This window comes from Dipodomys spectabilis, unplaced genomic scaffold, assembly GCF_019054845.1.
Source record: "Dipodomys spectabilis isolate Male_0828 unplaced genomic scaffold, ASM1905484v1 ptg000053l, whole genome shotgun sequence".
NCBI lineage: Eukaryota > Metazoa > Chordata > Mammalia > Rodentia > Heteromyidae > Dipodomys > Dipodomys spectabilis.
The window spans coordinates 7,130,540-7,202,628 of record NW_024870730.1 but is presented as its reverse complement, the minus strand read 5'-3'; positions in this window follow the sequence as shown (position 1 = coordinate 7,202,628).

Here is a 72,089-nt window from a genome sequence, read left to right as displayed (position 1 = left end):
AGTAAGAGAGTACAGACCCTTCCCTCAACCTCAGCTAAAAATTGCAAACTGAAAATGTTCTCTGCTGATATCTTAGAGATAAGAAAAGTGGAAATATAGAAGAGACTCCATATGGATTTTCTAGATGCTAATATTTAACTAAAAAGAAGTTATTAGCACAGTAAACCCAAGTCTTACTGGGCAGCAAAAATTTTCACTTGCTCAGTAAGTAGGAAACATCTAAAGAATATTATCTAAAGTGTAGAAAACGAAAAAAATTCAACTTCTCTGCACATAATGAGATAGATTAAATATATATTATCCATGATACAAATTAGATCTTTGAAAATATAATCTCTGTTCTCAAAACCACATTTTCTCAGAGGATCAATGTGTGTATTGACTTACTTTGACCTTCTATTTCACATACTCACATTCTTTAGATACTTTTGATTAATATGTTTAAAAACAAATTTATGTGGTAGATCAAAAAATACCAGCATGTACTTATATGACTGATAAATATAGAAATCTTAAAACATATCAGGAAGACTACATTTAGTATTATATTATTTAATTTGCCCAGAGTTGATTTTAGATACACTTACTACACACACATACACACACACACACACACACACACACACACACACACACACAACTATATGAAATAATGTGAAAGTTAATGTATTTCACTATCTAAACATCATGCTTCACAACTTAAGTTCCTGCAATAAAATATAATAGGTAATTTTATGGGTGTGTTTTTTTAGATCATCAAAGAGGTTCTAGTTTGATACTTTGTTTTACAAGTTTTGTAAATCAGAATTAGAGCATGTTGAGATGCAGGAATTTTTTTTAATTTTGCTTTTGAGTGAGTGATTACATAACTGGTCACCATCAAGTTACTTAGATTGACAAATGCTAACTTTAGAAGAGATTTACTCTGGTCAACAACCAGAAATAAACATTGTCAGCCATCTCCCCATGAAGAAGACCAATTCTTAAAGTTCAGCTTTCCCCTGTTTCCATTGTTTGTTATTGATTTTTATCCAGGAAGGAAATATCATGGTGCTTGATTTTTCAATCTGATGTAAGGAAGAAAGTAACAACTAAATTTACTACACAGACCCAGTGAGTCCTTCTTTATATCTCCACATTTGTCCCAGTTTTCATATAACATGGAAATGCTGAGCTGGGCTGCATCACTTCCTGTACAGCACACTATGAACTGAGGCTTTTATCACTGTCCCTTTCTATGAGTACTCTTTGTCCTTGTAGCGTTCTTTCCAGAAGTCCATTAGTATAAGCTATCATGTAGTGGTAGTCTACTTCTTTCCTTTCTTTGTCTAATATTGTCATTTTAATGGTCTCAAATCACTACATTGAAATGGAAAACTACCTTACACATATACTCATATAAGCATTAATCACATTTTGTGAAATATGCTTGAAATTATTTCAAATAATTAACAATTATATTTTAGGTTGCTTCTCTAGTCCTCACCTACAGTTATTTCAGATATTGCTCAATCTCACATCAGAGAACAGTACCACATATAAATCTAATTTGCCAGGAAAAGTCCAAGTTTATACCAGTTGTCTCATCTTAATTGGAAATTGTGCTTCTTTTTATCTCAAGGAAAACTTCCAATTAGGATGACAAAATATATGATCACTTTGCTTTAAGAAACTTGTTGTACTTTTCCAAACTCCCAAGTTTCCCCACCAATTTAGATAACTTCGGTTGATCCTGGGTCAGGCATAGAAAATGTCCTTTCATTTCCCATTGGTGTTTTTGACTTCACAGGCCCTCTGTATCACTGCTTCTACTGTGCTTCAGGAAGTGTTTTAGGTATTTAGAATATTGAGATTTAAAGAAACTATAAGCAAGTATGCTCATATTCTCATGAATACAATGAGAAATTGTGCATTATAGTAGAAGGGAATGCCTAATGTTTTATGAAATACAAAGGCAGAGAGGTAAGACAGCGGAACACTGAGTGACTCAGATGTGAGGAGAAGATGCAGAGAATTAAAACAGATGGGAAGGCACAGAGAGGATAAACTCATTGAAGAGAACATCTTGATCAAGTCTTACTCTAAGGATATAGCAGACTGTGTAGTGCTGGTGAAAGGACAGACAATAGCTTAATAGAAGAGAAATAGGCCCATATAAATAACACGAAATGAATGTTGACAATGGAACTAAGGAAATACAAGAAAACAAAGACAGTCTTTATCAACCACCAGTGCTGACACAACTGGAAATCCATGAACAACAAAATGAATCTAGGCACAGGTATTGAACCTGCAACAAACTATAACTCAAAATTAATCACAGACATAAAGATAAGAAGAAAAACAAAACTACTAGAAGATACTGTAGAAGAAAAATCTAGGCAATTTAGTATCTAGGCACAATTCATGAAGACAATCATTGATAGTCTGGACTTAAGTAAAATAAAAAAAAAATCTACCTTATGAGATACTTTCTAGAAAAAAAAAGCCACATACAGGAATAAAATATTGTCCAAAACAACATCTGACAAATAATTGCTTGCCTAAACTATACAAATAGCTCTTCTAACCCATGATGACAACCCAAAACTTTTTAAAAGTTTGAAACTGTAGCAAAATATACCACTGAAGAACATACAGAAATAACAAATAGACATATGGACAAACGCTCTTTATTATCACTAGGGAAGATGTAAATGAAAAAACAATGAAATTCCATTGCAGACCCAGTAGAATGGCCACGAGTGCAAAACAGGAGAAACCCTAAATGCTGAAAGAACACAAAGCAGCAGCATCTGTCATGTACTGATGTTGGGATTTGCTCTCAATCCTCAGAGAAAGAAACTCAGCATATTCTTCTAATTTGACTCAGCAACCATTCTTCTGGGCATTTACCTAAATAAGATGAAAATACATGTTTGCACAAATACCGGGGCATGGATGGTCATAGGTTTGATTCATACTTGCCAAGACTTGGAAGCAACCAAGACGTCTGTTTTGGTCTCAATACATGTGTGTTTTCCAAACCCATATACTGAAGCTAATCAGAAAAGGAAAGTAGTGTTGCACAAGTAGATTTCTCATGAATGATACTGGTACCTCATAAAGGAAGGCCTGGAGAGCTTGCCTTGTTAGCTTTTGCCAAGACACACAGAAGGTGCTGCCATTAACACAGGAAGTTTCCAGAGTCAAACATTCCTTCATTGTAGACTTGTCATATATTTGTAACCATGAGAAATTAATGTATACTTGGCAAAGGACATAGCTAGCAAGATCAATAGACAGCCCATGGATTGGGAGATCTTCACTAACCATAAAACAGACAAGAGACTCATATCTAAAATATACTTAGAACTCAAAAAATTAAATCCCCCAGCAACAAATCCTCAAAGAAATAACTGTCCAATAAATAAGTGGGCTAAAGACTTAAAAGAGAAACATCTTTGAAGAGGAAATAAGAATGGCCAATAGACACATGAAGAAATGCTCAGCCTCTCTAGCCATAAAAAGAAATGCAAATCAAAACAACACTGAGATTCCACCTCACCCCAGTTAAAATGGCTATAATCAAGAACTCTAACAACAACAGATGCTGGAGGGGATGTGGACAGAAGGAAACCCTACTGCATTGTTGGTGGGAGGTTCCTCAAAAGAGCTCCCCTATTATCCAGCAATCCAACTTTTGGGCATTTACCCAAATGATCACAAACAAGACCGTACTAAAGCTACCAGCACTACTATGTTTATTGCAGCATTATTTACCATAGCTAAGATATGGAACCACCAGCCCAGATGCCCCTCAGTAGATGAATGGATCAAGAAAATGTGATATATATATATATATATATATATATACAATGGAATTCTATGCCTCCATCAGAAAGAATGACATCGCCCCATTTGTTAGGAAATGGAAGGCTTGGAAAAAATTATATTAAATGAAGTAATCCAGGCCCAAAGAAACATAAATCCAGGGGTTTCCCTTATTTGCAATAACTAGTGTATGTCTAAGACAAGTCAAAAAGGTCAAAAGCTATGTACATATGACCATATAAGATTATGTTAAACTAAATGAACCCCAAGATGGGGACACAAGTGGTTTTTCCTTGCTTACTGTTGTTTTTAATATACTTATAATGTACTATGTAATTTTTGTTTCTTTTGTATGTTCTTCCCCCACGGTATAACCTCTGTTTTCACTGTATTTGATTCTGGTGTCCTGCATCTTATTGATACATTTTTCTAATTTTGGGAGGGTAAGGAAAATAAAAAATGCTGAAATAAGGTTACAGGTTGACCCATTGTAACAATGAGATGTACAGACACTATGTTAAAAACAAACTTTATAACCTGAGGGGAAGGGAGTAGTTGAGAAGGTGGGGAAGAAAGGGGTTGTAGGAGAAAAACAAAGGAGGAGGTAACAATGCTGGATAGGAACTATACTCATTACCTTACTCATGTAACTGTAACCCCTCTGTACAGTATTTTTACAATAAAAACATAATAAAGAAATGAATGTACACTGTTTTTATGCCACTCAATTTATGGTATTTTATCACAGCAGCCAAAATAGACTAAGACAATGGTCTATAATAAGTGAATTGATATACTTCTATATCCATTTGATATATTGTTCATTTATAAATAAAATGAGTTATCAAATGGGAAAGAAAGATAGATGAAAAATGAGTATCACTAAGTGAAAGAAATGAAGGGAATCTGAATAGATTATACACAGTATAACTCTAATGGTATGACATTCTGTAAAAGAAAAAGTATGATATGGTAAAAAAAAAAAAATCCGTGTTTACTAAGGCTTAGAGAGTAGGAAAATATGAACAGACAAAACAAAGAAAATTTTAGGACAGGGAAAATGCTCTATAGTACACAATAATATGAATACATATCATTGTACATATGTTTAAATTCATCTTGCAAACATGTAAAATCAAGAGGAAGCTTTTGCTGATAACTAGTAACTCATATCTCTAATCTTTGCTACCCAGGATCCTGAGGTCTGAGGATAAAGGTTCAAACACCCAGGGCAGACAAAGCTAGTGAGTCTTTTATTTTTTTGGGGGGGGTGTCCGGTGTGGAGCCTGAACTCTGGGCCTGGGCGCTGTCCCTCAGCTCTTCAGCTCAAGGCTAGCACTCTACCACTTGAGCCACAGCACCACTTCCAGCTTTTTTCTTTTTGCTTATGTAGTGCTGAGGAATCAAACCCAGGGCTTCAGGCATGCAAGGCAAGCACTCTACCACTGAGCCACCTTCCCAGCCCAATCTAGTGAGTCTTATATCCAGTGAACCAGCAGAAAGCTTGAAGTAGAGGTGTGGCTCAAGTGGAAGAACACCAACCTGATCAAAAAAAAAAAAAAAAAAAAAAACTAAGCAAGAGTAAAAGGCCCTGATTTCAAAATCTAGTTGCAGCATAAAGAAACAAAAAAAAAAAAGAGTAAATTTTAAAATACAGGTTTCTGGTAATTATCTATTGTATTAGATTCTTCTTATCAATATGACCAAAGCATCTGAGAAAAGATAAAATTTAAAGAGAGTTTATTGGATCGTGGAGTTATAGGATTCAATCCATCATTATGGGAGCAATGTGGTAGTATATAACACTTTATATCATAGAAACCAGAAAAGAGGAGGACAGACAGACAGAACCAGAGACATAGAGTGAGGATTAGCGATAGACAGTGAGAGAGAAAAAAAGAGAGACAGACAGACAGACAGCATGAGAAACTATGAGAGAGACAAGAGAGAGAGACAGAGAAACCATGAGAGACAGTGAAGGGTTCCTGATAGCCTCAAAGTGCATGCCTGTAATCACCCATTTCGTCCAGCTCAGCCCTGCCACCTAACTATTTCCAAAACTGCCCAAATATCATCATCAGCTGAAGATTTAGGCATTACCATGTGAGCTTGTGAGGGATGTCTCATATTCAAATAATTATCCTGTTAAGAAAAGTGCACTCATCAACTGTAGCAAATAATACACCCTTCTAGTAGAAGATGATAATATGAATAATCTAATCATAAGTGGACAAGTGTATATATGATATTTCTAAAGATTCCTCTCAATTTTATGTAGAAATTAAGTTGATGTGACACTTAAAGTCAAAAAATAAAACGTGCAATTTTGAAAATATTATTTACTCAGTAAATATTTATTCATCACTTCCTAAATATCACGCAAGCATTTATTGCTTCAAGACTCAAGGAAACAACACATATGTTCTGCAGACCAAAGCCAGGACACATGCATCCCAGGCAATCATCCTGTCAGGGAGCTTATTACCAATCCTTAATATGATAGATTTGAGTTACCCACTTGACATCCAAGTGAAGATGCAAAACGCATAGCTTCCAATGTGAATCTGAGGTATAGGAGTGACTTCATTACTGGAGAAAAATTTGTCACCAGCATTTAGATGGTACTTAAGCATATGCTTAGATGAGCTCACCAAAAGAGAATAAAAATAGGAAGCAGATGAATGTCAGGGATAAACTCTACAGAACTCCAGTGCTTTAAAGCTGAGGAAATGGGGAATAAATAGCAGAAGACACTCAGCTGGAGTAGTCTGAATGCCAACAGCAAAACTAGGTGCCTGACATCAATTTGTTTCAATGTCTAATACTCTGGGTTCTTTGGAGAATCAGAACCAATTGTTTATGTGAGCATATGACACAGAAAGAGAGAGACAGAGAGAGAGAAAGAGAGAGAGAAAGAGAGAGAGAGAGAGAGAGAGAGAGAGAGAGAGAGAGAAGAGCACGAGAGAGAGAAAGAGAGAGAGATGTCGAGGAACAGAAAAGGATTTGAAGAAATTGGAGAGTGGCAAATATGAAATCTGCAGGATAGAACTGCAGTGGGAAATTGTTGCTGGCACTCAAGTTTGATTGTAGTCTGGCAGCAGAACTCCTTCTTGGGGAGATCTTCAGGAGTTTTTTTCTCTTACATCTTTCAACTGTTTGGATAAGGCTCACTTCTAAAGAGCACTAGCTTCACTCAGTGTCTACCGATTCGCATGTTAATCTTGTCTGAAAGAAAGTGTCTTCACAGAGACCACAGGTCTTTCATTACCAAAGACCTCAGTGCCACAACCATGTTAACACAAAAAAATTCTGACCATCGACAGGGACACAGACAGACAGACAGATGTTATGGTGGGTAAACAAGAAGATATGAGTGTGTGTGTGTGTGTGTGTGTGTGTGTGTGTGTGTGTGTGTGTGTGTGTGAGAGAGAGAGAGAGAGACAGAGAGAGATAGAGACAGAGACAAAGAGACAGAAAGAGACAGAGAGAGAGGGAGAGAGGGAAAGAGAATCTAGGGGCTTGAACTCAAGGGTAGCACTTTGCCACTTGAACCACAGCTCTACTTCTGTCTTTTTGGTAGTTAATTAAAACTCTCACAGATTTTCTTTCCTGGGATGGCTTTGAACTGTAATTCTTGTATTTCTTCCTTACTGTAGGTAGGATTAGAGGCATGAGCCACTGGTGCCTGACTACGAGGAAACAATCACAAGATCCCAGTTGACTTAGCACAACAATACCAGTAATGAGCTGGGCGCTGATGGCTCACGCCTGTAATCCTAGCTACTCAGGAGGCTGAGATCTGAGGATCACAGTTCAAAGCCAGCCCCGGCAAGAAAGTCTATGGAACTCTTATCTCCAATAAGCCACCAGAAAACTGGAAGTGGCGCTGTAGCTCAAGTGGTAGAGTGCTCACCTTGAGCTGAAGAGCTGAAGGAAAGCGCTCAGACCCAGAGTTCAAGCCCCACTACCAAAAAAAGCAAAAACAAACAAAAAAAACAATACCAGTAATGATCACAAATAGCACAGATTATGGAGTTTAACTGGAGAGAATTCAAATAGGAGAAGATCTATTTAATACAATATTTTTTTCCTATCAGAATGTTTTCCTTCTAAAATGAGATGAATAATACAGGAGCTTAATTAAATGGCAAGGTCAAGAGACATTTTATATTTTTAATAAGGAACAAGAACACCTTTGTTAATAAGAATGGCCTACCAACAAAAGGAGAAATTAAGATTCAAATAGGTAGAAGGAAAGAATTCTGCATACATGTGAAAATGAGCAGAAAGTTGAGGGTAAGGCATACAAGCACATTGGTGTGGTGGTCAGGTGGAAGGTCTGTTCAGATTATTTCTATTTCTTAGGAAAAAGAACAGGATCAACTTCATGGGCATGCAATCCACTCAACTACCCACTACCTCATATTCTAAAGGGACTTCTATTAATTTTAATTCTCTTTTGGAGATGTCATGAATTTTAATAATTTTATCTTTGAGTATTTTTGTGAAGCCAAATGAGATAAAAGGAGCATGAGTATAGCAATAACATATGGATGTTGTACATATTTATCTTTCTCCACCACCTCACTCATGTATAGCCTTCATGACACCCTTGAACAATTCCCAGCAGAGCTACATGCATGAATGTCTGACATTCAAAATCCATACAAGGCAACAATGGAATAACAAAGCCTAGGGAACTGGTGACAACTCCACAAAACCACTTGCAGTTTAGATAATAACTTTCTTCCAACTCAGAAAATGGGTATTTCAAACAAAGCAAAAGGTTAAGGAAACATTCTGCTTCCTTATTCAAGTGATTCTTCTGCATTGGCTGAATTTTCCCCCAAAAATTGTTGAAATCAAAAGAAAAGAAAAAACCAGGTCCTGGCATCTCACTACTATAATCTTTGAAATTTTTGAGACAGAGAGATCAACCAGCAACTGGACTCAATAATATGTACCTGTTATCTCATCCACTGAAGAAAGCATAAGTAGTACAAATCATTGTCCAGGTCAGCCTGTACCAAAAGCAAGAGCTTATTTCAACAATAACCAGAAAAAACAGTGTAGGAGTTATAGCTTAAGAAGTTGAGCACCCATGTACCAAGTGTGAAGTTGTGTTCAAACACCTGTACTGGAATGAAAGAAAAAGGAAAGGAAGTGAAGGGTTAAAAATTAGGAACCTCACTTCACCATTACCATTATTAACTTGCTAACTGCTGACTTTGCTTCTGTAAATATGCTTGCATTCAGACCCCCTTTGGCCTGGGAGATAAAATTGGCAGTAACTCAAGTATTGGCCGGCCCAGATGTCCGGATATCAGCCCACCCAGGACAAGGACAGCGGTTATAGATAGCACATGTTCCTCAGTTCCAAATTAATTAAGCCATCCCTGGGACAAACCTTGACAATGACCACCTGGCCAGACCACAAACTGGGCCAAATGTCAACCAATCACAAGTCTGTAACTATGTGAACTCCCCTAACCCTTATTGTCCAAAGTAACCACCCCCCTTGAGTCCCCCGCGCCAATCATTTTACAAAGAGTGTTACAAAATTTCCCGCGTGGCAAAGTGATTGTTGGTGTATATGATGACCTTTAAAATGGACCAATCATGGTATGCTTTGTGTTATGCGTTAATCTTGTGGTTTTTGCCTGTAAAAAGGCCTGTAGCCGCTGCTTGGGGCTCCCTGTCTGCTCGGGACAGAGAGTCCGTTTGCACTAACGTCAAATAAACTCCTCTTGCTTATTGCATCTCCCGGCCTGGAGTCTGAGTTTTCTGGGGCGCCCTCCTGTTGACAAAAGTATCCTAGGGGACTAGGGTCTTTCAGAAGGGAGGAAGGGAGGAAGCTAGGAAGACAGGGAGGGAGGGAGAGAGAGAGGACGCCTACAGTTCCCTTGTCTCTTAGGCCTTTCTTTCTCATAATTAAGATGAAGGCAAAAGTAGTACAGGTAGGCTCTGTATGTCTAAGAAGTGAAAAATAATGACTTAATTTAGGGTAGCATTTGTATTCTACCAGGATCAAAGCACATATGCACTCATGAGCTGCAAAATATGAATATAAATATATACACATATTTCTATTTTGCAGCTCATGAGTGTTATTGATGGTTCCTGGATATTAAAGTTTCTTGCATTTGTACTTAAAACTGGTATTCTAGAACATTAAAAAGGTATACATATTAATAATGTACACTTTCAATTTTTCTTTACTCAGCACAGCATTAAGTATTACTTAAAAGTAACATATTTTGAAAGACATTAAAAAAGGAATAAGCTCCATATTTTGGTAACTTTGATGGCATTTTTCACTTATTTGCAATAACTAGTATATGTATAGGACAAACATAAAAGGTCAAAAGCTATGTAAGATGGTCCCCAAGATAGGTACCGAAGAGGTTTTATCTTTGTCGCTGTTATTTTTAATGTACTTATAATGTATGATGTGATTATTTTGTTGTTTTTTTTTTTTGTGTATTCTTCCCTCATGGTATAACCCCTGTTTTCACTGTATTCCACTGTCCTGCATCTCATATATACATTTTTCTAATTTGGAGATGGGAAGAGAAATAACAAAATGCTGAAATAAGGATACAGGTAGACCCATTGTAACAATGAGATGTACAAGACACTATGTTGAAAATGAACTTTACAACTTCATGAGTGGGGGGAGGGAGGAGTTGGAGAGGTGAGGAGGGAAGAGATGGTAGGGAAAAACAAAGGAGGGGGTAACAATGCTCAATAGGAATTGTACTCATTACCTTACTTACTCATGTAACTGTGACCCCTCTGTACAGTATCTTTACAATAAAAATATGTTAAAACAAACAAGAGGTTGGTAATTACATTTTGCAAGAGGCTCTTCTAGTCATCCAGCAAGCCTTCAAATAGTAACCAAAACATAAGTTAAAAGTGAGGATGAGCCAGGCGTCCGTGGCTCACACCTGTAATCCTAGCTACTCAGGAGGCTGAGATCTGAGGATCACGGTTCAAAGCCAGCCCGGGCAGGAAAGTCTGTGAGACTCTTATCTGCAATAAACCACTAGAAAACTGGAATGGCACTGTGGCTCAAGCAGTAGAGTGCTTGCCTTGAGCTGAAGAGCACAGGGACAGCACCCAAGCCCAGAGTTCAAGCCCCACGACTGACCAAAAAAAAAAAAAAAAAAAGTGAGGATGAGAGATGGGATTTAGAATTTAAGAAAAAAAAAAAGGAACTAAGAAAATGAGTGAAGGCCAAGAAGGCCATACTAATGCTACTAGCAAAACTATATTTATTGCAGCATTATTCCTCAATTTTGGTACCCTGCATCTTGTACAGACTTATGTCTAAATTGGGAAGGTGGTGAGTGGGGTTAGGGAGGATAGGAGTGTGGGAGGTAGGGAAGGGAAGGGACAGTGGAACAGCAACAAGGGAGGGAAGGGGTAACAATGATCAACAAATAATGTCCTCATTGCCTTACTCATGTAACTGTGACCCCTCTGTACAACATCTTAACAATAAAATAAAAAAATAAATATAAAAAAAGGAAATGAGTGAAGGCATTTAGTGAAGGAATGGATGAAACAAAATAAAAAAGATGATTACTGGGCACCATTAGGTTACATGATCACATAATGATCACAATTATAAAGAGTGGTTAGTTAGCATGATTGTGTACTTTTCCCCCAAATATATTTATTGATGTGGCCGCAAGCAGAGGGCAAAAGGCTGAGTATATATATAAAAGAGAACGCAGTGATTATAATAACAGGATCATGGGATTTGTTTTGCGTAGAGGGATGCCTGCCTTTAAGAGGGCTTAGGGACATTGAGAAGCCACATGATAAATTATGCCCTGAGTTTTGGAGGATTGTGGGAGATGGAGCACTTCAGATATTTAGAAAGAGAATTTGGGGGGATACTATTGAAATTATGGAGGGTGGTAAGAGTAGTAGTTGGTGAAGTTGCTATGTTATAATCATGAGAATATATGGTTGTGGTAGAGTTCAAGAGATCACATTGTAGAGTGAGTTAAATATTAGGAGAATTTTCATGAAGAGAAAATTATTAAAGTGATGATAGAAAGGATGTTGCAGAGAATGATAAATGCCTCAGTTCAGAGTCCCAGAGGCAGGGAGAGTTATTACAGGAAGTAAAAGATAGCTGTGACAGGCAGAGGCTGCAATAAGTGTGTGACTTGAAAACAGGAGGTTCAGATTGGAGGAGGGAAATACCTAGAAGCAACAAGGATGATTAGAAACAGAATCATCTCTAAAATATGTGATCAGAGGCACTACTACTACTACTACTACTACTACTACTGCTGCTGCTGCTGCTACTACAATTTGGTAGGATCACATAGGCAAAAATCACTTGATAGAACAAAAGTGATAAAGAGATTCTCTTGACATTTGATATGGAATTTCAGATGGACCAGTGAAAATATTGGTGGTAGTTGAAGTCAGAAAAGGTGATGAATACAATCAAACGGACATAGTTTTGCTTCTTTCTTCCTAATTCACAAGCCATTTGTTTGTTTGTTTATTTTTGCCTTACTTTAGTGACTAGGATTTGTAAGTCAATGTTAAATAATCATTGTTCCATAAAAGATTGGTTCCAATCCTGTGGAAGAAAATGTTACTATATTAGTATAAAGCTACATTTTGGTATATGGGTATCAAATTCATTTTTCTTTCTATTTTTCACTTTTGTTCTTTTCTTCTGAGACTTAATTATGAAGAGTGTTGTAATCAAAATAAAATAAAATAGAATGGAATCAATGGGCTAAGCGATGAAATACTATTTGGCAGAATAAGTTTTCATTTAATCATCACTCAGAAAAAAATACAGCATAATTTAATCATGTGTAAAATTTTGACTAAGTTGTACATGTTATAGAGGGGAGAGTGAGGGTTAGCAAAATTCTAGGGCTCTCTTTTAAATCTTTCTATGGAGACGTCAAATATGACACAAAGACATCTTATGCCCACTTATTCATCTAACAACAGACAATATGTGAGTTTTTTAAATTCTACTTGTTCAGGGAAATGGTGTTTTTAAAAAACATTAATTAAATGTTCAGCTTTAAAATACTTAGCAATTTAGAAAGTGGAGCCATATAAAATTGTGTGTCAGCCTATATGAAGAAGGAATTTTGTCAGATAATTTTTCATTTATCTGTTTTTATATTCCAAGAAATTCACTTGACTTATTGATTTCTCATTCAGAGAGTGCATTGTGAGGATAAAGAAATACTACTGATTTTGTATGTAAGTTGTGTTCCATGCACCTTTACTGAGTTTACTTTATAGTCTCAGAGTGATTTTGGTGCAGTATATATAACTTTCTTAGCCAGGCATCAGTGATTCACACCATAATCCTAGTTATTCAGAAGTCTGAGATCTGAGGATTTCCATTCAAAGCCAGACTGGAAAGAAAAGTCTATGAGACTCTTATCTAAGTTAATTGGCAAAAAATAGCCAGAATCGAAGCTGTGGCTTAAGTGGTCGAGCACTATCCCTGAGTGAAAATGCTAAAGGACAATGCCAAAGCCTGAGTTCAGGTCCTAGTACTCACACACTCAAACACACACATACACACACGCACATGCACACACACAATTATATAAAAGCATATATGTATGTATCTATACAGCATATATATATATATATATATACAGCAAACAAAGACAATTTCTCTTTTTATTTTCTCATTTGGATACCTTTCATTTCTTATGTAATGCCCTTGGCTACCTTGGCTAGAACTATATCTTGCTGGATAGTATTAAATAGAAGTGATGAGACTAAGTATTATTTATTTTGTCCTGATCTTAGAGGAAAATCTTTCAGCATGTATATGATATTTATAGCCCTTCCTTCCTTCTTTTCCTTTCCTGTTCCTCCTCCTTCTTTATTCCTTCCCTCCCCCTCCTCCTCCTCCCTCTCTTTCTTCTTCTCCTCCTACTGAGGGTTAAATTATTTTATTCATGTCTGGCATTTACTTTTTTGGTGGGGGGGTTCCAGTCGTGGGGCCTGAATTCTGGGACTGGGTGCTGCCCCTCAGCTCTTCAGCTCAAGGCTAGCACTCTACCAATTGAGCCACAGCACCACTTCTGGCTTTTTTTCTTTTTGCTTATGTGGTACTGAGGTATCGAACCCAGGGCTTCATGCGTGCAAGGCAAGTGCTCTACCACTGAGCCACCTTCCCAGACACTCATGTCTGGCATTTTCTATCTGAGCAATACTTCAGGCCTTTTTTACTGGCCAAGTGACGTTGGAACCTGAAGAACTTTTTCACCTTGGATGAACCATCATCCAGGTATCAGCCTCATGAGAAGCTAGAATTTTAGGCATAAGCTATGTCTAAATTTTAAGATCCATCTTATGGTTGCATTTTACTTTCTATAACCTTTATAATTCTGCAGTGCTTTACTTCCAATACTGAGCTCTTAATTATATATATATATATATATATATATATATATATATATATATATATATATTGGGTCTGGTCGTAGGGTCTGAACTCTGGGCCTGGGCGCTGTCCCTCAGCTCTTCAGCTCAAGGCTAGCACTTTACCATTTGAGCCACAGTTTCCGGCTTTTTTATTTTTCTGCTTATATGGTGCTGAGGAATCGAACCCAGGGCCTCATGCATGCAAGGCAAGCGCTCTACCACTGAGCCACCTTCCCAGCCCCTTATATGTTTTTAATTGTAAAAAATACTGTACAGAGGGGTTACAGTTACATAAGCAAGGTAAACATTTCCTAGCAAGCATTGCTTCCTCCTCCTTTGTTTTTCCCCTACCATCCCTGCCCTCCCACCTCCACAACTATACCCCCCTACCCCAACTAAAGTGTAAAGTTGTTTTTTTTTTTAACATAGTGTCTTGTACATCTCATTGTTACAATGGGTCAACCTGTATCCCTATATCCCTATTTAAGCATTTTAAGCATTTTGTTTTACCCTTCTCCTTTCCCAAATTAGAGAAGTGTATATACAAGATGCAGGGCACTGACATCAAATATAATGAAAATGGCTTATATCATGGGGGAAGAACATACAAAGAAACAAAAAAATCATATGGTACATTATAAATACCTTAGAAACAATGGCAAGAAAGAAATAAAAACTTGGCCCCTATCTTGGCATTCATTTCACTTAACATTATCTTATTTGGTCATTCGTACATAGCTTTTGACCTTTAATTTTTGACATGAAAGGATTTTGACTTTTCAAGTGGTTTTTTCCCATATATATGAATATATAACATATAAATATATAGAGAATATGTTCTATACATTAAAATATATTTGCATGTTACATATACTGTATATTTATATATGAATAATAATATATTAATATTTCTATATTTTATGTATATATTATATATGAATATAAATATATGTATTGAATAAATCTCTCTTGGTCATAGCAAGTAATCATTTTAATTGGCTGTGAATTCAGCTGCAAGTATTTTATTTGTATCTATGTTTGTCAGAGTTATTAGTTTCCAAGTTTCTTGTGGTATCACCTGCTAATTCTGGTACCAGTATAATGTTGACCTTTGTATAGTAGATTTGAAAATAATTGTTAAAATTTTGTTAGAGTTTGAATTCATCAAATAGTATAATGCATAGTTCTTTAGCTATTTGATAGAACATTACTTACTAATTGTACTGTAAAGCCATTTGATACTGAGTTTTTTTTTATTTTTTAGATTGGAGTTTCATATCATTGATTCAATTGGCATCATCAGATGTTCTGTATTGTCATGATTCAGAAACTATTTGCTTCTAGAAGCGCATCCATTCCTTCTAGGTTAGCTAATTTATTGACGATGGGATATGTTAGTTTAGGAGAGTTGTATAAAATTCAGGTAATAAGGTCCAATGGAGAAGTAGATATTTCAAAAGAAAAGTATTTCACACTGATGTTAGATTTGAGTCATTGATTTTCAGGCATGTGAAGAGATGAAAAGTTGAATACAATTCCAAGATGGGCCATTGAAGTGGAATTAATGGAAAAGTTTAATAGCAAAGAAGGTCCATAACTAATGAGCATGAGGTAATGAACTAACTATCAGTCCTTCATAGAGAGGCTAAGAGTTAAAAGAGAAAACCTGTCAGTCAGTGGTAAAACTAGAATCCTACATTTGGCTTATTGTTGCCAGCCATCATAGTATGTCATGGTGTGTGTGTGTGTGTGTGTGTGTGTGTGTGTGTGGGAGAGAGAGAGAGAGAGAGAGAGAGAGAGAGAGAGAGAGAGAGAGATTCAGACAGTCCAGACAGACAGACAGAGGACAGAGTGACAGCGACAGAAAAAGAAAGCCCTGAATTTTCTAGGATCTCTACAAAGCCTAGAAATACTTAGGCAATATAATAATTTAGAAACCGGGCCCGCAAGTACTCTTTCAAACCTCTATTCCAAACCCTCCCTGGACAAATGTTTCTATTCCTCTTAGTATATTCTTCCCAGATGCTACCTAGTTTATCTTCAATGAGATAGTATAAAAGAAAGAACATACACTTTTCTACTTGGTTTTCAATGCTGGTTCTGAACCTGCTTTGTCATATTTGTGAGAGAAAAATACTATATACACATACACAATATACACATACACATAGTATATAGTATATATACTATATACACACACACACACACACATATATGCATATACGTATATATATATATATATACCTTCTTCAATGATATAATATTATGTATAAAGTCTATATAGTTGTGTGGATGTATCCACCTCAAGTACACATAGGCATGTTTAATAAGCCCTTGAAACCACACAATCCTCAGAACGCTTTCCCTTATACTACGTTAATTTTCAAGCACTGGTCTAGTCTCTTGGATTGACTGGAACAAACATTATCTTTTTTGTCTAAGTGAGGGCCCACTGAAGACAATGGCAGAAAGACAGAGCCAGATTGCCCTGAAATCAGAAGTGCTGAAGTAAGGAGGATTTGGGGATTTGATATATGTGAAAGTGTGGTAATCCAATATCAGATTAAGTCAAGTGCATTCAAAAGCTTTCCCAACTGTGAAAGTTTCCCTAACTAATTCTCTCAACAGGCTCACCTCAGGAAATTAACACATCCCAGGACCAATTGAAGTTCTCATCAATTAAGCTAATTGACACAGCAGGTTTAACCTATTTCCCAATGGTGAATATAAAGCACTTGTTCCACAAACAAAGACCACTTAAATCTTTGAAAGCCTTCTCTACCCAATAGGTTGAGGGCTGAAACTGAAATTTATGTATGTGCATAAGCTTTAATAGTACCAAACTCATCCTCCAATTAGGCAGCCCCTGTGTTGTGGGAAGGGCATTTGTATTCAACTAAGCTTATAATTTCATGTTTGAAAGTTAAAAATTGGGAGGTTTCTATGCTTTCTTTAAGTAAATTAGTGTTCTGGTGAAATGGCTTTCAGCCTTTTAAATTTTGCTTATTTTATTGAGGGAGAAACAATAAACTTACTATTTTAAATTTTGTATTCAAAATGGAAATTATGCCTTAATATGGTACTCATGTCATGTCATGGTTTGTTTTTTCATCAAACTTAAAGTTCTGTTGATCAAATTTGAGAAAAAGGAAAAAAAAGAAATAATAAAGAGGAATTAACTGCTTTTCTGAAATCATTTTTAAAGGTATTTAATATAAACCATGTACAAGCATTCCATGATATCTTTTTGAGAACTCTATATTTTCATTCCCTTATAAAACAATTGGTAATTTAATTTCCAATGTAATACTGCAAGTTATGAAGGACATTGGAAAATTTACTTAACTTCCTTGGGTCTCTTTTCATATTAGTAAGATGTGCTTAGTAATATCACCTACTTGAGAAGTTTCCTCTGAAAATTACATATAAGAAAACTCTATGACAGTTTTAATTTAATTTAATTTTATTTGTGAACATACTGTACAGAGGGGTTACAATTACATGGGCAGGATAATGCGTACATTTCTTACCAAGCATTGCAGCCTCCTCCTTTGGTTTACCCTTCACATCCCTTCCCAGCCTCCCCCCTCCCCCCCAATCCCAACCCTTCTCCTCCCCCCCCCCCCCCCCCCCCCCCCCCCCCCCCCCGCACCGACGTTGTAAAGCTCCTTTTGGACATGTCAACTTGTACTTCTCATTGTTGCAACAGGTCCACCTGTATCCTTAAACAACTGGTTTTTTCCCATCTCCTCCACAAGTTATACTGACATCAAATATAGTGAAAGCAGGGGTTATACTGTGGGGGAGGGACATACAAAGCAACAAAGAGATAATCTTATAAATGCGTTAGAAACACATGCATGAAAGAAAAAAACATTAAAATACATATCTAAGGGTTCATTTTCCTGACATCACATTATCTGACCTTTTCCGCTTGACTCATACATATACTAGATATTGCAAATAAGGGAAACCATGGGACCTATGTTTCTTTGGGACTGGCTTACTTCACTTAATATAATTTTTTCCAAGCTTTTCCATTTCCTAACAAATGGGGAAATGTCATTCTTTCTAATGGAGGCATAGAATTCCATTGTGTATATATACCCACATTTTCTTGATCCATTCATCTACTGAGGGGCATCTGGGTTGGTTCCATATCTTACCTATGGTAAATAATGCTGCAATAAATATAGTTGTGCTGATAGCGTTAGTGTGGTCTTGTTTGTAAACATTTGGGTAAATGCCCAAAAGTAGGATTGCTGGGTCGTAGGGGAGTTCTATGTGAAGTCTTTTGAGGAACCTCCATACTGCTTTCCAAAGTGGTTGAACAAATTTACTGTCTTTTCATGTCTCATGGGCACACAATAAACTGTATTCAAATGTTTTTTTTTTCAGACGATTGTTTTTAACATATTTATAAGATATTTCTTTGTTGCTTTATATGTCCCTCCCCCATGGTCTAACCTCTGCTTTCACTGTATTTGATTTTGGTATAATTTGTGGAGGGGAAGGGAAAAAACAAATCGTTTAAATAGGGATACAGGTGGACACATTGCAACAATGAGATGTACAAGACATTATGTCAAAAAACAAACTTTACAACTTTGGTAAGGGGGGGGAGAAGGAGAGGAGGATTCGGTGGGGGGTTGCGGGAGGATGGAAAGGGATGGGAAGGGGAAACAAAGGAGGAGGCTACAATGCTTGATAAATGTACTCATTATCTTGCCCATGTAATTGTAACGCCTCTGTACAGTATTTTCACAATAAAATAAATAAATAAATAGGAAAAATAAGAGGAAAAAATGTTATTCAAGGAGAAGAAAGTATTATAATCCCAAAAGACAAAAGTAGAACTTAGTCAAGTATGGTGAAGGATAGGAAGGTGTAAAACTAGAATAAATATGAATTTTATAGAATAGATGCCTTTAGAGTCTGTCTAAAACCATAGTATTTGAAGTTTGAGTTTTATTTCATGATAGACAGCTTCATTTTGCCTTCTTATTTTAATTTCCAGATTTTTAATACTATAAATTTAAATTTATTTTTAACTGATATATAAAAATATAAAAGCAGGAATAGATTTGTTGGGTATCAGGTGACATTTCTGTATATTGTACTATACATTGTATAAGGTTTAAATCTAGTTAAACATATTGATCTCCTAAATATTTATCATTTCTTAGGTAAAATCATTTAGAATTACTTGAATAATCATAATCAGGTTATTTGGGGTGTTTTACTATTGAATTTTTTAACTCCTTTTTATATTCTGGGTGTGAACCCTGGTAATAGTAAGTAAAAAGATGAAACAGGGGCTGGGAAGGTGGCTCAGTGGTAGAGCGCTTGCCTTGCATGCGTGAGGCCCTGGGTTCGATTCCTCAGTACCACATAAGCAGAAAAAGCTGGAAGTGGGGCTGAGGCTTAAGTGGTAGAGTGCTAGTCTATAGCTGAAGAGCGGAGGGACAGTGCCCAGTCCCAAAGTTCAGGCCCCACAACCGACAAAAAAAAAAAAAAGATGAAACAAATCTTTACAGATTTACCTGGAGAAATAAAATTTTTATTAAAATTACATAATGGTGTTTGTTGAGCTACACCCTCTTAGTTTCTCTCAGGCCATATAAAAAAGACCCAAGTTATAAAAAATACCACAACTTAACTATTGTGCTTTTACTTTGGAGTATTTGAAGATGTCAGAAGAAATTGTTTTACAAATTTGCTAAATTAGCCACAAGTAGTGGCTCCAGTATCAGCAACCTGAAAATGTACCATTCTGAATGACATTGGCTTTGTATATTAGCAAGGTCCTTGCACTGTAAAGTCAGGCTGATGTTTATGTTTATTGATAAATATAATCAATGAAGTGGGAGATAATGGTCTTTACCTCTGACTGGAACTCTTATCTCCCAAGGACTGGAATTATAGGCATGTTCCACTGTGGCTGGCTTAGCAAGTAAATTTAATAGTTTCTATCTTGGAACAACTGCCCAATAAATAAGTGGGCTAAAGACTTAAAGAGAAACTTCTCTGAAGAAGAAAGAAGGATGGCCAATAGACACATGAAGAAATGCTCAACATCCCTAGCCATAAAAGAAATGCAAATCAAAACAACATTGAGATACCACCTCACTCCAGTTAAAATAGCAAAAATCAAGAACTCTAACAACAACAGCTGCTGGAGGGGATGTGGACAGAAAGGAACCTTACTTCATTGTTGGTGGGAATGTAAACTTGTTCAACCACTTTGGAAACAGTATGGAGGTTCCTCAAAAGACTTCACATAGAGCTCCCCTATGACCCAGCAATCCCACTTTTGGGCATTTACCCAAATGTTTACAAACAAGACCACACTAAAGCTATCAGCACAACTATGTTTATTGCAGCATTATTTACCATAGCTAAGTCATGGAACCAACCCAGATGCCCCTCAGTAGATGAATGGATCAAGAAAATGTGGTATATATACACAATGGAATTCTATGCCTCCATCAGAAAGAATGAAATTGCCCCATTTGTTAGGAAATGGAAAAGCTTGGAAAAAATTATATTAAGTGAAGTAAGCCAGGCCCAAAGAAACATAGGTCCCATGGTTTCCCTTATTTGCAAAATCTTATTTGCAAAATCTAGTATATGTATGAGTCAAGAGGAAAAGGTTAGATAATGTGATGTTAGGAAAATGAACCCTTAGATATGTATTTTAATGTTTTTTTCTTTCAAGCATTTGTTTCTAATGCATTTATAAGATTATCTCTTTGTTGCTTTGTATGTCCCTCCCCCACAGTATAACCCCTGCTTTCACTATATTTGATGTCAGTATAACTTGTGGAGGAGATGGGGAAAAACAAGTCTTTTAAGGATACAGGTGGACCTGTTGCAACAATGAGAAGTACAAATTGTCATGTGGAAAAGGAACTTTACAACTTTGGTGGGGAGGGGAGGGGGGAGGTTTGGAGGGGAGGGGGGAAGGCTGGGAAGAGATGTAAAGGGTAAACAAAGGAGGAGGCTGCAATGCTTGATAAGAAATGTACGCCATTATCCTGCCCATGTAATTGTAACCCCTCTGTACAGTATATTCACAAAAAAAATAAAATAAAATAAATAGTTTCTATCTTGGGACACAAAAACAAAAACAAAACAGAAAGTGCTAATCTCTTGATTTTGATATTTCCCTGTGAAATCTTGGGAGAAATCCGCACCATCCATACCAAAAAGCAAAGTTCTCTGCAGTGTGTTTCTTTGCCTATGCATATCTTTGCTCTGCCACAATTCATAGAAAAGATGACTTTCTTGAGTTGAATTAAGTTGTACTAACCCTTGTTAAAAGCAGTTGACTCTACTTACATGTGTTTATTTCTGAGTTATCAATAATGTTCAACTAATTTATATCTTTTAATATGTAGCATTATAACACAGTCTTTTCTTAAGTGTATGTCAGTTGTTCAAAGGCAGTTTTATTTTCTTTCCATATATGAATATAATGTACTTCGATTTTATTTACCTTTTCTATTATTTATTATCTCTGACATTTTCCTTTCTCTTCTGTCTCTTAAGGTGTCCCCCTTTATTTTAAGACTTACTTTTTTCCCTGCTTGCTCCCAAAAATGAGAGAATATATGTCAAATTTGTTTTTGGTGAGCTACCTTTTAGGTGAATGGATCATTTTCTTCTGATTTTTAGTCCCTGGCCTCCTAAGGTGCTGGATTGTATTTTTTAATTTTCGGACGCGACTTCCACATCTGGAGTAAATACACAAGGAAATGGTTTATAATTGTCATATATGTGATACTTCAATCATATTTGCCCATATCACCCTCTCCTTTAGAAATACTTGCTGGTTCCCACCATGTCATTGATTTTTGCTTTGTTTTGTTTTTATGCTGGAACTGCAACTTAAACTCAGAGCCTGAGTGCTGTCCCTGAGCTGCTGCTTTTTTTAATTTTCCACATTTAAAAAATTATTTTCTTGTAAAGATGCTGTACTCAGTGAAAGTAATGAGAACATTTCTTGCCGGGGCATTGTTACCCACTCCTTTGTTTTTTTCTCCTTCTTTGTTTTTTCTCCCCTACTTTTACCACTCCTCATCCTCCCACTCCCAGGTTGTAAAGTTCATTTCCAACATAATGTCTTGTGAGTATCATTGTTGCAATGGGTCATCCTGCGACCTGAGATTTTGATCAAGTATAGTGCTCTACCATTTGAGCCACAATTCCACTTCTAACTTTTTGATAGTTTAATAGAGACAAGAATCTCGTGGACTTTCTTCCCAGGCCAGCTAATCTTCAGATCAGCTACTCCTCCTGAGTATCTTGGTTAACAGATGCAAACCATTGGCATGCCTGGCTGTCATTCATTTTTTAAGTTCTAGATTCTTAATATGAGACAGCGTATGAGAGATTTGAATTTTTTCCATCTGGTTTATTTTGTTAAACTTGTGATCACCAATTCTATGTATTTTTTTCTGCAAATCCAATCATTTTATTCTTATTTTTGGCTGAATGATATTTCATAGTGTATACTTGAAATATTTTTCTATGCCATAAGCTGTTTATTTTTTATGAATTGGATAAAGATTGTTGATCACTCTATAGATTCTGTGTGTGACAATTGTGAAAATGCCACAATTAAAAAATTACCCACTTAATATTGAGGATTCCTTATTAATCAAGGTTATTTGATCAACTCAAGTCTCCAAAGCACACTCTTGTACACTTTGAAGTTGATTCTTTTGTCTGGGCTGACAGGAAGGACATTATAGATACTTATTTTTCAGTTTCTCAGCTCCCAGTGTCCTTAAGTATGCAAATCTCAGATAGTAGGAATGACTTATTTCCTCTACCTCTGCTCCAACAAATGATTTTGTTTTGCTATGTAGCTCCATTCTTTTTATTAGTAAGCTGTGATAGCAGCAGTCTAACCCTCATTCTGGAAGGTAGAAGTCACTCCCCAATGGTAGCACACATCCTACCAAACTTCTCCAGGCTGCAGACAGGGAAAACCTCACACAAAATGTTACTGTTGGCTCTTTTAGGGCCAAAATCACTTCCTTCCCTGTTTTAATTCCCATTTTTAATTCTCTTATTACTACTTTGTTCATCCTCTACAAAATATTAGTGATAGTTTGCCATTATATATTTCATATGTGAATAAATAAAACAAATACCATAGAGTAGTGAGCATAATGATTGGCAGAGTGCTTACTAAAGGTTAAATGTCCATATAATCATTATAATAAGCACTTTAAAATACTATTTAATAAAGTATGTTATATTAGTTAAAGAAATAACTATTGACTTTCTTTAGTAAATAAGAAGTAAAGCTGCATGTTAAGAAACCAGAGGTTAAACAACAGGGGCAAAAAAAAATGCATTTAACCCTAAGACCCTGCAAGAAATTATCTTGTCAACTAGATTTGAAGTAGAGTTTTTGTTATATTTAAGTGCTTTTTATAATTATCCTTTTTTCACTCATAAATATTTATGAGTGATTGTCAAATATGTAGGTAAATGCACTAGGTCAGTTAGATATTTTAAAATATAATTCACTCTTCAGCTCTTCTACTTCTTAAAAATAGAGCAAGTCATAGTCCAGTTAGCTCTCCAGGGTAGAGTAAGGGTACAGAATTCATATAACACATAATGACTTTTCCCCCAACTGAGTGACCTAAAGGTATGCGATCCAAACTGTTCTCTTTGCAGGAGGAAACATGGAGAAAGTGTGACACTTTGCCCAGAGAAGACAAGTCACTGAAAGTGAACAAAGTATCTTTATTAAAAAAAAAACCTCTTTAACTCAAACAAAGCTGGAGTTTGGGCTTTAAGATGTACTTGATACTGATTTACCCCTTCTTTTCACTTAATTATTGATAATGTGAGAAAAGAAAATAGTTTTGAAATATTATAAACTTATGGTATCATCAAGAAATAGATTATTCAGTGAACACAATGAAATTTAGTAGAACCATACTCTATAAATATTGTCTCAAGTGATTGCAGATTTCAATTCTTGTCTTGCCTGTGATTAAGAGTGAAGTTGTACTTGTTTGTTTTTTGGGTTAAATACATCACAGTAGTCCTAACAGGCCTGAGGACGAATGAAACAGAAGACCCAGAAATAAACTCACAGACCTAGCCATTTGAAATTCAAAAAGGGAACTAAAAACTCAGGCTTGACAAACAGCCTCTTCAGCAAATGGTGCATGGAAAACTGGTGATCCACATGCAGAAAACTAAAACTGCATCCCTATTTATCACCTTGCACCAGCAGCAATTCAAAATGGATCAAGGACCTCAAGTTAAGACCTGAAAACATGAAACCATTGTAGGCAGCACTGGGGAAAATATTAGGACTCCTTGGCACAGGAAAGAACTTTCCGAGTAAAGATACAAAAGCACAGCATTTCAAAGAAAAACTTGCAATTACATCAAACTAAAGAGTAAGAGCTAGTACAGTCTACAGATTGTGAGACTTTGGCTAGTTATACATCAGACAATGATCTAATATACAGAATTTACAGAGAGTTTAAACATTAAACTCTCACAGAATCAATACAATTAATAAATGGGCAAACAAGTGAAATAGAGACTTCTCAGAAGAAGTGAAAATGGCCAACTGACACATGAAAAATACACACCATCTCTGGCAATAAAAGAAATGCAAATCAAAACAACACTGAGATTCTACCTTACTTCAGTTAGAATGGCTGTCATCAGGAACACAGACAATAACAGATGATGATGTGGATATGAACAAAAGAGAACTCTACACACTGTTGATGAAAACATAATATAGTTTAACCTCTCTGAAAAGTGGTATGGAGGTTTCTCAAAAGACTGAACATCAAAATACTTATGAGTCTGGGAAGGTGGCTCAGTGATAGAGTGCTTGCCCAGCATGAATAAAGCCCTGGGCTCAATTCCCCAGTACCACATAAACAGAAAAAGCTGGAAGTGGTGCTGTGGCTCAAGTGGTAAAGTGCTAGCCTTGAGCACAAGAGAAGCTCAGGGACAGTGTCAAGGCCCTGAGTTCAAGCCCCAGGATTAGCAAAATTAAAAAATAAAAATAGAAAATACCTTATGATCCAGCCATTCCACTCTTGGGCATGTATTCAAAAGATCATCAACTAGGCTAAGGTAAAGTCATGAGCACAGCCATGTTTATTGCAATACTATTCACCATAGCCAAGGTATGAGATCAACCCAGATGCCCTTAATGGCTGAATATAGATCAAGAAAATTTGGTATGTATACACAATGGAATTTTACTATCCATTAGAAAGAATGATACTGCATCATTTGCAAAGAAATGGAAAGACCTGGAAAAATCATGATACATGAATTAAATAAGGGTCAATAAAACAAAGAATACATGTTTTCTTTCATATGTGTAGGCCAGAATTAATTTTAAAATATATACGTAAACACTCTGGGATGGTATGTAAGTGTACACACATATATTAACTGAAATGTAGTAGAGTCAGGGGAAAATTCAAAAGACACCAATAATTGATTGAGGTTCTTTTATGCATTTCTCATGCTTCATTTATTTGTAGGGCAGCATTGTTTGTATATAACAAAGCTGATTCAAACTGGGCGCTGGTGGCTCATGCCTGTCATCCTAGCTACTCAGGAGGCTGAGATCTGAGGATCACGGTTCAAAGCCAGCCTGGGCATGAAAGTCCATGAAACTCTTCTCGCCAATAAACCACCAGAAAGCCAGAAGTAGCGCTGTAGCTCAACTGGTAGAGTACTAGCCTTGAGCAGAAATGCTGAGGGACAGTGCTAAGGCCCAGAGTTCAAGCCCCATGACCAAAAAAACCCAAAAAACTGATTCATCTGTTCATCTGGATTCCATTGTTTTTACTGTTAAAAAACAAAGAAAAGGAGAAGAGATGGAAGGGGAGGAGCGAATGAGAAGAGAAAAGGAGGGAAGAGAAAGAGAAGGAAGGAGGGAATGAGAGGGAACAGAAGCGAAAGAAAGCTTAGCAAAGCAATGGGAAGGGAAAGAAGAGGAGAGGAGAGGAGAGGAGAAGAGAAGAGTAGGTTATCTCAAACTCCAACAAAATAAACATGGAGAAAATGGGGAGTGGCTTCGAAGGGCCAGGGTAGACAAATGAAGACAGGAAGGAGGACAATGTAGTCATAAAATTCAATGTATATCCTACAAATTAGGAAAATTGAGGGACAGGGTGATACATAGCAACATGGCAACTCCATACAACAATTTAAAGATAATAAAAATAAGAAGCATTCTATGCTAGTTGTTTTTCTTTCTCTTTTCTTTCTTTTTTTTTTTTTTTTTTTTTGCTAGTCCTGGAGCTTGAACTCAGGGCCTGGATGTTGTCACCAAGACTGTTTGTGCTAAATGTTTGTGCTCTATGACTTGAGCTACAGAGCTACATCTGGATTTTTCTAAGTAGTTGTATGGAGATAAGAGTCTCATAGACCTTCCTGTACAGATCTCAGCTATGGTCCTCAGTACTCAGGATCCTGAGTAGCTAAGCCACCAGAACCCACCTCTGGTTGTCTTTAGAAGTTTACCTCTAGTTGTCTTTAGTAGTTTTTGTATAGTGTACATAATGGTGACACAGTTAACAATAACAATGTCTAAAAAAGAAAGATTCAAATTCAGATGAAAGTGTGACAATAGTGCCATTATGTTATTAATCTAAATCAATGATTCTAACTATTTCACTTAGTTTACCAATGCTTCCATGTCTTCTTCTTCACATGAGTTCACCTACAAGATCCATCAGAATCATATCCATTAGTCAAATAAGAAAATATATGCTAATTTTTATGTTCTTTTATTTGATTCTTTTTCTTTGCTGTCAAGGTGATGTACAGAGGGGTTACAGACACATAAGTAAGCTAATAAGTACATTTCTTGTCAAAGTTGTTACCCCTTCCCTCATTTTTCTCCCTCCTCTATCCCTCCCACTCCAAAGTTGTACAAATCATTTCCAACATATTGTCTTGTATATATCGCTGTTGCATTGGTTTCCCCCTTGTCCTTTGTCTCGCCATTCTGTTGTTCCCCTTCCCTTCCCTAATTTAAATAAATACCACGTACCAAGATCAAATACAAAGACAACAGAAGATATACCATAGGAAGAAGAAAATACAAATGAAACAAAAAAAATCACATAGTACTTTAAAAACAACATCAACAGAGAAAAAAAATCTCTTTGTCCATGTGTTGTAGTTCACTTTGCTTAGCATCATCTTTTATGGTCATATATACACAGCTATTGAGCTATTCTGCTCATCTGTTAAAATTACCCTAGATGTATACTAATTATTACAAATAAAGGCAGCCATAGAACCTATGATTCTTTGGGACTCACTTATTTCACATAATATGATTTTTCCAAGTCTTTGATTACCTTACAAATGGAGTCGTGTCATTCTTTCTGATGGAAGCATAGAATTCCATTATATATACATATATGTATGTATGTATGTATGTGTCTATCTGTCTGTCTATCTATCTATCTATCTATCGATCTATCTATCTATCTCTATCTATACCAAATTTTCTTGATCCATTCTTCTACTGAGGGCATCTGGGTTGGTTCCTTATTTTAGCTATGGTGAATAATGCTGCAATAAACATAGTTGTGCTGGTAGCTTTAGAATGGCCTTGTTTGTGATGATTTGGGTAAATGCCCCAAAGTGGGATTTCTGGGTCTTCAACAATTCATCAAAAAAAATCATACACTATGATAAAACAGAATTCATCTCAGGGATGCAAAGCTGGTTCAATAATCCATCACATCAACAAGAGCAAGAATAAGAATCACATGATCATCTCAATAGATGCAGAAAAAGCATTTGACAAAATCCAACACTCCTTTCTGATGAAAGCTCCAGAGAAACAAGGAATCAATGGAACATTCCTCAATATAATAAAAGCTGTGTATGACAAACCTACAGCTAGCATTATACTTAATGGCAAAATGCTAAAGCTGTCTTATTTGATTTTAAAAATACACATTTCAAAAGAAATCAAGACAGTTGTCATAGTCTCTAATAACTATATAATTTCAGAAATTACCAAAACTATGTCTTTCCTAATCTAGGAAACTATAGCTAGCCAATTGAATAATTACAGAGGATTAAGTGCAGAAATCTGCCCTTAGTAAAAATTTGTTGTTGTTGTTGTTTTTTAATTCTTTCAGTTACTTTATAAGCAATGGCAACTCAGGAGCTATTTTTTTTAAGGGCTGGTTTCTAATGTCTTTTTTTTTTTTTTTTGAGTCCAGTCATGGGGCCTGAACTCTGGACCTGGGTGCTGTCCCTCAGCTCTTCAGCTCAAGGCTAGCACTTTACCAATTGAGCCACAGTGCCACTTCTGTCTTTTTTTCTTTTTGCTTCTGTGGTGCTTAGGAATTGAACCCAGGGCCTCATGTGTGCAAGGCAAAAGTGCTCTACCACTGAGCCACCTTCCCAGCCCTCTAATGTCATTTTATAGCCATGTTTTCTCCCTCATTGAGATGTTTTCATACTTAATTACTAGCTACTACTATCTTTATAAATTGTACATGTGAAATATTAGCTTTGTCTCTCATGACTGGTAACTATTATTGCTACTTCATTCAAAGTAACCCCTTATTATAATTAACCAGTTTAAACAAAATAGACTGGCCATCTTCATGATCCTTTTTCTCTAAATATCTGTGCTAATCAAATATTCTTCTCATTTAAGACTGGATTTGAGAACTACTAGTCAAATGGGTTACTCATTGGTATTAAGGGAGTCATTCTGTATTAAATTACTCATATGACACCAAATGACCTTATAAAAATGTAATTACTGTGGTCTATATGCATATCAAATCATTATAATCCATGACCGTTTTGACATTGTTTGAAGCCATAGCTCCATAACATTTAATTGTTTTCAGACTTTAAAATGGAATCCTATAGAACAGTTGGGATTTTTCCACCCTGACTCCATTAGACTCTTTTCCTATATACATATGTTGGAATCATCAAGGGATCTCTGTCTCTGTCTCCCTCTCTGTCGTCTCTCTCTCTCTGTCTCTTTCTCTCTCTCTCTCTCTCTCACATACACACACACATACATAGTGCACTAATGTCTTTCAAGATGATGTCATGTCACTAACAGAGATTTGTTATACAATTGTTATTTATAATTGCAAAAAAATCACCTCTTCTGTACAGAAGATCTTATATGCACACATTGTTATCTTCAGAAGTTGTCAAAACAAATCAATCTGAGTGTTTAGTAAAATTAAAACATGCATTTTATAATGTTCTAAAATAAGGTCAACTCAATATTACTAAAGAAATTTTGAGAAATACTTGAGAAAACAGCATTTTCACTTCTAATTATATCACATTTAGTTTACCATATATTTTTCCAGATTTATATTTACTTGGAGTAAACATTAATAAGTAGCTTCTAAAGTTAAATTTCTAAATAATAGAAATATATTTGGCTTTTGACAGTGCTACCAAATATATATGTATTTTCATTTCCATTTGAAGTCTAATCAGTGCATCTTCCACTTTAACTCTAGGGAAATGATATATCTCTTCAAACCATTTTCTTTGTACAATCTATTACAATAAAATAAGTTCTAAAATATAAGAATTACTCCTCCCAAAAGTATAGTCTCCTTCACTGAATAAAGCTAAAAGAGCTAAGATGATTTTTAGAGTATCTCATGATTGACCTTATTTTCCCTATTTCAATTTTATCTTTTACAATCCACTCTCCCTAGACCCCCAATTCTTCACCACCATTCTTCTGAACACACAACTTTACCATGTCAAGTCATAATAAGATTTACAATAAATCTGAAGAACTTGGTATATCAGAATCACATTTTTTCACTGGCCCTTAAATGCTGTATGTTAACTAGAGATCTAGAGAGTTCTGAATGGCCATCTACAGTTCAGATTATACATGGGAAGTATTTCTATGCAAGTATGCCTTCTTTTAGTTATCTCATATAATTTTCAATATTTATAGGATATTATCTCATATTTTGATGCACATATACATATACATTAGTTATTGTGTACATGTGCATGCACACACATACCCATACAAAGACTGGAATTCAAAATCTCAAACTCTCACTTGTTTTCTTCACTCAAGGTTAGCACTCTACCATTTGACCCACACCTTCACTCCCAGGATGTTTTTGGTTAATTAGAGGTAAGAGTATCTCAGATTCATCTGTCCTGGCTAGTTTGGAACTGTGATCCCAGCCCTCCACATATTGAGTAGCTGGGATAACAGGCATGAGCCACTAGCACTTATATTGTGTACTTTTGAGTAAGCATATCCACTTGTTCAAACATTTTATTGATTTTAAGTGAAATTATGTATTCATTTATTTACATTTTTCTTTAAAATCTGTGTAAAATGCAGTTTCCTGTTTACCACTATTATTATCTATAATACTCCATTATTCCAGTGACAAGAATGGAATATATTTCTTTTCTGTAACTATGACTGAGCATCCATTGACCACACTTGCCCCATCTGTCCCTCCCCATTACTACCGTGATGGAAAGAGATCTCATAAGGAAGAGTCTTGACTCTTCAACCTGCTCACAATTTGGACTGTTTTGTCCCTTATTCCAAATAGAGGTTGCCTTGTCTCTCTGATTTTGGCTCTCAAATATGTATTATTTTGTCTTATTGTTAGCATAAAAATACATGTATTGTAAGCCCATCAAGTTACCCTTGTGGAAATTCAAATTTTGGATTATCAATCTAACCTAGAACTAAACTCCATATCAAGCTATCAAATAGGAAGCATGCACCATGACAGCAACACAAAAGTTTCAAAAGCCAGATGATTACGTATGGAATTTTGGTTATAGGGGACACAAATTAAAAGAATGCATATTACACCATTGAGGGAAGCTTCAAGAGTTAGACTCCTTGTCACTTAGCACGAGAAGGCATGCCTGACTCTTTCCCAGCTTCTTAGTTTTCACTGAGTGCCATAAATTGCAAGACAAACAATGACCAATATTCTCAACAAGATATAATGTTTTCAAAGATACCTCTGAGTTAACAATCAGCATAAAGTGATTTCAACAAGGCTCCTTTTTTATCAACAGAATGTGTCTCTTCAGTTATGTTTAATTCAGAAGCTTGACTAAAGACCTTTGCCCAAGCATCCTGAGCAAGAGAATGGGGTTATCACCTGAATTCTAATACATTACTTTCGGTTCATTTCTCTCTCCCATGATCACATACTATCATAATTAGTGCTCTCATACTTTATATAGATTTATTAATTCTAACTGGATATCTATTTCATCTTGCTTCCTGTTTATGAGCACAAAAAGTTGCAAATAGGTTCAATTTTCACTGTCTATATTTAATAGAAGATAATAAACATGAAATAAATAAATTGAAAATTACCAAGTAGGTGATATAGAGAAAATCAAGTTTATAATCCTAGGTATTCGGGAAGTTTTCAGGAGGCTGTGATTTGAGGGCTGTTATTTGAAGCCAGCCCAAACAGAAAAATCTAAGAGACTCTGATCTTGAACTAATCAGCAAAAAAAGCTGAACTGGCAACATGACTCAAGTGATAGTGTCAGCTGGGAGCAAATAGTATTAAACAGAAAATACAAAGCCTCCAAGTTCAAGTCCCAGAATCAAAGAAAAGAGACTTAACAAAGAAGGAAAAAGGCAGAAGGGAAGAAAAGAAAAAAAAATCAAGCTACTTGATCTTTAAGAAAGAATTGGCGTATGCATTATCCTGCCCATGTAATTGTAACCCCTCTGTACAGTATGTTCTCAAATAAAATAAAATTAAATTAAAAAAAAAGAAAGAAAGAATTGGCATGTGTTAACTTTATAGCTGAAACATTATTTCTGAGAAGGTGGTAGGTATTTGGGCTAAGCACTAAATGAAAAGCAAATTAAAAGTGGGGATTGGAGAAGTCTAGGCCTTCATGTGGTAATCTTTCAACACATTTATCCTCCTTAAAATTGGTTCTAATTTGCTCTTTGTACTTCAGTAAAGGAAATCTTACTATAATTTAAACCTAAAGTTATTATTCCCTTACCATAAACCTTGATAGCTCTCAATGCCAAAACTTACTGTGTTTTATAGATGCATGTGTGGTCCAAACTTCACATTTCACTCTCAATCTTTGCCACTCCTCTCTTCTGGTTGCTCCTTTAATCATATTGAAGTACTTGGAATTGTCCCTAAATGCTGATATTGTTATGCAAAGTGCCTTTCAAGTTTTTATTTTTATTATATTTATTCATTATCTTCAAGTAGTTATACGAAGAAATTTCAATTCAACCTGTCGATCTATGAATACAATGCATCTTTTTCTATATCAATCATTCCAACATTCTTCCTGCTATTTGTTTCAACCACGTATATTTCCTTAACTTATCCAATTCCACTTCCACATATGTACATTGAATATTATGAATGTTCTTGTCCACCAGTCCTCTCATGTCACTCCCATTACTTGAGATGACATTCTATTTCTACTCTTATACCCTTATCAATAAATTCCAAATAGAAGTTACTATAGTCTTTATTGAGACTTAATTTGTGGTTTGAGAATATGAGATAAATAATTTATCTAAAGATAGAATTGAAATAAAGAAAAAATAGAATAAAAATAAATGGTTATTTGAAGATGTAATTGAAATAGAGATAAACCAAATCAGAAAAGTTTCACGGATGATCAGGTGAATAATATTCAAAATATGTGATGAAAGAACCAGTGAGAAAGAATATTTGATTTTTCTCCTTTAAAGATAATTAGAATATCTAGACATATTCTAGTTACAAATGAGGGAAACCATGCAGCCTATGGTTTTTTTGGGATCTGGCTTACTTAGCTTAATATAATTTTTCCAAGTCTTTCCATTTTCTTAGGATATGGTAGTATCATTATTTCTGATGAAAGTATAGAATCCCATATATATATATATATATATATATTATATATATATATATATATATCACATTTTCTTGATCCATTCATCTACTGAGGGGCAGCTGAGTTGATTCCATATCTTAGCTATGGTAAACAGTGCTGGTGGCTTTAGTGTGGGCTAATTTATGGTCATTTAGGTAAATGCCCAAGAATGAAATTGCTGGAGCATACAGAAGCTCTGTTTAGTCTTTTGAGGAATGTCCATACTGCTTTCCAGAATAGTTGAACAAGTTTATATTCCCACCAACAATGTAGTAGTATTCCCTTTTGGCCACATCCACACCAGCATCTGTTATTAGTTTTCTTGGTAATGGCCATTCTAATGGGGTACAATGAAATCTCAGTGTTGTTTTGATATGCATTTCTTTTATGGCCAGAGATGTTAAACGTTTATTCATTTGTTATTTCTTTTTTCTTTGTTTTTCATTTGCTTTATTGCCTGATGTCACTTTTTTATTGCTGTACATTTTGTCTTGAATATAGTTTATTTGATTTGGAGAAAGAAAGGATAATCAGAAACAGTGGGACAAAGGGTGAACCAATTCAGCAGTGATACTCACTAGAATTATGTTGGAAATGAACTATACAATGTGGGAACTAGGAGTTCGGGAGGGGAAAAAGTAGGAGAAAATGAGGAAGAGGGTAACACTGGTCAGAAAGAAATGTACTCCTTACCTGACTTATGTAACTGTAATATCTTTGTCCATCACCTTTACAACAAAATTTAAATTAAAAGGAATGAAATAATGAACTTCAAAAACAGATCATTAGAATATAATGAAACACTATCAGATAGGGGTGATTCTAAGCACGAGAATCACACAGAATCTATAAAAGAACTATGGCTGGAGGAAAAAAATATACAGTTAAGGGTTCAAGTTGATATGTGCTATGTAGCCATTCCAAATGGGTAAAATAAACATATTTTGAAGAGTTTTAAAAATAACACTGAGTTGAGCAGTCACAGGTAGCTAATTATTTCACATACTAAAATGTGATAAATTGCTCTTCTAGAGAAAGGCACTGACCAGGGGAAAATCATAACTGAATTATATTCTTATAAACTGTCTCAGAATGTAATTTTATTGATCGCTTCAATTTTTAGCCACTCTACTCAGTGCTGTCTAAGACAAAGTATAAAATCCTCATAAAAAAATCTGTGACTAAATCTATAACTATCAATATTTTACCAACAAAATATAAGACAAACTCAGACCTCAAAAGACATTCTTTATTTTAACGTAAAGATGCTGTACAGAGGGGTTACGGTTACATGAGTAAGGTAATGAGTACATTTCTTCTCAAACATTGTTACCCACCCCTTTGTAGTTTTCCCACTATCCCTTCCCTCTCCCACTCCTCCCCACACTTGAAGCTGTAAAGTTCATTTCTGGACAAAGTGTCATGTGAGTATCATTGTTGCAATGGGTCACCCTTCTTTCAGCATTTTGTTATTTTCCTTCCCTTCCCCAAATCAGATAAATGTATATACAAGACGGAGGGTACCAGAATCACAGTGATTGCCAGGGATAAACCAAATGAAAAGGAAAAATGAAGTTAATTAAGAAGAAAGAACTAGAAACAGTACATTGGCAACAACAAGGTCAACAACCCCCCCCCCAAAATAAAAATACCTGCTGTTTCCATGTCTTAGAATTCATTTCAATTAGCGTCATTTAGTGTTGTCATATGTATATAGCAATTGCACTATTATGATTCTCTTCCAGGACTATCCTTGGCATATACTAATTATTACAAATGAGGGAAACCATGGAGCCTATATCTCTTTGGGTCTGGCTTACTTCACTTTATATGATTTTTTCCCAGCTCTTTCCATTTCCTTATGAAAGGGGTGATGTCTTTCTTTCTGACAGAAGCATAAAATTCCGTTGTTTGTATATACCACATTTCATCTATTGAGAGGCATCAGGGTTGCTTCCATATCTTAGCTATGGTAAATAATGCTGCAATGAGCACATAGTTGTGCTGGTAGCTTTAGTGTGTCCTAGATTGAGATCATTTGGATAAATGCCCAGGAGTGGAATTGCTGGATCATAGGGGAGTTCTATTTTAGTTTTTTGAGGAACCTCCATAGTGCCTTCCAGAGTGGTTGAACCACCTTATATTCCAACCAACAGTGTAGTAGCATTCTCTTTTGGCCACATCCTTTTCGGCATCAGCTATTATTTGTTTCCTTGATAATGGCCATTCTAACTGAGGTGAGATGGAATCTCAATGTGGTTTTGATTTGCATTTCTTTTGTAGCCAGCTATGTTGAACATTTCGTCATGTGTCTATTGGTCATTCTTATTTCTTCTTCAGAGAAATCTCTTTTTAATTTTTTAGCCCACTCATTAATGGTATAGTTGTTTCTTTGGGGATTTGTTATGGGAGGGTTATATTTGAGCTCTAGATATATTTTTGATATGAGAAGCTTGTCTGCTGTATAATTAGTGAAGAACTTCTCCCAATGTGGGCTTTCTAACTATCTTGCTAGCTATGTCCTTTGCCATGCAGAAGCTCTGCAGTTTAATGCAATCCCATTTGTCCAGCCTTTCTTTGATTTTTGTATTTCTAGAATCTTTATTTAGGAAGTTTCAAACTGTGCTAAGGAGCGCTAGCATATCTCCTATCCCTTCCTGTAATATTTTCAGGGTCTCTGCTTTTACCTCCATGTCTTTGATCCATTTGGAATTGATTCTGGTGCAGGATGATATACAAAGATCTAACTTCAATTTTCCACATGTGTATAGACAATTCTGCCAGCATCATTTGTTGAAGGAGTCAAGGACCTCGATGATGAAAACTTTAAAAACTTAAAAAAGGAAATTAAAGCAGATTTAAGGAACTGGAAAAACCTCCCATGATCCTAGATCGGGAGAATTAACATCATGAAAATGGCAATACTGCCCAAAGCTATCTACAAATTCAATGCAATACCTATCAATATTCCAACAGCATTCTTTAATGAAATAGAAGATCCAGACATGATCCCACAGATCTGTGGCCACCTAATCTTTGATAAGAATGGAAGGCATTTACTTTTTGAGGCAAAATATGAAACTAAACTATAAAATATTAGAAATGAAAAATTTTTAAATAAAGCGAAGTGGTAGTCTTATTGTCAAATTAGCAATCTTATACAATTCAGGTAGTCAAACATACCTTTATGCATTATGACTGGAATCATTAGCCAAGTGTAGAACCTCATGCCTGGAATCCAAGCTACTAAGGAGGCTGAGATCCATAGGTTTGTGGTTTTAAGTCAGCCCAATCAGAAAGGTAATCAAAAATAGATGGAGGCATGACAAAAAGTGGTAAAGGACCAGCTGAGTTAGCAAGCAGGCAAGTACTAAGTTCTAACAATAATACCACAAAATATAATAAAATCATATGTAACAATAGAAACAAATATCAATATATGAACTTATTCCTTTTTCCTATCTTTTAATCTAAGCCCATCACATTTCCTTGCAAAGGATACCCTGTACAACAATACTTTCAAGAGCAAAAGATTTAGGAAAACATAAGGTAGAGTTGGTGATAAAATCCTTATAATCATTAAAATGTGACCTATTTCTTGGAGTTCATTTCAATAAGCATCAATTTATAGGATTGTACTCATGTCGCTATTGTGCCCTTGTGATCCTCTCCTTAGACTATCCTCCTTGGTCTCACTGTGTGAATGTTTAGAATGCTGTTTTACTAATCATATCCAAGTAGTTTTTTGTCTTTTACTATGCATTGGGTTTACCTGTACATTTATAGTCCCATTCTAAGTATTACACATGAGGGAAACCATGTAGCCTATCTTTCTTGGGTCTGGTTTACTTTACTTCATATGATTTTTTCCAAGTCTTTTCATTTTGATACAAATCGGGCAATTTCATTCTTTTGGATGGAAGCATAGAATTCCAACGTGTATATATACCACTTTTTTGATACATTCATCCACTGAGGGACATCTGGGTTGATTCTATATCCTAGCTATTGCAAATAATACTGAAACAAAGATGGTTGCGCTGGTGGCTTTAGTATGGCCTAGGTTGTAGTCATTTGGATAAATGTCCAAGAGCGATAAGGCTGGGTCAAAGGGAGGCTCTATGTTTAGTTTTTTTTTTAATTGTGAAAATACCGTACAGAGGGGTTACAATTATATGGGCAAGGTAATGAATATATTTCTTATCAAGCATTGATTGTTGCCTCCTCCTTTGTTTCTCCTTACCATCCCTTCCCATCTCCTTCTCCACCCCACCCCCACACCAAAGTTGTAAAGTTCTTTTACGACATAATATCTTGTACATCTCATTGTTGCAATGGGTCCACCTTCCTCTGCACAAATTATACCTACATCAAATACAGTGAAAGCAGGGGTTATACCATGGGGGAGGGAGCAACAAAGAAATATCTTATAAATATGTTAGAAGCAACAGCAAGCAAGAAAAAAATTTGAGTCCTTATCTTGGGGTTCATTTCGCCTAACATCAACTTATCTGACCATTTCTGCTTGTCTCAGACATATACTGTTTAGTCTTATGAAGAAACTCCACACTGCTTTCCAGAATGGTTGAACAAGTTTACATTCCCACCAACAGGGTAGTAGTCTTCCCTTTTGGCCACATCCCCACTAGCATCTCTTATTGTTACTTTTCTTGATAATGGCCATTCTAACTGGAGTGAGGTGGAATCTCAATGTTGTTATGATTTACATTTCCTTTATAGCCAGAGATGTTGAACATCTCTTCATCTGTCTATTGGCTATTTTTATTTCTTCTGTCTTGGAGGGGAAGAGATAGCACTGAAAATGTGAGACGGGGATGAATCAATTCAGCAATGATCCTCACTAGACACTACATTGCAAATGGACTGTACAATTTGAAGAAAGGGACTGGCAGGGAAAAACTGGGAGAAAATGAGGGAGGGTTGACACTGTTCAAAGAAAAATGTACTCATTACTTGACTTATGTAGCTGTACAATACCTTTATAAAAAATATGATATTAAAAATTTGAATGTGACCTAATCTATGATCTAAGTGATCCGCATTAATTTCTATAGGAGACAATTCATTTTCTTTTTTTCTTTTGTTTTCATATTTTACTTTATTGTGAAAATGCTCTACAGACTTGTTACAGTTACCTGAGTAAGGGGATGAGTACTTTGCTTGTCAAGCATTGTTACCACGTTCTTTGTGATAATTCATTTTAAATGCAATTCTGTGATAAAGATTTAAATGATGTTCAATTATTCATTAGACTATTTGTTTTGATTTTTGAGTTTTAAAATATATTTATGGAAATTAATCCTTTTTCTGATGAAGAACTTGAAAAGATTTTCTCCAATTTTATGGATTGTCTTTTGATTCTGGAAATGCTTCCTTTGATGTTCAGAAACATTTTAGTTTGAGGCAAATTCATTTGTAAATTCCTGCTCTTAATGTTTATCCCTAAATATTTAAAATTTTATAAGGCCATTCTGAATAGACTAGATTTCTTTGCTTTGTTTTCTGTCTACTTGTTAGTAGATAGAAAAGTTGCTGATTTTTGCAAGTTGACTTTATGGCCCAGTATACCACATCTGAGCCTGAAGCCAAAGCAATATAAGTCAATGCAGAAAATAGATACTTATACATCTATGCTTATATTAGCACTATTTTAAATGGCCAAAGTAATGGGAACAGGCTAGGTGCCCAACAACTGATGCTTGGATAAGAATATAGGGTACATTTATGCCACAGAATATTATTCATCCATAAAAAAAGAAATGTCATTTGCAGAAAAAATAAATACAATTGGAGATTATCATACAAAGTGAGATAAGCCAATCTCTGAAAGAAAATATCACATTTGATCATATATAGAATGTAGACTGAATATCCATATAACATGTAAAAGATTATAAAAGAGGGAATGCTTGGGTAGATGAAACCACTGGGCTGGATGAAAGAGAAAAAAAGATGATAGAAGTGATTTAAATGTATATATGTATGGGTATATGTGTATACATATATGTTTATATAAACTTATATATGTATATATGCTATATATACATATATGTGACAGTAGAATAATAAAGTGAAATCTACAAAAATTTTTTAAGGGGTAAGAAAAATAGGGAAGAGGTTAAGCAAGAGTACCACAGATGCGTGGCTTTGACTAAAATACATTATATGCAATTTAAATATTATAATAAAACCCTTTTGTATAAGTAATGTATGCTAATAAGTTTTAAGTCTTAAGTAATGTAACTTTTATTTTTGTTTCTTTGATACCTATGAAACAAACAACAGGTGAAGGAGAGTCATGAGTAGAGGAGGTTCCAAGTGAACAATTATTAACAACTTACAACTATTATTTTGCACACAGACTAATAGCTATTTCATATTTAATAATAATTACATAAATATTTATGGACTCAGTTGGGTTCACCACATATTCATTTGTTGATGCCTTAATATCTTTTTTGTCCAGTCTGGCTTTGAATTATGATCATCCATATGCCAGTGTCCTGAGTAGTTAGAATTTCAGGTAAGAGTCATCTATGGCTAGCAAATTTCTTCTAACTTTTCCACCTTTTCAATCTATTTTGTTTTGGTATGACAACTCTAACAACCTAATATAATCATGTAGATAAACATTTTTATTGAACTTTTATTTATATTCCTACTCAAATCATACTAAAGAATGGCTTAGCTATCTGCATATTAAAAATCTATGCTTAGTATATGAAATAGTTAAAAGTATCTGTGATTTAAATAAGCACAATATTAAGTTCCTGCTACTCTGAAGATAACAAAAAAGAAAAGTAAAAATGGTCCCCAATTAAATTAACAAAAAATATTTGCAGTAGTGTTTTACATTTATGGGTCTACTGCCTCTGAACTTCAATTATTTTTAGTGACTAAAGTGAAAATCTGATTAGAAGTTTGAATCATGGTTGAAAAGATACATAACGTAGAAGAGAATATATTTTGAGTTTGAATGATTTTATTTTCTACATAAGGAATTCATTATATCATTTATTGTATAGTAATGAACACTTATTGTAAATACTTGTCTTGAGACTCTTATTGCAAGGGTTTTTCTTAAATTTGAATTCCTTCATAATTTCATGTTTTACACATTCAGAAAACCCCATCAGGGTTAGTTTCTGTTCAGAAAGAATATCAAGGACACAGATGATGTAAAACAAATACTATAAAATATATTCTGAAATTGGGAACTACAAAATTTAGAGGATTTTTGAAAAGATAGTACTTACAAATTTTCACCCAAATAATAGAGTAGTAATGGAGCAATATTTTTTCTTATACAATCCAATTGATCTATTATATGTATAGAAACTGAAAGCCATATAATTGCTTAATAGTTAAAATTCTTAAATTCTTCTTTAATGTCTTCAGGTTATAATTAGTCTAAACGTATATTAATTTGATTTTCTATCTTATTGAATTTATCAACCAGACATGATCTAAAGCTTGTGTGTGTGTGTATGTGTGTGTGTGTGTGTGTGTGTGTGTCAGTAGTGGGGCTTGAACGAAGGGACCAGACATTATTTCTTACCTTTTTCACTTAAGGCTATTACTTTATCACTTGAGCCATATTTTCTCTCCCAGATTTATGCTGGTATGGTGGTTAGTTGGAGATGAGAATCTCACAGACTTTCCTTCTCAGGCTAGCTTTGAGCCATGATCCTCAAGTCTTATTTTCTTGCATAGTTAGTCTAACAGAAATGAGCTACTGGCACCAGATTTGATTTAAGCCTTTTTTATATAAGACATAGTCATAAAAATATTTGGTAATTATGTTATTAGTTAAATCTATACAAAGTCTGAAAATCTGGATTTAACTATTTCCTCAAAAGTATTACCTGGCAAACCCCAAAACACAGTAATGTACGTGATATAATTCTACTCTAAAGACAATCTGTTAGAGAATTTTCTCTTACTGAGAGAAGGGAATCTTTATCCTTCTACTCTGATCTTCCTTCATCTAATGGTATGATGCATACTTACTTTGAGAGCAACCAGCTTTATTATACCAATGAAAATCTTAATCTCATCCAAAACATCCTCAAAGTAACACCCAGGATCACATTTTACAAGGTGTCTAGGTAAGTACTGACCTAATGAAATTGACATATGACGTTAGACAGTATAGAATCATTTCTAGTTGCAATTTTTGTCTTATCTCTGGTGAACAGATGTTGAGTGATTTCATAAAATATGCAAAGCAAGCAAGTTAAAGAAATAACTAAGATATATTCTTGTATGGATTATATTTAAAATAGCCATGGAATGTTTAAGAATTTGTGTTTGATGCTGGTGACTGACTTTGAGAAAATGACTCAAGCCTGCTAGGAAGTAAACTAAACATGGCTAATTAAGAAGGGTCTATCTTTAGCCCCCTTTACATATTACCTTAAAAGTATTACCCATAACGTCTTCAGTTTTTAGACAGTTCTTATTCTGGCAATGCAATAGTTAAACAACCATGTATGAAAACTGAGGTATTAGATGCATGTTTCCTACCTCCCACAAGAAACATTTAGTAGTGACTAAACGTTGGAATAAGTGCTTAAATAATCCACTTAAAGTAATTACTCTTACCTGTCTTTCTAAAATGGGAACTTTACCAGACATGGGTGGCTCATGCCTATATTTATATCTACTCAGGAAGACGAAATATGAGAATCATGGTTTGAAGCAAGCAGAGGCAGAAAAGTGCATGTATTTCATATCTCCAGTTAACCAGCAGAATGCTAGAAGTAGATCTGTACCTGAAGTGGTAGAGTGCTACCTTTCAGTGAAAAAGCCAAGTAAAAACAAGAGGCCCAGAGTCAAGCTCTAGTGCCAACACAAAATATAAAATTAGATATGTTTTTAAAGTAAAATGGCAACCTCTGTAGGCAATTTGGTCACTACTTTGTCACTACATACATCAGGCTCAAAGAGGTGGAGGAGAAGTACTTTGAAAACTGAAGATTCTGTTCCTTGACATGCGCTTTCTCTCCCTTGATATCAACCTTAGGGCAGGCTCTTACACACTCTTCAAAAATAATCTTAGAGGATTCAAGATTAATTCTGCTTCAGTCACCTGAAGCAGGATGTGTGATGGCCAGGGTCCTCAGTCTTAAGAATAACAATGTCTTAGCTGAGTTTGTTGTTTGCTGAATTCATCTGTGGTGGCCCACACTGGCAAGAGTGAATAAGGAGAATCTACACTTTTCACAGTAGGTCCTTCATTACTCTACCATCTGGCCCTCTGTCAAAAGATGTAAGCAGAAAGAAAGTGATCGCAAAATAGGTGAACTTACAGTTTCTGGCACAGGACACCCCCATTCTGTGGAAATAGACCAGAGAAGGGAAGGGCAACATTGGCACTCAGCTTCAGGTGTGCTCCCTGTACTTTTACAAAGGAAAGCTCTCCAAAACCACTGGGAGCATGTTACATTTAACTGATTTGAGGACGGCCACTTCCTATCAAAGAGCCCTGAACACAGTTTAACTGACATTCTTTTTCACCTTATTTAACAATCTGTCATGACAAGGGATAACTCTGGCTCTTGCACATCTCATGTAAAGGACCTAGATTCTCTTCTTCACCCCACCCCCACCCCTATTCTATAATTGCTCCTCGGCCATGAATACCATCTGTGTTGGTCCCTCTGAAACAAGACCTAAACAAAATTGCTTGAACTAAACTAGAAATCCTGCAGTGTACAAACAAGAAACCATATTAAATCATCTGTTAAATTACACTCCTTGACAGATCTGAGGCTTACAATCAATGCAGCAAGTTTGAAGAATGTATGTGTCAGTCAGAAATTAGTGTAGTTGACACTGCAATGTATCTGTGAAACTCAGAAACCAAGAATTTACAAATAATTGTGGAGTTGTTGGGATCTCTGTAAGTTTCCTGTTTTCTATGTGTCTTGTGAGCAAGACAACTGATTTACCTTTTCTTCCAGACTATTTTTTCACAGATGTTTATATAGCCTGGAGTGCCAGAAGTTGTTTTTGCCTCCGAAATAATAGACAGGTTTGCTTTGCAGTCCTGACAAATAGAGATATTGTTTCCCTTTGGAGACCAGATACGACATCTTTGTGTCTCACTCTGAGAAAAAGTAAAGAACTCTTCAAACTATTCTTGGAAAGTAAGAATTCTTCTGTTAAGGAACCATCTAGGTGTGTAGCCTTCACCTTTTTGTGTCTTCTTGTGGATACTAAGGCTAGAGAGATCGATACAAGTTAGGTTGACACTGTGGTTGCGATTACTTCCATAAGTAGAAACTCTTTTATCTGTGAACCTGAACTTGTTTTTTTCTACTATGAAACCCTGGAAGGCAGACTAGAGATTCCAAATAGGATATTTTCAAACCCTTCAGAGTTTTTGGAGCTCCTTCTCTCTTTCCTCAATAAAATTTTCTATATTTTATTTACCACTGAACACTTCCTTTAATCAAACATCCTCACATAACAATGCAAATATTGCCTTTCTAGTTGGGCTGCTTAATAATTTAAAAATTTTTGAAATATGAAATATGTTTGAGCTAGGAGATTGTTGGCTCTTTCCCACCTTTCAAATTTCAGCATATTCTGCAGCAAGTTTTTAGATCATTTTTGTAGTCTTGACTACTTTGTTTCAAGAAGAAAAAGTTTGGTTCCTTATATACTTGAGTGTTTGATTCATGGAAATATAGAACTAAAAGTGTCTTTACATAACTATCCTTAATCAAAAGTTGCTTGCTTGAGCAAGAACATTCATTAGTTTTAATTATTCTAATCAATTATATTTATTTAGTTTAACTGAATAGTTTTGAAATCATAAGGACAAAAAAAGATATTTTAGACATTTTTTATTTATTTTTAAGCCATATGAACCCTAGGAAAATGACCCTACTGCCAATGTTTATTTAAAGGTTGAGAAAAGATGGCTTTAATTACTATAGTTTCTTGCCTTTTTCATATTTTTTAAATTTTATTTTATTGTCAAGTTGATGTACAGAGGGGTTACAGTTACATACATAAGGTAGTGAGTACATTTCTTGTTGAACATTGTTACCCCTCCCTTGTTTTTCTCCCACTTCTCCTCCCCCACCACACACACCCTCCTCCCCACAGGTTGTAATGTTCATTTCCAGCATATTGTTTTGTGAGTATCACTGTTGCATTGGTTCACCCTTTGTCCTTTGTCGCATCATTTTGTTTCATCTATTTTTTAAAGAAATTATTTTAAAATAAAATTAGTAAGCTATTAAGCAGTAGAAAGAAAATTGGTGTGAACTTAGAATGTCCACTGATAAAAATATATGAAAAGTAAAATTTCTTCAACTATTTAGTTGAAGAGATTCATTGACTATTACATAATTCATAGCCTGTTCTTGCCTTCAAGGATAATGTCAAAAGAATTTGATAGGACAGATGGAGAGAATATTGTCCACATACTAGAGTTTCATTGATCTAAAATCCTGAATCTCATATTTGTGTTAGTTTGTGCACTTTTTAATAAAATTCAGAGATGCTTTTATACAATTGTTTAAAGATAATAGATAGTTAGGAATATTGAAAAAAGAAAATTCTGTGACCAAAAATAAAAATGAAAATGAACTAGAAATCCTTTGCATGGTAAAGAGATAAGAGAGACACAAATATTATATTTTACTACAATAAGCATTGTGTGATCCAAATAGCTATTTAATCTAGTAATTTTAGAGGAAAAAATAACAGGTGTTATTAATGTGGCAAAATTTGGAGACAAAGAGAAAATAAGTAGTTTCTTAAGGTCAACTATATTAGCAATGTAAAAAAAGCAGCTATTAATTTTGTGCCAGTGCATGAGGTTTCTGTCAATGCACAATGTAAATATATTCACACCTTGACAGATGGTTCCTCAGTAACAAATATGTAGAAAAACTCATTTATAAAGGAATTTGCAAAACTAGGTAAAACAAAAGCATATCAAGTGCCAAGTTTTATGCTCAATGCTTTCTTCTAATGGAAACATAGTTTTGCCAATAAATATTGAGAAAAAATCTTGTTAGAAACAGAACTTGAAATTCAATGAACATTGAAAAAATCCAAGCTGAGCTGAAAAAACTATTGTACCTAAAAAGAAATCTGTAGCAACTGGCAAATACTTTATCTCTGTAGACTAGAAGTATAAATTCTTATTCCTTACAACAATTATTATGTTGTAAAAAATCAAGAATGTTAATAAAACTCAGGAGTAAGGCTTCTATTTCAGACCACAATAGCAGTAGGATGTGGCCTATACTAGTGTGACCTTTAATAAGGAAAACAGACTATGAATTTACACAATGGAAAAATGCCTTCCTCTTACCCACAGGTCAGTTACCAGCTACTACTGGTAATCCATGCTAGAAGTCCATTTTTTCCTAGACTTTTACATCTTTCCCCACCCCATCCCCTTCTCCTGGTCCCAGGGCTTGAACTCAGGGCCTAGATGCTGTCCCTGAGCCTCTTTGTGCTGAAGGCTAAAGCTCTACAATTTGAGCCACAGCACCATTATCAACTTTTTCTGAGTAGTTTGTTCAAGAGTCTTCTAGGGACTTTTCTGCCTGGGTTGGCTTTGAACCATGATCCCCCGATCTCAGCATCCTGAGTAGCTAGGATTATATGTGTGAGCCACCAGTACCTGTCATCTTTTATATCTTTATTGAGCAGACCCAATGTCTTCAATACTAGCAATAACATTCCATTTTAAAGGGCCCTTCCTCTGAGTTTTAGTACAGGGCTTAGGAGGTTGGAGGAAATATAGGCTGGAAAACCCACAGTGTTTTACTGGTGAGATGAGTTTTGTGGATAATTCCAACATGCTGCATAAACTTTGAATTTCCATCCTCTTAGCACAATGCATCTCATGAATGCTCAATGAAATTAAAGGCTAAACATAAAGTAGAAGTGAAAAGACAAATGAACTTGGAGAACCAGAACCCCGATATTTAGCTCCTATTCAGTGATTCAAAACAGATTTTGACTTTTTTTAAATGAGATATTGAAAAAGTCCATAGCCAAGACATTTTTCAGAAGTATTTCCTAATGGCCTTTTTGAATTGTTAACATAAACACAGGCTTCAAAATTTGAAGGCAGGACAATGTGAAGTAGAAAGTCTTCATTGAGTTCATCTTCCTGGAATGGAGTGTTAACAAATAGTATTGACAGTTTTCAAAAAAAAATTCAAATACAGAAGCAAACACCTGACTTCTGAGGTTCTAGCACATGGGTTCTCATTGATAGTAGTATGCATAAAAATGGCATAGTACCAGACTGACAGGGTAACATCTCCATGACAGCCTCCAGAAGTAGATTCACTTCCTCTCTCTTGAGCTTTCTTTCTTCTCACTTTCATTAATTCTATTTTATTTTGCATTATTTTCTTACTTCATTTTTACCAGTATGGAGCTGAGATTTTAATTCAAGGTCTCATACTTTGGCTCAGGTATTTTTTTTTAATTCATGATCTTATCATTCTAACTACACCTCTCCTCGTCCCATTTTGCTAGCTAATTCAGGTTAAAAGTTGCTCAGATAATTCTGGTCCAGTTAAAAATTCTCAGATCTCAGCCTGCTAATCAGTGAGTGTTATAGGCATGAACCACCAGCACTGGGCTCTTTATTTGTTATCTTAATAAAAGAGTTGTTAAACAGAAAAAAAAGAGTATGAGATTCAAAATAAGTTTCAAATCTCAATTGCTACTATGATGACAGGTAAATCATTTTATCATTCTGTCTCTATTTCTCCACCTGTGACATGAGAATAGCATGAAGTTATTATTGCTTAATATTTAATAATAGAGGTGGAAGATTAGAAAATGCTTTTTGTTACTTGGAAAAATATATTACACAAAACACCTACTATTGTGTGTTTATGTTGAAAACAAGAAGTCAGAATGGGAATCTTGGTTGGCATGCTTAGGCCATAGTTCTCATACTTTAGGAACAATGGGAAGCTTTCCCTAAAGGAGAATCAAAGCTGGAAAAGTGGCATTTCCATTCCTGAAGAATGGAAACGCACATTGACTTCCATTTCCCTACTAATATCTCATGTAATTTATGCCACAGACTATGTGTACAGAAAAGGCATGGAATATAGGTTGGCAGATCATATAGAAGGACAGTATGTGGATAGAAATCAAACATGTATTTAAGTTAGCAATATTTCGCACCATTTCTGAAATCTAAAAGCAAAGTGTAAGTATTATTCCATGAACAGTACAGGAAGATGAATGACTTGGCAACAGGTTCCACCTTTTAGGAACTCTAATGAAGAAGTTCACCAAATAAACCAGCAAAGTAAGCCAGGTGCTGGTGGCTCACACCTGTAATCCTAGCTACTCAGGAGGCTGAGAAGTGAGGATTGAGGTTCAAAGCTAGCTGTGGCAGGAAAGTCCATGGGACTTATTTCCAATTAACCACCAGAAAACCAAAAGTGGTGCTATAGCTGAAGTAGTAGAGCGTTCACCTTGAGCTGAAGAGCTCAGGGACAGTATCCAGTCCAGAGTTCAAGCCTAAGACTGACAAAAAAAAAATGTAGCAAAATAATGACTACTTAATTTTCATATCAATACTTATATGCTTTACAAGTGCTTTTTATAGCCTAAATATATGCATAATAAAATGTGTTATCCTACATTAATCCTACATTTGAAGAAACTATAAAGGAAACATACAATAAAGGAAACATCACAGTATCAAACACCACCAAAGTAGAAAGATTCAACCCTTCTGAACAAAAATGTATGCGTCATCCTACTGACAGATGATGTCTCATCAGCTGCAAGAAAAACACAAAAACCTGTGATGTCATATAGCTACTCAGAAAGCTGTGATCTGGGATTGCAATTTAAAGCTAGCCCAGGCAGGAAAGGCAGAAAGAGTGAGATTCTTTTTTTTTTATTTTTTTTTTATTTTTGGGTCCGGTCGTGGGGCCTGAACTCTGGGCCTGGGCGCTGTCCCTCAGCTCTTCAGCTCAAGGCTAGCGCTCTACCACTTGAGCCACAGCGCCAGTTCCGGCTTTTTTCTTTTTGCTTATGTGGTGTTGAGGAATTGAACCCAGGGCCTCAGGCATGCAAGGCAAGCGCTCTACCACTGAGCCACCTTCTCAGCCCAAGACTGAGATTCTTTTCTACAAGTAATCACCAAAAACCCAAAAGTGGAGGTACGGCTCAAATAGTAAAATGCTATCCTCAAGAGCAAAAGCTCAGGGACAGCACAAGTCCAATGCATAATTATGTTATGGAACCACATAGTGTCTCTACTGGTTTAAATACATGTTTATAAACTGCTAAAACATTTTAAATATTATCAAGAACTGAATCATATTAGAAATTATTTTTCCTTTGCTAAACACTCTCTTTGTTATGAAAAGATATTAGTTTTAACCAGGTGAGTATTGCCTGAAATGAATTTTGCTCTCAGAGCCAGATTGCTTATTTCCAACAGACTTGAGAGAAGGACTATCTAGTGAGGCCATGAGGTTGGCTAAGTGATTGATAAGGAGTGAGTCTGACAAACCTGAAACATCTGTGCAGATATACTCCTAGCTGTGCCAGCAAGCACACTAATGCTGAGGCAAGCACACTAATGCTGATGCAGACACTTGCTTTTCCCAATGCCATCATTTCAGATGCACCGGGTACCTCTCAGCTGCCAGGTAGGTTCATATTGTCCGTAATTTACAATGAAATGTCCATAAGGCTATGTCCAGCCAGCTGGGGCACAGAGCACCACATTTCATTACCTGCCTTCTCAATATTCTTTCATTGTAACCATGCCAAAACCTTCATTTGCCTCTTAGGGAAAGAAAATACACCACAGAACTTGGCTATTTCAACTCTGAAAGCCATCAAGTGCTCTGATAAAAGTAAAAAAAAAAAAAGCGCTTTTATTCTGGGAGTATGTTTGTTCTCTCTCATCATCTTAGTTTCTTTGTTGCCATGGTCACTAAGCACAGCAGGGCTCCCTTGTAACAACTCTTTGAAACTGCATCCCTCCTTCCTGCTCATTTTCTGTCCTAGTCCTTATGTATTTCGCCCATTTCCCTAACCACAGTACCACCTCTCTCTACTTCTGCAGCATGAAGGAAGGCTGTGAAAATGCTAATGTGGATGTTGTTAAAGGGCAGAAACTATGACCTCTTCATCCTTCACAGACATAGTGCTTTTGTGCTGCATAACAAAAAAAAAAAAAAAGGGAAAGCGAGGTCATTGGCTTTTGGTGGTATACATCACCAGTCCAAATACTTACGAAAGCCTGAGCACAGTCATTAGTATTTCAATTACATCTGCAATCTTGATTATAAAGATAAATTAAATTTGATAATTACATGTAAGTGCAATTATCTTTGTGTGTACCAGCCTGCATTGCTGGATACATTCTACAGAAAGATGACTCCAGATAAACTAAAGGTACAGGTATGTATACAATGCATGGTATCATGCTTGGTAGATAACTTTTTTCCAAGCACTGATAGATGTTTAAGTGTTTCTCAGGAGGTTCAAAACACTAGAATTACAACACCAGAAATGAAGTGATATACAAGGAAGTTATTTAGGATGACCATACAAAGATGACCTGAAAGAGAAAGCATTAAGTTACACCCATTGCACAGAGAAGGTTTTGTATAATAAATAGTCATTGTTCTCTAACATTTAAGAAGTAGTGTGTGAAAATAAAATTAAAAATAAATTGATAAAAAATGGTTAAAAATAAAATTAATTAGTACATAATAACATAAAAGAAAAGGCATTAAAGATCATGTGTAGGTCTGTACTTAAACTGCTTTTTTAATTTCTTGCTATTCAACTATTCCATGTTCTCTGAAATTATTTATCCAATTCAGCAAAATTTGTTGTAGATGTGACTTGAAAAATGTGTTTTCCTGGGTAACAGTTATAATTCTTTTCTTCATGCTATTACTTAGGTTGCTTTTAACTTGATTTCACTGCTGCTGCTTCTTTTAAACCAATTGTCCATTTTGAACTTCTGTCATTTTTTCTTTTATGCTGAGAAAATATTTGACATGGGATGCAGAGAAGTGAAAAATAAATTAGATTTTATAGTTATAACATATTTGAAGCCTATTGCTGAGAAGATGGAAAGATTATAGATATTGGCTTTCCACATTTATAAGAGCCTAAAAGTTAAAAGCATTTCCCCTTTCAAGTGACATAAAAAATTTACAAAAGTTAGACTTATAAATATTAGCTTTTTATGCTTAAGGGCAAAAGCAGGGATGTAGTTTTATTTAAAAGAGTCAGATTTATCAGTTTATACTAATAATTCATAACATTTTTAACTCAAAAGACTGAAGGGGAAACTAATTTCCAAGAATCTGATTTGCAATACTTCTATAACAATAAAATACACTCTCACACAAATCAAATTACCCTTTCCCAAAGGAAACTACAAAGAACCCTAAAAAATCATGATTTTTTAGACATGTGGTAAATTGGGAAAAGTCAGTTCTTTGTGAACTAGAGAAAACATTTACAGTTGTTGAAAATCAATTTTATCTTTTATGTCTTTGGTGAGGAAATATTTTTCATACTGGAGAGCTGGGCATTGCAGTTCTGTTTTCTTTTCCACTTGCCATTTTTATCAGTGCACAAGAAAAACATGCAAGAACTCTTCTACATGCTGACTGTCAGTAACAGAAAGATACCTTCAAATATCGTCAATATCTTCAAAACTCTCAACTATTTTTTCTCTTTAGGATACTTTCAACACTCAAGTGTCATAAATTTGTAGAAAAATCATTGTTTTACCCCATTATTATTTAGCTTGAAAATAATTTTTACAATTATAATGGGAAAATGTGCAAACATTTGTGCAGCTATTTTCAACTGGAGTTATTTGTTGTCTACTATTGATGCTATGAACAGTAACTACCTTCGCTCTGTTACACACAGCACAGAATATATCGACTGTGGTCAACAATGGCCAGCAGCCCCTTCAGCAAATCAGTTCTCAGCTGAGTGTGAGGAATTTTACTTTCTCTGTGTATATTTACTGATGATTCTAAACAAATTTCACTCAAGAAAGAAAATTATTCCTAGTTGAGAGCCCCTGTTTTTGGTCACAAATTAAATTCTCATAAAAAAATTGACTCTTAGGTAAATAAAAACAAGGAAATTCTAGGATCATTGTTTGTTCCTGAGTATTTAAACAGATGGAAAGCAAATTGAATTTTAATGGACTGTCAATATAATTGTCTAAAACATTAAATCTTTGGCTTATTGATTTCTCCTAATTTTTTTAACCTTCCCAATTAAAACAAATGACCTGCATAGTTTGGAAATGATACTTTTATGATGGCCAAGGAACATACCATTTTACAATTTAATATAATAATATAATATAATAATATATAATAAAGAGAAGAACCACTGGTGACTAAAAGACACTTCTGTTTAATTGACCGTGTTGGGGGATAGTCAAAATATTCATTTCAAATTATTAAACAAACTATTAAAAAGTAGAATTAAGCCAGGTGTCAGTGGCTCATACATATAATCCTATAGGCAGAGACTTTTAATCTCCACTTAACCACCAAAAATTTAAAAAAAATAGAAGTTGAACTGTGGCTCAAGCTCTAGAGTGCCAGCCTTGAGCAAATTCCTTAAGGAAAAGTGTTGTGGCCCTCAGTTCAAGGCCTAGTACTGGCATAGGAAAAAAATAGAGTCAATATTCTATTGGAGAGTTTAGATCAACAATTTCTGGGTCTCTATCCTGTGCATGTACTACCAAATCAGAATAACTCTATAATCTAATCTTTTAGCAAATAGTAATTTTTACATATGCATTTATTAGTTTAGTACTATGATAAGATATATTTTATCCAATCACTTCTCTGGAGTCTGCTATCAAGATATTAAGAAGTTCATTATAAAGAACATCAAACTTCCAGGTTAATTCTTGAGGCTGTTTTGTGATCTTCAGCAAATTATTTCAACTCTGTGTGCTCTAATTTGTTTGCCTATGCAATGAAGATAAAGCTGGCCAGTTTACTTGTTCTAAATATGAAATCAGCTTTCTAAACTGTGAGACTACCTTGTCTCTTGTTATAAATTAATGTTGATTTAATTAATTTACTTGTCATAGGAAAGTAGTTTAATTTTACAAACATAATAAATAACCATAGAGACACAGAAAAGTGACCCAAAGAGAAGAAGACAGAGCATAGACAATTATCCAGACATCCTCTCAAAAAGAAATCAACAAAGAGTTTTCAGAGTTAAACTGCATCACAGAGTGAGTGGACTCCACAGACAGGTACAGAGCATTCCATCCAATTGCAGAGTCCATTGGCAACTTCTTGTATCTTATCAGACTATAATGGAAAAAACTTAGATGTGAATAGGAAACCTTATACATTGTTGATAGAAATGCAAATTAGTTCAGCCCATATGCAAATATCTCTGGAGTTTCCTTAAAATAAATTAAAACTAAAATAAAAACTAAAACAAGGCCATATGATCCTGCTATACCACTCTTGGGCATTTATCCCAAGAAGTGAAAAGACAGCTATCTATTTATAATAGCACTCATCACACTCGCCAAGTTATGGATCCAGCCATGGTGTCCACTAACTGATTAAGGAATAAAGAAAATATGCTATTTACACATTATGTCATATGAGTGAGCCAAGAAGAAGAGTGAAAATATGTCATTTGTAAGAAAGTGGAAGATACTCGAAGTCATTACGTTTAGTGAAATAGCTTGATGCAGAAGTCAAATACCAAATTGTCCCTCATTTGTGGAACCAATCAGAAGTAGAAGAGAAAAGAGATAATAGGAAGAGAGAGAATAGGATCCAAGTAAAGTTCATAATAAAATGCGTCCAAAATTGCAACAAAGATAAGAAAAATAAGGGCTTAGCTAAGTGAACAAAAGGGATGTGTATGACCAAAGTATATTATATGCACGGATGGACATTATGTTCTCTAAACTGAAAACAAAACAAAACAATACATCAAGGCTAAAGGGACCTTGCTCAGCTGTGGTGTGGCCTACAGTGGTGCTAGGAAACTCATTCTTTCCATAAGATGTGTTGTCAATCTTCAGAGATTCAAGTTATCAGTGAATGCATCTAGTTCAGCAGACCAGCTTGGGCAGATGAAAACTGAGAATGAGCCAACTGAGCCAGTCTGCTAAGTATGACTCAAAGTTGAAAACTAATTTCAGAAAGATCCTAGAGAGCAGAAGAAATAGACTAAAAACACTCTAAAACAAATGAAGATACCTTGGTTTCAACCAAGGTTGTTTGACTCTGTATTTACGTACATTAAAGTGTTAAGGCCTGACAATATTTGAGAGTTCAATGATTGAAAAATAAGCAACATCATAGTTTTTATATTGAACTTACAAGTTGGGAAAATCATATTTGCTTTACATTACAAAATTAAATAATAATACCTATCATTTCTTCTAATATTTTCCCAGAAATATATGAGTATGTCCAATCATTCACAGTAATTTGGTTTTAATTGTTCTAGCTAACTAAGAAGGAGATGTGAAACTAATAGGAAAGAGGTCATTATATAGCCAGGAATAAAAACAGTGATAGCCCAGGTACTGACAATGCACACATGTAATACTAGCTATTTAGGAAGCTGAGATCTGAGGATCCCAGCTTAAAGCCAGTGCAAGCAAGAAAGTTTGTGAGAGTCTTATCTCCTATAAACCACCAGAAAACTGGAAGGGGCACTGTGGCTCAAAGTGGTAGAATGAATTCTATCCTTGTGCAAAAGAAGCTCAGGGGCAGTGCCCAGGCCTCAAGTTTAAGCCCTATGAACAACAACAAGAACAACAACAAAAGTTATAGCTGAGTGCCCAGTGGTTTACACCTGGAAACCTAGCTACTTGGGAAGCTGAAATTGGGAAGATCACAGTTGAAGGACAACCCAGGCAAAAAGCATTAAATTCTCTCTCAATGAATCTAGATGTGGTAGCCTAGCTATGATGGGAAACCTAAAATATGCATATTATGGTTCAGGAATTCTCACAGCAGAAATTAAGTTCCTATTCAAAAATAATCACCATAAAAATGTTGAAGGCATAACTCAGTAGTAAAATACTTTCTGAGTAAGCATGAGGCTCTGAATTTGAACCCCACTACACCAAAAAATATTATAAACTGCACTGTAGTATTATAATATTGAATACAATATTGACTTCTATATATAATAACATGTTTTAATTGATGATTATTAAAAATTGTCTGGAATATCTACTGCTTTCACTCTGAAGAAAAGAGTCATTGGAGATTCCCAAAGAAAACCTAGTCAAATTGTATAACAAAATGAGCTAAGATAGTGAAACGATTTGGGAAATAGTGTCATTCAAATACATTTCTGTACCCCTTTGTCTTGTACATAAGTTTATCTGATTTGGGGAGGGGAAGGGGAAGCACAGAAATGGTGTGATAAAGGGTGAACCAGCAGTGAAACCCACTAGACACTGTGTTGTAAATGAACTGTGCAACTTGGGGGAGAGGGAACTTAAGAGTGGAAAAATTGGGAGAGAATGAGCGAGGGGGGGGGAGAGGTGACACTGTTCAAAAGGTGATGCACTCATTACTTTACATATGTAACTGTAACAATAATTTTTTAGAAGAAAGAGAATTGGCCCTTCAGCCAGTATTTGCTTACAAAGATAAAAAAAATTTCTTTGAATCTGATTTCATATTAGTAAATATATTCTCAACTGCATATACTTTCCTCTGGTTAAAGTTATGCCCAAAGGAATTCAATGTATGAAATTGTAATTGATTTTGTTAGGGGTTAATGAAAATACTTTGGAGTACACCGTTTAATATACAAAAAAGTAAAAAGATACAAGTCATCTGATTCAGGCATATATTAAAATATGGTTACAAACCTATGGTCACCGAATCTTTAATAAAGGACCCAAACTCATCAGATGGAAGATAGATGACTTCTTCAACAAATGCTGCTGGCAGAACTGGCTCTACACATGTAGAAAACTGAAGTTAGATCCTAATATATTACATTGCACAAGAATCAACTCCAAATGGATCAAAGATGTTGAGGTAACAGCAGATACCTTGAAAATATTACAGGAAGAGAAAGGCAATACATGAGAACTCCTTTGCACAGGTCAAAACTTCCTAAATAAAAAACCAGAAACAAAACATATCAAAGAAAGGCTGGTTAAGTGGGATTGTACTGAACTGCAGAGCATCTGCATGGCAAATGACACAGCTAACAAGATAAATAAAAAGCCCACATATGGGAGATCTTCACTAGCTATACATAAGACAAGGGTCTCATCTCTAATATACGCTTACTGCTAAAAAATGCTCAAAGAAACAACCACCCCATTAATAAGTGGGCTAAAGAATTAAAAAGAGATTTCTTTGAAGAGGAAATAAGAATAGCCAATAAAAACATAAAGAAATGTTCAAATCTCTGCTCACAAAAGAAATGCACATCAAAACTACATTGAGATTCTATCTCACTGCAGTTAGAATAGCCATTAGTGGTCATTATCAATAAAACTAATAATAATCGATGCTGGCAGGGATGTGGCCAAAAGAAACACTGCTACTCTTTTGGTGGGAATGTGAACTGATTCAGCCACTCTGGAAGCCAGTATGGAGGTTCCTCAAAAGACTAAATATAAGAGAAACTTCTCTGAAGAAGAAAGAAGGATGGCAATAGACACATGAAGAAATGCTCAACCTCCCTAGCCATAAAAGAAATGCAAATAAAAACAACATTGAGATACCACCTCACCCCAGTTAGAATGGCTTTAATCAAGAGCTCTAATAGCAGCAGATGCTGGAGGGGATGTGGACAGAAGGGAACCTTACTTCATTGTTGGTGGGAATGTAAACTTGTTCAACCACTTTGGAAAGCAGTATGGAGGCTCCTCAAAAGACTTCACATAGAGCTCCCCTATGACCCAGCAATCCCACTTTTGGGCATTTACCCAAATGTTCACAAACAAGACCACACTAAAGCTACCAGCACAACAATGTTTATTGCAGCATTACTTACCATAGGTAAGATATGGAACCAACCCTGATGCCCCTCAGTAGATGAATGGATCAAGAAAATGTAGTATATATACACAATGGAATTCTATGCCTCCATCCGAAAGAATGACACTGCCCCATTTGTTAGGAAATGGAAAAACATGGAAAAAATTATATTAAGTGAAGTAAGCCAGGCCCAAAGAATTATAGGTCCCATGGTTTCCCTTATTTGCAATATCTAGTATATGTATGAGTCAAGCAGAAAAGGTCAGATAAGATGATGTTAGGAAAATGAACCCTTAGATATGTATTTTAATGCTTTTTTTATTTCATGCATTTGTTTCTAACGCATTTATAAGATTATCTCTTTGTTGCTTTGTATGTCCCTCCCCCACAGTATAACCCCTGATTTCACTATATTTGATGTCAGTATAACTTGTGGAGGAGATGGGGAAAACAAGTCATTTAAGGATACAGGTGGACCTGTTGCAACAATGAGAAGTACAAGTTTTCATGTCGAAAACGAGCTTTACAACGTTGGTGGGGGGGGGAGGGGGAAGGCTGGGAAGGGATGTGAAGGATAAACAAAGGAGGAGGCTGCAATGCTTGATAAGAAATGTACGCATTATCCTGCCCATGTAATTGTAACCCCTCTGTACAGTATGTTCATAAAAAAATTAAATTAAATTAAATTAAAAAAAAAAAAGACTAAATATAGAGCTCCCCTATGAGCCAGCAATCCCACTTCTGGGCAATTACAATTACTCAAATGGCGACAAACAAGGATTATTTGTGAAGTCCTGGCATAACTTTTAAGGTTTCATTGTGTCCATACATTAATATGAAATATTTTGGTAAAATTCATCCCCTCTATTACTTTTTCTTATTTCTTCTCCACACTTTTATAAATTTTTTGCATTGCCTTATACTACATTAAAGGTGCATGTAAATTATTACCCATCACACTCTTCATTTGCCTTTTCCCTACTTTTCCCCATAAAAACAATCTTATTTTTTCATGTATTTCTTACTAGATTTCTTATATGAAAGCAAATGTGACACTTGCCTCATAATACCAGTTTAGTTAGTTTCACATAATGATTTCCAGTTCCAATCATTTTGTTGCAAACAACTTAAATTCATTGCTGTGTATGGCAGAATAATAGTCCGTATGGCACATCATACAATAAATTTTTGACCGTTAAATGGGAACCTAGCTAGGGTGTGCTGGCATATCTACTCTAGAGATCACAAACATTTTCATAACCTTGAATTATTTGCATGTGTCCTTCAGTGAAATATCTATTCGGGTACCTTGCCCATTTAAACAAATTTTCATTTGTTTATATTGTTCTTGTTCTACTACTGCATTCTATCTTGACATATTTTGAATATTAACCTCTTGTCACATGTAGTTTGCAAATGTTTTCTCTATTCTGAAGATTACTACTTTACTGTGATGATTGTTGTTTTGCTTTGGAGATTTTTTGGTTTGATGCAATCACACTTGTTTGATTTGTTCACTATGCTTTTTTGCAACATATAAAAAATAACACCTATGAAGGTTGCTCAAAAGACTAAGAATAGAGCTTCCATATGACCCAGCAATCCTATTCCTGGGCATTAATACAATTGAACACAAACCAGGTTACACTAAAGTGCTAGCACAATCATGTTCATTGTAGCATTCTTTACCATAGCTAAGATGGAAATAACCCAAATTCCCCTCAGTGGATGAATGGGTCAAGGAAATGTGGTGTGGAATTCTAAGCTTCCATCAGAAAGAATGACATTGCCCCATTCAATGTAAGGAAATGGAAAGAACTGAAAAAAAAATTCTATTATGTGAAATTAGCTAGGACTAAAGAAAGAGGTTAATGGTTTCCCACATTTATAATAATTAGACTATAAATCTAAATCTACAAGTAAACCCAATGGATAGTAAAAAACAAAAAATTACACTTGGAAATTATTAATTAAACAGGATACTAAACATTCACATATTGAGAACAAAGGAGAATACTCTGAGGAAAGGATAACAAGGGCTCAATTACTATGTGCCTAAGATCATATAAAATGATGTTGTAGAAATGAATTCCAAGTAATGGAAACAAGAGGTTTTTTATTTTATTTTTCTTCCTTTTTTGTAGGTCATGGGGCTTGAACTCTGGCTTAGGCACTATCCCTCAGCTCTTCAGCTCAAGGCGAGCACTCTAGCACTTGAGTCACACCACCACTTCTGGTTTTCTTGTGGTTTATTGGAGATACAAGTCTCACGGACTTTCCTGCCTAGGCTGGCTTTGAACCATGATCCTCAGATCTCAACTTCCTGAGTAGCTAGGATTACAGGCATGAGCCATCGGCACCCAGCTTATTTTACTTTTTGTAGTTCTTTTTTTCTTATTTCCCTTTTGTTGCTGTTTTGATATCTGTACTTTGTCTTGTATATAATTTCATGTGATTTGGGGAGGGAAAGAGGAAACACAGAAATGGTAGAACAAAGGTTGAACTAATTCAGCAGTGATACTCACTAGACACCGTATTGAAAATAAACTATACATTCCTCAATACAATAAAGGCTGTATATGACAAATCTACAGCCAGCATTATACTTAATGGTGAAAAACAAAAGCCATTTCCTTTTAACTCAGGATTGAGACAAGGATGTCCACTCTCTCCACTTTTCTTCAATTTAGTATTAGAATGCCTAGCTAAAGCAATAAGACAAGATGCAAACATAAAAGGAATCCAAATAGGGAAACATGAAGTAAAACTCTTCCTCTCCACAGATGACATGATCTTATATTTAAAGAATCCCACGGACTCCACTCCCAAATTACTCAAGCTGATTCAAAACTTTGGCAAAGTAGCAGGGTATAAAATTAACCCTCAAAAATCAATGGCTTTTCGGGGCTGGGAAGGTGGCTCAGTGGTAGAGCGCTTGCCTTGCATGCCTGAGGCCCTGGGTTCGATTCCTCAGCACCACATAAGCAAAAAGAAAAAAAGCCGGAAGTGGCTCTGTGGCTCAAGTGGTAGAGCACTAGCCTTGAGCTAAAGAGCTGAGGGACAGTGCCCAGGCCCATAGTTCAGGCCCCATGACTGGACCCAAAAAAATAAAAAATAAAAAAAAATCAATGGCTTTTCTATATGCCAACAATGAGAAAAGCATGGCTGATACCTGGAAAGCAACTCCATTTGTAATAGCCCCACAAAAATAAAATACCTAGGAATTAACCAAAGAAGTGAAGGAACTCTATGATGAAAACTTTAAAAACCTGAAAAAGGAAATAAAGACAGAACATAGGAAGTGGAAAAACCTCCCATGCTCCTGGATTGGAAGGATCAACATCGTGAAAATGGCAGTACTTCCCAAGGCTATCTACAAATTCAGAGCAATACCTATCAATATTCCAACCTCCTTCTTCAAGGAAATAGAAGAGGCAATCCAAAAATTCATATGGAGTAATAAAAGACCCTGAATAGCAAAAACGATCATCAACAGAAAGAACAGTGCTGGAGTAATATCAATACCAAATTTCAAACTCTACTACAAAGCCATAGTAATCAAAAGAACTTGGTACTAGCACAAGAACAGACCTCAGGACCAATGGAATAGAATTGAAAACCCAGAAATGAACCCACAGACCTATAGCCATCTAATCTTCGATAAGGGAGCTAAAAAATATAAAAGAAGAAAGACAGTCACTTTAGTAAATGATGCTGGCAAAATTGGTTAATCACTTGTAGAAAACTAAAGCTAGATCCTAATATATCACCCTGTACCAGAATCAACTCCAAGTGGATCAAAGACCTCGGAGTCAAAGCAGGCACTCTGAAAACATTACAGGATGGAATAGGAGAAACCCTAGGTCTTGTTGGCACAGGCCAAAATTTTCTTAATAGAGACCCAGAAACACAACAAATCAAAAAAAAGTTGGACAAATGTGATTGCATGAAATTACAGAGCTTCTGCATGGCAAAGGACAGAGCTAGCAAGACCAATAGAAAGCCCACCGATTGGGAGAAGATCTTCACTAGCCATACAACGGACAAGGGTCTCATATCTAAAATATACCTGGGACTCAAAAAATTAAATCCCCCCAAAACAAATCCTCAAACAACTGCCCAATAAATAAGTGGGCTAAAGACTTAAAGAGAAACTTCTCTGAAGAGGAAAGAAGGATGGCCAATAGATACATGAAAAAATGCTTAACCTCCCTAGTCATAAAAGAAATGCAAATCAAAACAGCATTGAGATTCCACCTCACCCCAGTTAGAATGGCTATATTCAAGAACTCTAATAACAGCAGGTGCTGGAGGGGATATGGACACAAGGAAACCCTACCGCATTATTGGTGGGAGTGTAAGCTTGTTCAACCACTTTGGAAAGTAGTATGGAGGTTCCTCAAAAGACTCCACATAGAGCTCCCCTATTATCCAGCAATCCCACTTTTGGGCATTTACCCAAATGATCACAAACAAGACCATACTAAAGGTACCAACACAACTATGTTTATTGCAGCATTGTTTACCATAGACAAGATATGGAACCAACCCAGATGCCCCTCAGTAGATGAATGGATCAAGAAAATGTGGTATATATATACACAATGGAATTCTATGCCTCCATCAGAAAGAATGACATTGCCCCATTTGTTAGGAAATGGAAAGACTTGGAAACAATTACATTAAGTGAAGTAAGTCAGGCCCAAAGAAATATAGGTCCCATGGTTTCCCTAATTTGCAATAACTAGTACATGCCTGAGACAAGCAGAAAAGGTTAGACAAGTTGATATTAGGCAAAATAAACCCCAAGACAAGTATTCAAATGTTTTTTTCTTTCTTTCGATTGTTTCTAACATATTTATAAGATGATTTCTTTGTTGCTTTGTATATCCCTCCCCCATGGTATAACCCCTGTTTTCATTCTATTTGATGTTGGCATAATTTGTGGAGGAGAAGGGAAAAAACAAATTGTTTAAATAGGGATACAGGTGGATCCATTGCAACAATGAGATGTACAAGATGTTATGTCAAAAACAAACTTTACAACTTTGGCAGGGAGGGGGAGGGATGGGAAGGTAAACAAAGGAGGAGGCAACAATGCTTGATAAGAAATGTACTCATTACCTTGCCCATGTCATTGTAACCCCTCTGTACAGTTTTTTCACAGCAAAAAATAATTGAAAGAAAAAAAAGTGAACTATACCACTTGAGGAAGAAGGAAGTTAGGAGAGAAAAACCTGGGAGAAAATGAGGGAGGGGTGACACTATTCAAAAAGAAAGGTTCTCTATACCTGACTTCCGTATCTGTAACTCCTCTGTACATCACCTTTACAATAAAAAGAAAAAGGAAAATAAAGAGAAATAAAAACATAAATAATGGAAAACGACACTGCCCAGACCTATGTCAAGACTTTTTGTTATATCATTCCAGCAATTTCATACCTCTCAGAGGTGCTGAGGATTGGATGCCTTATTACAACCCATCTTATGGAGCATGATGGAAAAAAGTGCAGGGTGCTGAAGCCAATGAACTATCTGAACGTGTTAGGGGACAGGGCACTCCATGATGCAGCTGGGAAGTGAATGGGCAGGCTACTTGAGGGAAGGTGCCATGGAGTCCGTAGCAACTAGGACCTTTGTTGAGATCTGAGTCCTAGTTCTGCGAGTCCCTCTTATTTGCCATAGTCTACCTACCTGCATGTTTCACTCCCCAGGGTTGAGGAAACAAAATGTTTCTCTTGGTCCATGTTCTGCCCAAGAGAGAAAGCCAAGTGCTCTCTGAGTTCTTGTCTTTCCCTATGGGAGAAATGGGTTCAGTTCTCTGTTGGCATGGCACTGTGTGTGAGAGAGGGCCAGTTCAGATTAAATAAATTCTTTTCATCTTCTCTTATGTGTTTGTTCTCAGGTTTTGGTTCCAATGATGTGTGTAGAGCCCTTCACTTCACTTCAAGCTCACACCAAGGTGCTTTCCTTTGGGAGTGGTTGTTAATGTTTCATTGGGAATGGATTACAGATGGAACTCTTTATTCTGCGGCATGTTTCTTTAAATGTATGTTGCATGTATTAAAACTGACTTAAAAGTTGTTAGAGGCCAGCGGGGGTGGCTTAGGTCTTGTAATCACAGCCACTCTGGAGAAGATTGGGAGCATCACAATTTGAGGCAGACGCAGGAATAGAAAGTGAGACATCATCTCTATCAATAGCTAGGTATGGTGGTCTCCTCTGTCATCCCAGCTATGTGGAAATGTGGAAATATAAATTGGAAGATGTGGTTCTCATCTACCCTGAGTGAAACTGCAAAACTGTATCCCCAAAATGACTAAGGCAAAACAGGGTCTAGAGCATAGACAAAGTGACAGTGAACCCACTTAGCAAGAGAGAGGCCCTGATTTCAAACCCCAGAACTACCAAAAGGAAAATCATTGATCATAATGTCTGTGACATTAAAGAATCAGAATGCTTTGTAGATTGTTTAATTTCCATGATTAACAGTCCCTCACCCAGAGTTAAAAAAGTATCCCCAATGAGCTACACAAAAGTTTGCCACAAAATCCAATTAAGAACAAAGAGATACTCATGAATTAGAATAAGGTAATCATTTAAATAAGCCATTTCACTTATTGCATAAATCAGCAAATTATTTGAGAATGTTGGATCTGGTTTAACAGGGGCTGTGTACCAGATGCTGCTCAAAGCTAAGAGGTGTGAGGTGTTCGTTGGAGATTGTTCTGCTTTGAATGACCCATTCAAAAATCATGTTGAAATGTATGAGATAGAATTAAGAAGGGAAGGGACTATTGTTAAGATATAGAGTGCTAGGAAGTAAGTGAAGGGACTATTGCTGTTATAGAAGTTAGTTGATGATGGGATAAAAGTTCTGATAAAATGGTAAATTTACCTGCTGATTTCTTTCCCACCTCATCCTTCCTTCTGTACCTACTTTCCTATCTAGGACACAAATCCCTTCTCCTGAGTCCCTGGAAGAAGTCATGATCATAGACATCACAGCCTTCAGAACTCTAGGCCAAACAAATGTCTGCTCATCATTCATTATCAAGCCATAAGGTTTGGGTTGCAGTGGAAGAAAACTAAGACCAAGATGAAAAATTAGATAAGAACTTATCTGGGGGAATTTATTAAAACAGTTGCAAAATTTCACAAATAGAACAAATGATGTTGGATTGTATTCAAACATGAATGATAAGTGTAAGAAAAGCAAGAAATAGTTTTAATTTTTTAAGAAATAAAATGTAAAGTTTATTTTTATTCTCTAATTAAAATAGGTACTAGATATTAAACAAATAATTAAGTATTAATTATACTATGATTGCCAGATCACACTAACACATAAATGCCTTCTAAAAAGTATGTCTCTAAATAATTTTTGAATGATTATTTTATGTCAAATTCCTAAGCAAATCACCCCAGCAAATATTATGGCTCAGATGTTTCCTGAGATGCAATATTCAGGTCACTGATTCAGTTCCAAAGTAATTAAAGGCTCTGCTACTTCCACTGAAATTTATGTGCTTTCAGAATTTTATTTATTCACAAAATACGAGTTAAGTATAAGGCTCATATGGTGGAATTGGATAGTTCCAAATTGATTTCCTACTAGAACTCTATGAAATTAGAATTATCTCCTTTCATGTTATGTTCTCTGGTCTTTCTTTCTCCTCAACTGCCTTTTTCTTCTAAACTCTTCTTTTTTAACTTCAGATAGATTTGGGTGTTCTTCAATAATGATCAAAATCATTATATGTGCAACTTTTGCAAGAAGCAGGGAAGTGCTTATTTGATTATGATTTTTTAAAATTAAAATGAATACACTAATATCAATGTTATATAAGATGAATCAAATATGGACCTGCCCTTATAAAACTAAAAGTCTAAGAAATATATGTCAAATTACTATTAGTAGAATTGTTTTAGCAATACTAGGACAAATGTTACAAATTAGTGCAATAAATGCAGAAAGAGATTCTGGCATTTGAGGTAGAATGAGACACTGATTAGTAATACTTTAAAAGCTAAAATACTTTAGACTTTTAACATTCATAGTAATCACAACTGTAATTTATAAGAAAAAGATATGATAGACAACAATCTTTGGAATGATAGCATATTGAGTAAAAGATGATACCTAAACTGTGTTTATGACAATAATTGTTCAGATGTGTATACACATTGTGCAGCTTAACAGTCTCCAAGCTATTGAGATATGAGCCTCAGAAACATACAACTAAACAAACACACATGTAAGTTAATTTCTCCAGACAGGATGCCACCTTTAACATCTGTCACATGGGAAATAAGAACCAACTGCAAAAATAAAAGGAATAATGACAATTACTGAAATAGAGGCACCGTGGGGGGAACATGCATCTCCCTATAAGCCCAGAGTTCATTTCCTCCTCCTTTCTCCCCCTTTTTCTTCACAAAATTATAATGGCATCTCCCACCATCTACTAGCTTTCTTCTTTTATAAATTAACACATTTTTAAAACCATTTTATTTTCATCACTTATTAGTAGAACATGTAAATGCCTTTATAATAATTTAATGCTATGTCTGCCATAGGGTTAAGGGATAAATTACAAGATTATAATAGGAAAAAAGGAGTTGTAGTTTGATTGATTAGAGAATCTAAATACTACCTCCTGGGTGAAGTATAACTGGCATGTATTGAAATTTCCTAGCATCTCTTTCACCTCCATTAAGAACTCTCTTAATTCTTCTGCTCCTTGCCACTTTTTAGCCCTACTTTCTATTTCCTTAAAGCTTAGTCTTATCAGTTTAGTGGATGGCATCTTGACTTTCAGCATAATGGGAATATACTTACATTTTTCTCTTCCCTGACTCTTGAACACTGTTTTCTATTATTCTCCACCAGAGTCACTTGAGGACCATGGATCTCTCAACTCCTGTATTAAAGATCATCTGTTTCTTGAAAGTGCAGCCTTATAATTTTTTTTTCTCCCAAGTAATAAAGGCTTAAGAAATTTTCTGTAGCTGTGAGCTCAAGGAAGCACATCCCAAGCTCTCAAATTTTGGGGCGAAGATGAATGAATTGCACTCATACATTTCATAATAAGAACTTGTTTCATGATAAAAATGCATATTCTATTTTATTACTTTTCTTTAGTAATTAATTATTACTTCAAACAATTGCCAAAATAATTAACATTAATTTTGGTATACAATTTAAGCCAATTCACTTCTCAGTGTTAGAAAAATAGCCTTCAGGATTATACTTATGTCTTTGGCTCTTGAAGATTTTTCTTTCCTTCATGTACTTAGATATTTTTTTACAAAATTCCTCAGGCAGAGTGATTTTCAAAATTCTTTCCAATTACACCCACATATAGAGAGACACTGACTCACTAGGCTGTTTAGTTTCTATAATTATCTTTGAAAAGGTTAGGTATGTACCTAAGTTTAAGAAATCCAATTTCAGATCTTTCTGAATCTGCTAAAAAAAAATTTAGAAGAGAAATATTCTAGAACATCTTATCTGCATTACATGGCAGTGTGTAGAAAAAGCTTTTGAAAAGGAATGTCAAAGTTATTTTTCAAATCTGAAAGATTTTTCTATAAATATTATAGCAATGTTGAAGAAATTTAGTTAGATACAAGTTCTAATTAGTTCTTTAAGTCAGTAAAGCAAATATTACCCATTTCCAATGAAGTTATGTGTAAAGGTAAGAACCATTTGTTCTAAGATTATTCTGCAAGATATGAATGCTTTCCATCTCCCAAATGTATTTATCCCCAATTTATTCTGTGGGCAGACAGATAAGTTATATATCTTATAGGTATTTTTGACATATGTTAATGATCAGCTCCTTTCTCATTTCCATGTCAGTGTGGATTTTCACAAGGGAATGTACAGGCCATTCAGATTTTGAATTTACATTTTTGAACTGGGTTATCTGTCTTCCAGGAGGAAGTTTCAGAAGATAAACTGTTGATATTCCAAATGCTTGACACTGCCTTTGCCTCAAGACATGAAGCATTTTTGTTGTTGTTGTTGTAAATTGTTGTAGCATAAATTTTGTAGCATTTCTTTCCTTTTTAAATGAGCACTTCTTTAATATGCCTTTTAATTGTTGAAAACATTTAAAGTAAGAGCTAAACTATATTCCACCTGCCCCTCAACTAAAGGATCACAATTCTTTGAATAGTGTTAGGATCCCGACACAAAATAATTTTAATTAAGCAAACACATTTGTATTCAGAATGAATGTGAAATGAGCACCTCAAGTTCAAGAATTATGTTTGTTCTCTCCCTTATTTCACAATTCATCAGCTCATCTTTCTTTCTTTCTCTCTTTCTTAAATACTTATATTTTTATATCTTGAGGAGATTTCTGGATTTTCTACCAAGACTCCCACCATCTTCTAAAACCCAACAAAATTTATTTATTACAATTCAGGGGTTAGATAGTTCATGTATTAAAAAAAAATCTATTATATTGCCCTAGACAAATCATAAATTTAGGCATGTAAGACCTTGTATTTTCTTTCATAGTTAATACAATATTGAAAGATGTATTTAATGGCTTAGTGGCCAATTTTCCTAATAGAACAGTTGTTCTTATGATAGTCTATATAAGATTGTATTTATTTAAAACATATTTATATTTATAAAATAAATATTAAAATAATAGACACAATGTTTTCCTGAAATTATTTTCTGTTTGTTTTGTGCCAGTCCTGGGGCTTGCACTCCATTTGTATGTTGTCCCTGAGCTTTTGTTTGTTCAAGGATAGTTCCCTACCCATTGAGCATCAGCTCCACTTTCAGCTTTCTAGAGTTTAAAATGAAGATAAGAGTCTCATAGACTCTCCTGCCCAGGCTGGTTTTGAACTGTGATGCCCAGATCTCAGCCTCCTGAATAGCTAGGATTACAGGCATGAATCATAGGCAAACAAAATTTCAATAAGATATAATTTACATTATTTACTTTAAATGACTTTTTTATAAGTATTTGTCATAAGTTTAGATATAACATTGGCATATTAACATGTAGCATATTTACTACTACATATTACATAGGAATCTTCCCAGGGCACCAAAACGGACTAAGAATAGAGATTCAAGAGAAATGGTTTATATGTCTTCCTCCTGCAACTACTGTAAATTATCTTTTTAAATGATTTTTTAATGATTCATGTAACTTAATTACATGAATACATTTATTTGTTCTGTACAATTAACGTACAGAAATAAAAAGCAAAAAATTGAATAGATTTAGCATATGATTCAAAAGTACCATCTCTGTGATTTACCTCAAAGAACTTTAAAGCCATAGTTGGTATTAAAATATGCAGACTGGTATTTGTAGCTCAAAGTTCATAGCATCTTTAATCATAATAGCTAGAGTTGAAATAAGTCAAGTATTCATTGCTCAATCAATGGATAAATAATCTGTTCCATTTACATATAATGGAATATTATTTAGCCTTAAAAAAGGAGGAAATACTGATGCAAAACACAACATGTGTGTACTTTGAGGATATTATGCTGTGTGAAATAAATCAGTGACAAATGCACAAATATTATATGATTTCTTTAATAAGGTTTCTAGAAGAGTCAAATTCAAAAAGTCAGAAGAACAGGTTACTAAGAGCAGAAGGACTAACTAACTGAGGACTATTTCATGTATTTATAAAATGAGTACACTTTCCACTTGGGACAATGAGATGGATGGTATTATCACGATGGGCATGCAATATAAATTCACTTAACACCACCAAATTGTTCATTTAAAAATAATTAAAATTGTAGATTTGATGTCATGTGTGTGTTTCACTACAATAAAAATATCAATTTTTTTAAAAAATGAGAGTAAATGCATGTGGTGCTAACATCTGCTGGCAGAGGTGGTATGCAACAGTGTGTGACCAGGAGACCACTTGGAGAAGATGCTGTTTCAGGTTTCATTAGATCCAAGACTTCTAACGTCCTGTGGAGAAGAGTGTTATGCAGTAAGAAAATTGCTTTCATAAATCATGGTCTGAATGAATTGAATATCAGTGGGCAAGTCATTATATCTAGATGTCTACCACCCCCTTTTCCAGCTATAAGACTTGATTTGCTTGTGAGAAGTCGTTCTCTCCAAGTAGTCTTCATCATGGATTCATACTAATTCAGACGTGTAATATAGAAATATTTTATTTATTTTCTTTCTTTGGTTGGTCATAGGGATTGAACTCATGGCCTGGACACTGTCCCTGAGCAATTTTGCTCAAGGCTATCTCTCTACCCTACAAAATATTTCAAGTTATTCAAATAACCAAGAACCAAGTAGATTAAATTAACAACAGACTTCTTTTTAATTGTGAAAATACCGTACAGAGGAGTTACAATTACATGGGCAAGATAACGAGTACATTTCTTATCAAGCATTGTTGCCTCCTCTTTGATTCTCCTTCTCATCCATTTCCATACTCCTCCCCTCCCCCCAACGATTCTCTCCCCCTCCTCCACCAAAGTTGTAAAGTTCCTTTTTCCACATAACGATTTGTACATCTCATTGTTGCAATGGGTCCGCCTGTATCCCTAGTTAAACGTTTCGTTTTTGCCCTTCCCCTCCAAAAATTATACCAACATCAAATACAGTGAAAGCAGGGGTTATACCGTGGGGGAGGAACATACAAAGCAACATAGAAATCATCTTATAAATATGTTAGAAACAATTGCATGAAAGGAAAAATAAAACATTTGAATACACTTATCTTAGGGTTCATTTCCCTAACATCAACTTATCTGACCTTTTGTGCTTGACTCAGACATATACTAGTTATTGCAAATAAGGGAAACCATGGGACCTATGTTTCTTTGGGCCTGGCTTATTTCACTTAAGATAATTTTTTCCAAGTCTTTCCATTTCCTAACAAATGAGGCAATGTTATTCTTTCTGATGGAGGCATAGAATTCCATTGTGTATATATACCACATTTTCTGGGTTGGTTCCATATCTTAGCTATAGTAAATAATGCTTCAATAAACATAGTTGTGCTGGTAGCTTTAGTGTTGTCTTGTTTGTGATCATTTGGGTAAATGCCCAAAAGTGGGATTGCTAGGTTATAGGGGAGCTCTATGTGGAGTCTTTTGAGGAACCTCCATACTGCTTTCCAAAGTGGTTGAACAAGTTTACACTCCCACCAACAATGTAGTAAGGTTCCCTTCTGTCCATATCCCCTCCAGCATCTAACAACAGACTTTTAACCTAGCAGTGAGAATGAGTTCTAACTGCAAGACAAGGCAAACATTTCACCTATTAAACAGGAAATTCTGAAAAAAACTGACAAAGATGACAGTAGAAAGTTGAATCTTGCTTCCTTGAAAAATCTAACATCTCCACAGTTCTTATCTACAAATGGAACTGTGGGAAATAAATGCAAAGCATATGAAGATAATTATCCAACTATTAACTAGACTCTACAAATGTAAAATAATATGTTTTAATTATATTATACATTCACTTTGTAAACCCTATTTTATAGTAATAGTAGCTGATAATCTACAGATAATTTCATCCTGGTTGAATTCTTGATTAAACATTTATGATACCAAATCTAAAATTAATAGTGTAGCCAATTTAAAAGACCCAGATGTTTTAGAGGCCTTATTCCATACCCTAAGCTTGACTCAATACCCTAGATAACACTAAAAATGGAGATTGTAAATTATTGATGCATTTGGGAGTCATTAATTTGTATAATAAATACTTAATCATCTTCCAGTTTTTCCCTAGTTAATTTCATTTCATAATTTTATTACTATAGTTTGCTTGGCTTTTATTTTATCAATATATGGTATAAGTTTTAAATAATACACTGAGCTACAAGCTAAGAGGACAGTGACAGAGCAGAAAATAGAAAGATAAAGTCAGAACATATCTGTGGCCTCCACAGAGGCTGTGTAAAAGGTATTTAATGATAATAATGAAGTAAATGGATTTGGGAGAAACACTAACTATAGTAAGAACATAGAATTAATCAGTTTAAAATCTCATATTGGAACAGAGCACGAGTAGCTCATGCTTATCACCCTAGCTACTTAGGGAACTGAGAATCGTAGCTAGCGTGGACTCTCATCTCCAATAAATCACCAAAACCATCACAAAAAATCTGGAAGTAGAGCTGTGGATTATGTGGTAGAGTCTAGCCTTGAGCACAAAAGATCACGGACGGTGCCAACTACAAGGTAGAGTAAAGGTAGGAGACACAAAATTTGAGTAATATAGGTCTAGTCGAAGGCAGAAACCCAACAGAGAAGAAGTTCAACCAATGGTCTGAAGAAAGACTTTAGAAACAAGAAGTTACGGTGCATAATTAGTTAATTTTTTATCCATGTAGCAGGTGAGGGAAATCCTATGTATCTGAAGTTGTTCAGCTAAGAATGAAAGTGAAACAGGTCTACAGAATCCAATAAAATGTATTCTTCAGATGTTTAAAAGCTTTACAGCAGGGCAATAACATTCAAAGCAGAGTAAAACTAACCATGTTAGTCAGTCTCCTTGGGTTTATATCCAGATAAATGTAGACAAATAAAAAATGAAAACAATTATTATTAAAAAGTAAGGGAAAAGTGTTATGAAAATCAAATACACTTATCAGAATATTAGAAAAAAGTTAAATGATGATCTATTGATATATATATATATATATATATATACACACACATACATATATGTTCCATATGTATTTAATGAGTGGTTGAATGAACATCAGAAACAATGTACTGGTGAGATTTTACTGGAAATGGTTAGAAAGACAAAAGTATGTCTATACACATATGTAAGTACAAGTCCTATACACAATGATCAGCAGTGTCAGGTTTCTGAAAGTTTGATTTTTAAACAACCTGACGTTTAGTCTGATCAAAGACAATTCTGTTTACTAAACAAATACTAATATTTTGTCTAGAAATTTGATCCATTTAAGTATGTAGGGGGGAACACAATGAGATGTTGAGATGTGATGCTAAGCCACCTGGCTTCTGAGACCAAACTTTATGATTCCCTTTCAGCTTAGACCTCATTTAATTTCTTTCTTTTTTTTCTTTTTCTTTTTTCTTTCTTTTTTTTGTGTCAGTTGTGGGGCCTGAACTCTGGGCCTGGGTGCTGTCCCTCAGTACTTCAGCTCAAGGCTAACACCCTACCACTTGAGCCATAGCATACTTCTGGCTTTTTCTGCTTATGTGATGCTGAGGAATCAAACACAGGGCCTCATGCAGGCAAGGCAAGCGCTCTATCACTGAGCCACCTTCCCAGCCTCCCTCATTTAATTTCAGAGCTGACTGCTGTGTGCATGAGCCAGCATCTGATGCTAGTGTGGTGAGCTTCAGATAATGGAATATGTTTAAGAAGGACATAGTTCCTGATTCACTGTTTGTCAGCTACCTAACTCCTTCTGTTTAATCTTCCTTTGGTTTCTTTATGGTCACCCATAAAAAAACCTTTTCATTTCAAAATACCATCTTCAGTTTGAGAGCCTGAACATGAAAGGGTTACAACAAAAAAAGATTTCCCCACTTTCTTCACCATTTCAGTGCATAAAATAATGATTCACAACAATATGTCCAGTACCATTAGCTATATTCATCAAAAAGAACTCAAAGCTCTACTCAGAACCCTTTACAAATTTTTGCACCATTTGTTCATAGTTTAATTAGATTAGCTAGTAAATTATTGTCAATTACACATTTTCCCACAAAAGTAGTCATAACACCATAAGCAGACACTGTTTAGAGATGAAACACAATTTTTCTGCTCTTGCTAGCTTTTGTTCTCCCCACAACTAACTCACAATATTTTCAAAATTAAAACCCACACATCA